Raw genomic sequence first — 72,089 nt, 5'->3', positions numbered from 1 at the left:
ATTTAGGAGTAGCAGGTGTTGAGGTCCAAAGCTTTGTGTACCACAAGAGTGAATGTTAACCGCACCTCCCTTCTTCTGTTTTCTTACAGAAAGTGGAGAGCTGCCCTCAGGTTCTCTGTTTTGTACAATATCCACCTAATATGGAAACACAAGGGATGATATCAGCTGAAACAGCAATGCTTTCTTAACCAGACCTGTAGAGCCATCCTTGGTTGTGGCTTCAACAACCGGTAGAGTGCGGACAGCAGAAATAAGAGTTGACTCCCACAAAGAAGGTACTGTTTCCGGCAGATGTTCCAGATACAAGGCCTATAGAGCCTACCACAAGAAAAACAAGAGTTGCGTAAAATATATGTACATTTTTTTCTGACATGACAAGGTCTGCATGACTTCAAGAAATATCTCTTGTGGCCATTTAGAAACTCTTACTTTTTCATTTTCTTATAGCTTGTATTCATTTATTTACCATTTTTCATCACATGGAATGGGGTTGGTTAAAATCTATCAGCAAGACAACAAAAGGAGTCATTTTTTTCTACCTTGATGAAACAATTCTTTTTTTTGGATTAACAAAATAAAAAATATGACAAAAATATGACAAACACATTCATATTTGCAGTTTGCCATGGAGAAAGAAGCCAGCATTTTAAGGTCTACTTTCTATACTTCTCTACATTTTTATCACACAGTGGAAGAATCATATAAGAAATGCTTTGTCTACAATTGAGACCATTTAATAAAGATAGAAACAGAGCATTTCCTTTTAAACTGCCAATAGACGTTCATTGTTACATGAACTGGTTTTGTGAAACCAGAAAGCCCAGTTTGGTATTTTATTAAATAAATAAACTCATTTTAAAGCTTATGATGTTCTTCTATTGTAAAAAACAGTATTGACCCCTCTTTATCTCTGAATCACTGAAGTGTAATGTAATAAAAGCTAAAATGCAACTTCCCCCTGGGCCCCTGTGCATACTGCCTGGCTCTGTGGAGACTTCTATCCACCAACATAGAATTTCTATAAGACTGACAAAAATGATAGTAGTCTGCTGGTGCATGTGCCAAATGGAGTCAGGGACTGCCATTCATTTCTATAGCATAATAATAACAGCTGATCTGACTACAGTGTAGTAAAAGCAATTACAGGTTTACTGAATGAGTCTGGCTGCATAAAATAATATGACATATGTGCAACACACAGGAAAGTTTACCATGAAGAAAAAATTACATCCCACAAAAAGTTTTTCCCATTACACTTATGTCTTGATAAATGCAAGGTCTTTCAAAATACTCCTTGTTTTACATAAATGGTCTAGCATTTCTTTAATCTTAGTCCTGGACCCCTATAAATAAAGGTTAAAGTTGGACACGTGGTAACACATGATGAACCCAAATTAGGCCAACTATGTCTTGAACCTAATTAGAAAAATTTGGCTGCAACTGGTTATTTGCAAAGTCTAACGGGGTTATTCACAAAAGGGTGAAGAGTTTGGAGAAGGCAAGAGAAGTGAACAATCTAGGACAACATCGCTGAACTGGAAAGTGAGCTGAATTGAGAATTTTTCCACATCAGCGATGTTGTCCTAGTTTGTTCACTTCTCCAGCCTTCTCCAAACTCTTCACCCTTTAGTAAATAACTAAGAGTCAATTCTTCTGAATCAGTCCACTTTATTCTTTCTTTACCGCATGAAACCCAATACATAATTTATGCAAATACGGAATGAGTTGGGTCAAATCAACATTTCTGCAAAGGGGTGTCCAGAAATGTAAAAAAGGGCTTAAAAGGTTTTTATGATTTTCCTCTCTCAGTCCCTGCTGAGGAGATTGTTAAATAATCCATCACGGGGGCAACCCCTTTTCTGATCTGTCCAAAACTGGAATGCAGCGCATCTCAAAACACATACTCTGTTTTAAAAAAAAAAGAGTTTGCCCTTTTTTCATGCATTAAAGCATATTGCCAGTCCATTAAAATCAATGGGGTCTATTCACTAAGCTGCCGAAGGATCTAGCCGTAGCTTCGGCTGATCCTTCGGCCAGCTTCGGCCCCAGGACCCTTTCGGTTCAGTAGAACCAAAGGGCTGCTGTACGGGCTATTCACTATAGCCCGTACAGCTCCCGAAGTCGGCCGAGTGGCTCAGTGGAGCCGAAGGCATATGCTTCGGCTCGACTGAGCCGAGGTGAAAGCCGAAGCTGGCCGAACGGCCTGCTACTGACCTCTGGGCGGAGCCAGCCGTCATCACGCGGCTGGCTCCGGCCACTTGCACAGACAGATCAGTGTCCCTGGTTACCAGGTAACCAGGGACGCTGATCTCCAGATAGCCCAAGTCTCCCGCTATTAGATAGCGGCTCCTGGCCACCCGGGAGAGAAACACTTTCTCCGGGAAAGTTTTACTCTGCTCGATCGATGCCTTTTGTTAGCTTGCATGCCTTTTGTTAGCACATGACCTGATTGGCTCCTTTTTAGTGCTTCTTCATCTCACACTCAATTTCTCCCATCCAGGAACTGCAAGAGGCTGATAGCAGGACAATCCAGGTACTTACACTGCTTGCATTTAAAACATACATTTCATTATGTATTAATAATTACAGAACTGCATTCGTTTGTGCGTTTTATATCTGCCTAATGTTCAGCTTTAAGCAATACATTTCTGGCAAAAGGGCCAACAAGGGATGAGCAGACTTAACCACTGATTAGCATGCTTTCACAAAGGGGTGATTCACATACCCCAGTTACAACAGTTTGTACAATTTACAAATGGTGAATGGAGAGGTAGGGGCATATGTACAGTGTATAGTGTATATCTACGTGCATATTAAATGCCTTTGCATACCTTATGTTTTCAGCGTCGAGTGATTTTGTTTTATATATTTATTTTTCATAATAATTTCGGTGATGAACAGATGCTATTTTGCTCATTCATTTGATGAAGTCATCGACTTTCAAATTGGCTGAGTTTATTAATAGCGCTTGATTAGGTTTTCTTCTGAGAATGATTCAAGAAATATTTTCTCCATTAATGCAGACTTTACAGAAGCAAGATCAAGACACAGCAAGGAAAGAGAGTGGCTCATTCTTATTTATTCTGATTGGTTTACAATGTTTAATCAAATGCTTGTTTTTTATGTAATATGCATTAATTGCAACAATTTGTCTTATCAGAACACTGAAAAGGGCAATTAAACGATCAGCAGCTGCATCAAAGTATTGCGGTTAATTTTTTAATGTGTGGAAATACCAAAGGAGCCATATAGAATGTTGATTACTTTGTTAAGCAGATGTTGAGCTTATAAATTTTGTAGTGCGTGTGAACAAATGCTTCTTACTGAAGCAATTCAATGTAGAAATGAATATGTAAAACAAGTATTTTAAGACTTTCTAAGATTATGGTGATAACTAAACCCCATGAAATGGCCTTACATTATGCTTCAAGTATAACTGCACTTTCTTTAAACATTGTAAAGGTAATTTATCAAAACTGTAGCTGCCTCATTTCCCTCGGCTTAAACTCGAGTCAATATTTTTTCCCAGTTTTTTTGTGGTAAAATTAGGTACCTCGGCTTATATTCGGGACGGCTTATACTCGAGTATATACGGTAGACAAAATCTAGAGCAGCTGTACATGGCAACCAATCAGCTTCTCTCTTTCATTTTCAAATCTTAACTTAACAAACTGAAGAGTGAAGCTGATTGGTTGCCATGCATAGATGCTCCAGTTTTTGTCTGCTCCAGTTTTGATAAATTCCCCTCTGATGGGTTATCTTGTGTGAAGCTAAATCCTGCTTCCAGCAATAAGGCCTTGCCTTGTGTTTGCTTCCATCTTGATTGTGAACAAGTCGTTTCTAGCTACCATTAGACAGTGCTGTTTGAAAATGAGATAGCTGCTTATCACTCAAATGAATGAGCAACCAGTCTCCTGGGAACAGATTTTTAAGAGTGCAATGGGATGTACAGTCAGGAAGCTGCAAGCGGTATTGCTAGAAACAGGACTTTTCCTAGGTAAAGGTAACACATCAGAATTTGCTGGAACAAGTATAAAAATTTAATTTTTTTAGTAATGCTTTTGTAATCACATAGCTACATAGTTGGTAAGGTTGAAAAAAGACACAGGTCCATCAAGTTCAACCTATACGTGTATGTGTGTGCGTATGTATATGTCACTAACCAATCCCACATCCCTGTACTTTCTGTAAATGGAGAAACTCATCTAAGAGTTTTTGACGTTATCAATACTTTCAGCTGATACTACCAACTGTGGAAGGGAATTCCACATTTTTACTGCTCTGACAGTAAAAAAAACCCCTTACGCAGTCTGAGATTAAACCTCATCTCATCTAACTTCTTGATGTGTGCATGTGTCATCTTCAGAGTTCTTAGTTTAAACATTTTTTTTCCTGATTCTGCAGTCCCCATTGATGAATTTGTACATTGCAATCATATCTTAGGCACCTCTTCTCCAAGGAGAATAAGTTTAATTTATGTAGTCAATCTTCATAACTCAGGCCCTCCATCCCCCTTTTTAATGTTGCTGGCCTTCTTTAGTTCAAGGACCCCCTTCAGTATGTGAAAGCCTTATAATTATACAAATTCATATGAATGTTGCCTGTTATGCAGGGCTGTCCGTGGTTAAGAATGGGTTATCTCAAAGGATTCCTTTTATAAGAGTAGATCAAAGAGAAAAAGGCAGAATAGAATGGAAGCACCATGATACACCGATGGAAAAATGATGAAATGTCTTACCTTGAGGAAGACACCTCTGTTCTTAGTAGCTGTCAATCAGAAGGATGTATTGCAGAGCCCTGATGACAGTTTGCATTAGGATCCAGAGAAACAGTAATTATTTTCAGTGTCATCAGTCTGCAGATTTGTAATAAATCTGACATAGATTCAGGGATGTAATTCTATAAACTGTAGAATCACTTCTCTATTGGAACCATTACAGAATAGAAGCAAAAACTATAAGGGGTCTATTCACAAAAGGGTGACGAGTTTGGAGAGGGCAGGAGAAGTGAACAATCTAGGACAACATAGCTGAACTGGAAAGTGAGCTAAATTAGAGAATTTTTCCAAATCGGCTATTTTGCCCTACATTGTTCCCTTCTCCTGCCTTCTCCAAACTATCCACCCTTTTGTGAATAGACCCCTTAGACTGCATTACAGCTCATTTTAGCACCTTTAGAAAATCACTTACATCACTTACCCAATTAAAACCTGCTTCAAACAATGATAAAAGCAGAGGTCTCAAATACTTACATCATGTGGAAGCCATACACAGGGATCTCATGTCTCCCTGATGTTCAGGGAGTCTCCCTCTTTTGGACAGCAGCTCCCTGATGTCCGCGAGTTTATTATTTATTTTATATTCTGACGACGGCCGCTGTAAAAAAAACCCCAAAAACAGAAAGGGCACCTCCCTTAAATGAGATGGGAACCTCCCTGAAATAAGGTTTTGCAGGTTGGGATGTCTGCCATACACCACTGCCAATGAGCTTCAGTAAGTGTTGTCCTACCTTAATCTATGCAAGTACCAACACTAGGAAATAAACAGAAAAGACCAAATTGTGATCAGACTCTGGTTGGTTATAAACAATCCAAATACTGATCTAGCTTGATGCCTGTTATGATAGTGGGATCAGGATCTGGCCTGCAACCAGATACTGAACTATACATACACCACTTCAGCCCATCAGACACAAGATGCTGCTACAGTTTCTGGACCAACAGAGGTAGATGTCATGTTGCCTGTTCTAATGGCAAGACATTTGTTCATCTATGATCTTTATGTAGAGGTTACCCTGGTGTCATTAATAGTCAGCAACACATGAAAGAAGAAAACTCACTTTATTGAAGAACTCATATATGCTCACTATGTTCACCCTGTAGACGGGACCCTGCATGGCCCCGAAACGTTGGCCTTGTAATGCATTTGACTCGATTCTTCAATAAATGAACACGAGGATTTAAGCTCATCCTTTGAGTGCTGGTAATCTTCATTGTTATTAATAGTGAACTGGGCAGGACGCCAGGCATGTAGTGGTCTAGTCAAAATCCAGCCCCCTTCGATAATAGGTTACCGTATCGTCTGTAAAGAAGCTATTTTCCATATCTGGCCTGTGTCTATGTTTTTCTAAGGGCTGTTGATCATATTGGGAGGGGGAAGTCGCAGTTGTGCTCAGCTCATAACACCATAACAATACATCTGGTCCAAATTGTGAACCCTCATCACAGGTGGTATATAGACATGGCGAAATCTGTAGCTTTAACAGTTTGTTTTTTCTAATCAATAAAGCATCATAAACTAAGTGCAGTTGTAATATGAATGATCACAATATTTAATTTACAACAATAAAGGCTGATATGTGATAAATGTTTTGCATTCATTAATAATAAATATGTAGCAATCTTTTCTGAAAATAAGTACAATTCAATCAATGTAGTAAAGTCATTTTATTCGGCAACAGTGACAAATGATATGCTTTTGTTTTCATTTAAAAGAGCTATTCTGCCATCTAGTGGATTTACTGGTAAAATGCATTTTTCCTGGAAAACCAATGAGTGGTTAATCTCCTGGTTTGCAGCAATGATGTTTTTTTTCCAGCTCAGATTATGTGTGTGCCTTTTTTTATTTTATTTAGCCAATTTCTTTATATAGAGATATAATTTTGCCCATTAATATTCCAGCAATCACAGCTGGGAATAGTTACTTGTTTTACTGGTCATACATGGATGGATCTCAATCACGCTTAATAATACACTCTTACTCTGCTCCAGTGGGCAACATTTATCAGACTTCTGAAATAACTAACTTCTATGTATTTTAAGAGGTGCTCATTGGTTGAATTGATTGCTATAGATTATTGCATTGTTTAGTTTGAGCTGCCTTGTTGAATACAGCCAAATATTTTATTAGGGATAATGACATTATAATTGCAGTGGCTTTTAAAGTAGTATTACCTAATTAGGGGAATGGAGGACCAGAGCTATGAGACAAGGCGTCTGACCTTAAACATGTTTACGCTGGAATTAAGGAGATTAAGGGGGGATATGATTTTCATGTACAAGATGTTCAATGGTGACAGCAACATTGGCAACAAACTGTTTGAGATTAACTCCATTACAAAGACTAGAGGCCACCACCTAAAGTTGGTGGAGAACAAATTCCAGCACAATGGGCGAAGAGGGTTCTTTACAGTAAGAGTGGTTAAGGTCTGGAACTCACTGCGATCGGCAGTGATTTCAGCCAAGAGTGTAGATTTGTTCAAGAAACGGTTGGACAATTTCTTGATTGACCGTAATATCCAGTATCCCTAAGAATGAGATGATGCGTGGACCTATATGGGTTGGACTTGATGGACGTATGTCTTTATTCAACCCCAAATACTATGTAACTATGTAACTCTCAAACATTTTTTTCAATAATGATTCCATGTAAAACAAATATATATTGGCCTGCAAAGTATTTCTTTACATTTTTGTCCAAACATTTACAATCATCATGTTTCCAAACAGCTGACTCTAACTCTCTCAGCTCTGCTTCCCAGCACTTCCTGTCCAGTAAAAGATCACAAAGGAGAGCACAGACTCCAGCAAATGCCCATCTACTAGCTTGGAGAAGATAGAAGGAAGGAGGAAAAAGGGAGGAAGGATAAGATGGGGAGAAGGAGCAGGGGACTTGCCTTGCTGTGCCTATGTTAGTGGAGACACACACAGCTTACTAGCACATTCAAGGGTGGCTCCATAGGTCCCTGTAAGGGAAAGCAGCATTTTATAAATGTTGTAACACACATATATGAGGTCTGCGGTTACCCTAAAGGCTAGTTCACACCAGCCCCAGTGCATTCTGGCCCGATTCGGTGCGGAACGCACTGGATCGCATTCCCAGCCAGCTCCCTGTGTACAGGCCATCATTGCCCACACATGAACGCAGTCCGGTGTAGTCAGAAGAAATGCTGCATGCACACTTTTTTCTGACCGGAACACAGGCATTGATGTGCCACACATTCGGGTGCGGGCAATCGCACTGTGACCGGGGTGTGTGGCTGTGGTGCAATTGACTACAATGCACCCCCCCTCCAGAACACAGGTAGCCGGTCGGGATGCTATCCATTGCGTTCCTGGACCAAATTGGGCCGGAATGCACTGGAGCTGGTGTGAACTAGCCCTATTCTTCTTTCATGTGTTGCTGACTATTAATGACACCTGGGTCTTAAATGCACAAACGGACGTTTAAGAAAACCTGCCTCCCCTGACCGCACATCCCTGATTGACCTGAACCTGACTGACTCTCATTCCTACTAATGTGGTGTGACTGACATTATGTTCAAAATGCCTAGCAGGACTCTGTTTTGGGGAAACAGGTCAAACCAACTATAAAGGAATGCATCTTCATAGATGGAGCTTGCTAGTGTAGCCCCCATCACCTTTTGTGAGTTTTACTCTTTTGGGAGTCGGGCTCTGGCCTCCTGTACATTTAGAATGTTTATTTGTATATACTTTGATCTTCAACCATAGTATATAATTAATAGGTATAAGGTAATGTCACTGTGATACATAAATCGTGAGGACCTGATCAGCTGCTGTAGAATATCAGCGACAGCAATGTGTTTATAGCATAGGAATGTATTCTAGATGAATAGGATAAGTACTGTTTAAATTAGTCAGATAGAAGTAGGGCTCTACTTCAAGGTTTACTGTGCTAGTCATTTATTGTTGGGGTACCTGTCACGGGATGGCTCATGGCCCAGTGATAGCCTCTAGTCTGCTACTGTACAATTTCTTGATATAACGTGGTGTGTACTATTTTTCTAAAATGTCACTTGAAAATATTTGTTAAAAGTTTTAACCCTTCCCTTGCTTCACCTTTTACATCCAATTTTTACCTAGACATCCACTCTCAATATGAGAGTTTGTTTTTGAAAAATGCTCCAGACTACAAGACATAGTCTTCAAAGATGGGGTTGAATGTAGCCCCCATCACCTTTTATGAGGTGGCTACTAGAAATTTAGTGATTGCCAGGGTTGTAGTCAGCCTGGCTGGATTATAGTTGGCATTTATCTGGTTAATTCCAGGTGTCCGGCATTGACTGTACCTACCTGGGTGGAGTGTGACTCTACTGTAGTGTGGGACAGCCAATGAGGGGCACTGTGAGTGTATGTACAGTTCACCAGCCAATCCCTGGGTTTGTCTTAATCAGTGTTGCATGCTGGGATAGGGTACACATTCTGTTGGGAGTTGCCATGTGCTCAGTCTAGTTCAGGACCAGCCATGGATTAGTCCAAGTTGGGGTGCTGTCCAGCCACCCCCAGGCTAGGCCTGAGGCCTGGGGGTGGGGATGCTGGAGTGCGGGAAGTGTTTTGCTAGGGAGGAAGCCTGTGTTGCTATTAGAGGAAGAGAACCAGGAAATCTGATGGCTGCTGGAGTTACCCGGAACACAGTGGATCTTAGGAGCAAGTCTGGTGTCTCTCCTGCTGAGGATTTGTACTTATCCCTGCTCAAATACCTGATTATGCTACAAATGGGTCCAGATTGAATTACTGAGTTGGTCTGGTGAGTCTGGAGTCCATGTCTTATACCCTGGATGACTAGGACCAATATACCCTCTCTCCCCAGTGTGAAGATGTAATAAAAGTTATTCAGCAATGTACTTTGGAGTGGATATCAGCTTTGAGGGCACTAGAAGAGGGCAGTTAATGCTAATGGGGCAGCTGAAGACCAAAACTCCTAGACAACTAGTGATGACCCGGGTTATTCTGGCGGCTCCTTCGGGGGTGAGTGCTACAATACCAAACTTTAAAAACAGGTACAAGGGGTAGTGGTAATGGGAAGCAAAATAAAAGCTGCAACACTACAAAAGCTGGCAAATAGTTGGACTAACAACACTGTTGAAGTTTATTTCTGGGCAAAGTAAAATATAAACACATGCACAACATCTCTGCAATACAGGCAGATTTCCCCATGTTTGTCTTTTTAAAAACACAGAAGTACTAAAGTACTAAAAATACTTTCTGATTCTGCCAGAAATCCAGAGAACTCCTTGCTTCCTGTAGTTAGCTGACAACTTTGCCTATGCTGCACTGAAATGCATGTTATCAGTGAGGATGCACTGAAATGGTACTATATGCAAAATGCATATAGTACAAAAATGGCTGAAAATGCACCCGAAAATTCAGTGCTGCATTTGCTCCTCGATGGGCATCTGGGTTCCCTCTGATATCCAATGCTCTCCCTCGTTTGTGTTGGCAGAGGCAGTGGGGACACACACTGGCGCCCAGCTGGGAGGAAAAAAAGACAGCTCTCAGTTGTCACAGGAGGCCAAGCTCTCCACCCACACAGCCCCGTTCGGCCTCCTGTGACAGCCGTCAGGTTGGTGAGTGCGTTACAAGCATTTAACAATCCGTACTGATCACTGAGGGGTCTATTCACTAAGCTGCCATAGGCAGCCCAGTGAATGACCAACCTAAAGCGAAGTGAGCCGAACGCTGTTCGGCTATTCACTTCAGGCTGGTACGGCTGATTTCAGCCATATATCGGCTGAAATCAGCCGTACATTGGGTGGCTTCGGCCGAACATGCTGAGCATGTTCGGCCGACCTGAAGTGCAGAAGGAGTTTGATTAAGCCGATCCATCATCTGGATCGGCTAAGCCGAACCTCCGGCAGGCTACTCGCTGCTGTTCGGTCTATTCTTATATTACTGAACAGCAGTGAGTGAATAGCCAAATGCCGCTCAGCTCTGTGGGACCGAGCAGGACAGAAAAATAGTTTAAAAAGTAGAAAAAAATAAATAGAAAATGATTGTGCGGAGCTAGCAGTGACATCTAGCTCCGCCCAACTGTTTTCTATTGGCCGGCGGCTCTGCTGCCGTAAAAAACAAAAAAACCAAAAAGAAACACTGCTTTTTCTTTTTTTTTCTTTATTCTGACACGGAGCCGTGTAAGAATAGAAAAAAAATAAAATAATTTTTGGCCATAGGAATGCATTGCTAGATTCCTATTGGCTATTTCAATCTGCAATAGCCAATAGCAGACTAGCTATTGTACCCGCCCTCTGCTGCTGTCAATCAGAAGTGGTGGACCTAATGGAGAACTGCAGCAGAGGGCGGGTGCAATGCTAGTTTGCTATTGGCTATTTCAAATTGAAATAGCCAATAGGAATCTAGCAATGCACTCCTATGGTAAAAAAAAAAAATTCCATTCTGCCGCGGCTCCGTGGCAGAAAAAAGAAAGAACAAGCAGTGTTTCTCTCCTTGGTGGCCGGGAGCAGGAGACTCCCGGTGCGCCAGGGAGAGTTAGCTGTTTGGAGATTAGTGTCTCTGGTTAGCAGGTAACCAGAGACGCTGATCTCTCTGCAAGTGGTCGGAGCCAGCCGTAAGATCAAGGCTGGCTCCGCCCATGGCCAGCTTCGGCTTTCAGCGCGGCTCAGCCGATGCATATGCGTTCGGCTTGACTGAGCCGCTCGGCCAAGTACGGGAGCTGTACAGGCTATAGTGAATAGCCCGTACAGCAGCCCTTCGGTTCTACTGAAACGAAGGGGTCCGGGGGCCGAAGCTAGCCGAAGGATCGGCCGAAGCTATGGCTAGATCCTTTGGCAGCTTAGTGAATAGACCCAATAGTAAAAAATAAAAACCCCAGTGGTGATTAAATACCACCAAAAGAAAGCTCTAGTTTTTGTAATTAACTGCAATTAATTTGTAATTAACTGAGGACATAGTATGCTTACTGTGTCCCCAGTTATACATGAACAGGAAGTGCTCTACATCACTTCCTGTTCATTTATGATTGTGGACATGTGCAACTCATACTATTTCCAGTTTATGAATGGACAGGAGTACTCAGTATAGAGGCTTCATGTTTATTCATAACAGGGGCTGCAGAAAAAGAGATTGAGGACTCTATGTCCTCAATCTTTTTTTCTATATTAAAAAGGCAATTCCCGGGGTCCAAACAGCCCCAAAGCCTCTAACAGTAAAGTCAATAAAAAATTAAAAAATAACAAAAAAATTTAATTTTTTTTAAAGGTTGGGGAAAAAAAAGTAATTTTTGGTTTTGGCCTGACAATTGTTTTTTATTTTGGTTTTGGTCTAAAAATTTAATTTCAGTGCATCCCTGGTTATCAGTCCTTCCTTCCTGATGGACTACAGAACACCTCCCCTTAATGTTATGTTATGTTAATGTTTTCTAGTTCAGCAAAATAAAAGTGGGCAGGGCTGACAACACGGCTTGGGATTTCAGTGCAGCAGAGGCAATGCGTTAAAGCTCAAGCAGAAGGTCAGAAGCACACTGAACTTCTGACAAAGCAACAAGTATATGTCTGTACCTGCAGTATTATAAGAAGCAGGCATCAATGAGGGTGGGCAAGTGATGACTATTTCTCTGGCACCTGGAAGCCCAGCTGCCGTAGGCTGTAATTGACAGTTCACTGTCCTGCTCTTCAGTGCCTGCAGCCCACCCACCTTACTGACATCACAGATGTTCAGGTGAATTGGGGCAGATTTAAGATCCAAAAGTGCATCATTTGGGGTCGACCTCAGGTCTGAAGATGCACGGATTGGCATGAATTACTTGTAAAATTGAGAGTACACAAGAGGTTGCTGTAAAGGAATTCTGTGATATATAAAACATTAGACTGTACATAAAAGGCTCTTCTCTGCAGTTAATGTTAGTTGCACAACTGGTGAGGGTTTGTTTGTTTTCTTTAAGTGTTGGTAACATTGGCTGTTCATTTTAGGGCTTGTGTCGATAGGTTTTGGGTTGCAAAATTACTTTTGACATCAGTTTCAGATGCTTCTGAGATCATTCATAAGTGATTGCTGGTGAATTTGGCCTCCACTTATGTTCCTGCAGATCTAAGTGGGCACCATAATTACCATAAGTTCTGAGTGTGCACCATAAGTTCATGCCCACATAAAAACCATGCCATCCAGTTCTGTATACATGTGGGTTTATGCTCAAATTTCCAGTTTGTTGATTGCTGATGTCAGTCAAATGAGGTCATTCTTAGGTCTCTTATAAAAGATAGCAATCTTTTTTCTGCATTAAGTCTCAAGTCTTAACAAAAATTGATAATACTCAATGCTGGAGCAAGGCAAGATTTGGTTATATTAATGCTGGGTAAACCTATATGAATAGGGATGCACCGTAATTTTTAGACCGAAACCAAAATGAAAAATATGTCAGGTCAAAACCGAAATACTTTTTTTTCCAACCTTTTAAAAATTGATTAAATAATTTTCTAATTATTTTATTTTATTTATACATTTATTTATTTTACTTTACTGTCGGGGACTTTGGGGAAACATCAGGGGTCTAAACAGAACCCTAATATTTCCCTTTTAAAATAGACACAGAGTCCTAAATCTCTGTTTCTGCAGCCCCTGTTATGAATGAACAGGAAGCCTCTATCCTGAGTACTCATGTCCATTCATAAATTGTGGAAATAGTATGAGTTACTATGCCCACAATCATGAATGAACAGGAAGTGATATAGAGTACTTCCTGTTCATTCATAACTGGGGACACGGTAAGCATACTATGTCCTCAGTTCTATACAATCACTAAGCAATCAGTCCCGACTGCTGATTGCTTGTAACCCACTCTCCATCCTGAGTGCTCCACCTGCCACAAGAGGCCGAGTGGTGCGGCAGGAGAGCTCGGCTTCCAGTGACAGCTGTCTTCTCCCCGCATCACCCTGCTCGGCATTCTGACAGCTTCTCTCCTCCCTGCTGATCTGTGTCCCCGCTGATCCCTGCTGCCTCTGCCCACACAGGCACTGCCTCTGCGCACACAGACCGGTGCCCAGCAGAGAGGAGAGAAGCTAGGAATGCACTCACTTTTCAACTGCATTTTCGGCCATCTGTTTCATAATTTCATAGTAAATCTGTATAGCCAGATGAAATACACTAACAAGCCAACATATGCTTTAAAAACATTAGAGAGGGTACACTTCTCTCTTGGCTTCAGAATGGATGGGGGCAGTTTTGTGGGTATGCTTAATTTACCTTGCTACCCTTTTCCCCTGCTGGAAGAGGTAAGGCACAGTTGAAGAGATGGGAATCCAGGATGCCTCAGGTCTGTGTATGCGTGTACTAGAATACCCACATATTGTATATCCAGTTCTAACACACCTCCAAATTCAAGCATAAGGTCAAAGTCCCATGGCTAGCAAAGTATTCAATCTATGTTTTACAGATATATACTTTTTCAAAATATTTAAAAAACTCCAGGAAACTTTTTTAACCCTTGCATTGGGGCTACCCCTGCACTGCAAGGAAAGCTGTTTAAAAAACTTAGAATCTTGTATAATTGACTCAAAAACCATTATAGCTTCCCTGTCTTGAGATAAACAGGGAATACAATTCATAACAGGATTACCGTATTTTTCGCTCCATAAGACACACTTTCCCCCCCACAAAAGTCGGGGGAAAATGTGTGTGCGTCTTATGGAGCAAATCCCTATTGCCCGACGCCCGGAACATGCAGTTTCGGGCGCCAGGCGAGTACTTTTCTGGATATTTAGCATGAGTCCGCCCCCCCCCCCGCTGTGGTCACAGCGCCAACTGTCTCAGCGGTCACTAACTGCAGCTTCTGTAACAGTTTCTGTCACAGAAACTGTCACAGAACCTGCCTGCGTTCTATGGTCCGGTGCGCCTTTTGGAGCGCAAAATAGGTTTTTTAAACTCCTCTGTATGCAGATCTAGTATGTATTTGCATTAATAAAAAGCATCCTTATTTTGTGTAATGGTTTGCATTAGAAATAATGGGTACAGTGCAATATAAACACTGGAGTTGTGTCATGCCAAACACTTTGGCATGACACAACAACTTGAATGTTGGGGCATTTTTTTTCTTTGCAGGATTGCAGGTACGCAAGCCCAAACTTATACTGGTTCTCAGTTGTCTCTAAGGTAAAAGCCCAAAATGTTAATGGAATTCTGCATTCATACCTCCCAACTCTTGCTCATTTGGAGTGACTTTCTCTTTTAAATCCCAATCCCTCTGTCCTTCTTAGGTGTTCCTCTTTTTGGTTTGCTGTATAGCTAATTAATTTAATGACCAAAAGTGTTATTCTGCACTTAACTAAAACCTTCATCTTATCTCTTAATTATCTTGTTTGCTTTTTTTTTTGGAAAAGTCAGTATAAAAGAAAAGTTATGGTGAAAAAAAATCTGGGTTTATCCAATCATTTTTGGCATTTAAAATTGTAATGGTCCACATAACTGTGGGTGTGGCAGGGGTGTCCCCATTGACTAAATACTGGTGCTGGAAGGTGTCTCTCTTTCTCATCACATGATCTCAGGTATGGCCATTTTGGAAATAAACTGTAGGCTGAGCAAAAGTGTATGATGAGTGAATATATGTGGCAAAATTGCAGTAAGCCAAAAAAGTTTATTACAAATGACTCATTTGTACTGCGGTCACAAAGAAAGCAAATTCAGTTTTCCAAAACCTTTATTTCAAGTGACATATAATAAAAAATAAAAGAAATATTTAACAAATACCCTCTGTTATTTGCAAGAAGGCTTTGTATACAAATCCCGAATAGTAAAGAAGTACCATACAGTAAGAGATATATACAAAATATATTTCAAAAATGTTGTAGAACAAGCAATGTTTGTACATAAAATTGACATTCTAAAATAAACCGAACAGAAATGATCTGGCCATCCTTTTTTAGGATGGTGACCATGCGTCTAATTACCAGAAATGTATTGCAGAAGACATTTACTGGGCAATGTCATAGTAATAATTGCGTAGTTTAATTTCAACACTGGCAAATTTAGGGCGGTCTTCAACACTGTGAAATGAGAGAACAAAAAACATTGTTAAGTAAAAGTATTACAGAGGCTCACTTGATTATCCAAAATCATGTATAACATTCTTAGTCAAACATTCATTTTTAAATTGTAAAAAAAAAAAATCTTCTGCAATATATTCTTTTCTTTTAAAGAGGAAGTTTAATCTGCCTACATTTTGACTTACCTAGTCCCTTTCTGCCATCAACATGCTAGTGACATTTAAAAAAAAAAGTTTCTGTTTTTGTTACATGCCATATTTTAGACCCACTGATGTAATCAGTGGGTCTCTGTGATCCAGATCATGGCCGTTAGGAGTGCCTAGCAAGGTGCGGTTTAAAGCTTCCTGAAAACATCACAGCCCCCTACCTCAGTACTCCTCTTAAGAGCCCACAGCTCTGATGCAAGCAGTGGGCTGGCTCTTGGGAGAAATTATGTGAAAATCAAAATGCCTTGATGGATGGATGTCAGGTAGGAGTTCCTACGTGACATCCTACCTGAAGCATTGTGTTTACCTTTGCTTCTACAGCTTGTTTATATGGAGCAAACTGTAAACATTTTAGAAGCCCAGGAGCTGATCGTTTTAGGTAGCTTAGAGCTGTGTCCCGGCTGTCAGACAGCTGGTGGCCCCAGCGCTACTGCCGGGAGGGTCCTGCAGAACCTGCTAAGACTGGCGGCCATTTTAAAACAGTTCTGGGGCGAATAGCTGCCATGCTTACACTGTTTTAAAATGGCAACCGGGGCTCAAGTAGTTAAACATATGCAAATATACCCACATTTTTCAGTATTTTACCTTCCTAGCACTTTTGCTCAATATAGTATTAAATACCATGAAATTGCCTCCCCCATGATGCTAATGTTAACATAGACCACACCGGGAAAAGCATGTCTGGCATACATCTTGGTGTTAAAAAAGGATGTTGGCATGTAATTGCCTTGCATTAATACATTAAAATGAGCAACTCTGCATCCCTGTCTTGGCTTCCTAGCTGTTCGATCTGTACAAATATATGAAGGTCCTCTGTTTATACACTTCTATATTGCTGCTAGATATGGGATACAGTGATGGCTAATTTCATATTTCATAAAATCCCTAAGGAGCTGCCCTAGTAGTAATACATGGAAGGGATATCTTCCAACCCTTTCATGTCCAGGGGTCATTGAAGCCTAGATAAGGCCAAATATAGCATCATCAATGTGTTTTGGTTGATTTGACAATAACTATATGACTCTTTTGCCTACCTAAATATTTGTTGCATTTGTTTATGTAAAGCATACAGTATAAGGCTTATATTGTCATTTACAGTCAGGTTTAACAGCTAGCAGCCACACACAGTGTCGGTGGCTGTTTGTTAAAGTTTGAATGTAGATTAACGTTCTGATGCAAGAAGAACACACAAAAGAAGCCCTGCTCCTACACGGCTCAGGAATGAATGAGCTTGGTGCTTGGCGCTTGGAGCACGTCTTAGCTCCAAAACCAGCCCATACAATCAGAAGAAAAGCTCGCTGCACATCGTATTCCACTGAGATAGTTTATTTAAGTTTGTACCACATCACCAAAGTCCACCGCCTTTGATGCATTTTACGCAATCACAGACTTTGTTATAGAGATTAATTTAACATAGTAGATTAACGCTCTCTCAACATGGGGCATCGAACAGGGGAACATTAATCTATAGATTGTGGACAGAAGCGGTTAAATTAACTGTATATTGCACAGTGTTTTTGTTTGACGACCTACCTGTCTTTGGAAATAATATATCAGAAATTCCAATGTCATCAAGTTTTGTAAAATTAAACATATGAACTCAATACTCACTTGGATGTCCAGCATAATTTCATTAAGTCATATACTTCAGGTGGACACCGGGGTGGGCACTCCATACGTTTTCCACTTTCAATCATCTGCGTCACCTCTCCGCCTTTCATTCCCTAACAGAATATATGTTATAATAAATAAACATTATATTGTACACTGTATTCATTACATTTCAACTGAACCTGCAGATAATGGAAATAGATACTGAAGGCAATTTATAATATAAGTGCAAACATGTTCTAAAATGGAAGCTGGAGTCTGGCTGGTTGCTTTGATAAACATGTTGATATTGAATTTCCCTGTATCTTCCCTTACTACCATGAGCTAATAATTGGACCCCCTCATCTACATCACTTAGTAATAAAACAATCTTTTCATTATGAAAATGTTGGACCAATGTTCTAAAAGCTCAGCTCCCGTCCTTTGTTTTACTTTGGGGCATTTCTAATAAATAATGCTTGCTGCATCTTTGCTGCAGATTCTCACAAGCTAATCCTCCGTAGAGATGAAAAATACCAGGTCCTAAATATGTAAAAAGGACAGCATTATGCTTGAAAAACATATAGGTGAGAATGGATTCTAAGTTCTTTGTAACCATATCAACATTGTGTAACATAAATATTACCACTGTGGAAATGACCTATTTTATCTAGGTGTTATTTGGTTAGGGTATGTACCGCCCAAGTTGTTCCAATATATCCTAAAACATGTTTTAGAGTCCAGGTGAAACCATTGTACACATTTGTTAGAAATGCTTTGGGTTAATTAAATTCTGATCTATAATCTATACTCTCCTATTCACATTTTAATATTTTGATGAGGTCCCAAACAATCCTTAACAAAAGTTAGCCACTAATATCTTTTTATCTTATCTTTTGGAATGAGACATTGACATGTTATGCAGAATTCCACAACAAAGGTAGTGTGCACATCATTAATATAAGCATGCCAGCATTTTAAGGGTTCAGGTTGTAACGCAGGGTACAGATGAAGAGGTATAGCTCAGAGGTCAGGGACACTAAAAGCAACCATGTGTACTGACTTATAAAGTCCTATTTAACTTGGGCCCCGCCTATCTGACAGATCTTTTGGTTATCTGTACTCCTACATGCTTCCTCCGCTCCTCAGAGAAAGCAAAATTACACATGCTCTGAGTTGTCTAAAAATCTTTTGGATTCTGTGCATTCTATTATACAGCACCTACAACATGGAACTCACTTCCATCCATTGCCTGGAAATGGGAAACAACCTCTCTTCATGTTTTTAAAAGCAGACTTAAGGATTATAGCACCTGACAAATCCTATTCAAATATCCCTACACCAATTTTAACCACTTGAAGACCAGGTGTTTAACCCCCTTCCTGGCCAGGCCATTTGTCAGTATTCAGCGCTGCAGTACTTTGACTGGCATTTATTCCATCATGCAACGCTGTACTGAAATGAATTTTATACAATTTTTTTGGGGACAGATAGAGCTTTCTTTTGGTGGTATTTAATCACCACTGGGGTTTTTATTTTTTACTATGTTAAGGAAAAATTACTGAAAATTTTTATTTTTTTTTCTACATTATGTTAGGAAACAATTATTATTACCCAATTTTTTGGTAAAATATAAAAGACGGGGTCCCGTTGGTTAAATAGACACCAAACATGTCAAGCCTTAAAATTGTGCGCACCCACGAAATCGCAAAAAACTACCATTCCCAAAATTGACCATAGGCGACACTTTAAAAGCTTTTACCGTTTAGTGTTATCAGTGATTAATGGCCCTAAAATGATTGCTCTCACTGCGACGTTCACGGCCATATGTAACATGTGCGGCGTAACAGGCGTAATTGTCATTTCCACTGTGTGACTTTAATTTTTAATTTTTTCAACTTTAATCTTTTTTCCTATTTTGTTTTCCACTTAACGTTATTGTTATCACATAGGGTGCTAAGAAACTCTCTATGTGATAGCAAAGAGATGTGACAGGTCCTCTTTATGGAGACATCAGGGGTCTCTAGCGGACCCCTTATGTCACCTGGGGACCCCCAAACAAGCAGATGAAGCAGAGATCTGCTTCATCAGCTTCTCTCCAGCTTCTGAAGCTGGAGAGTGACACGAGAATTCTGACAGCGGAAAGGGGATGGAGGAAGATTGTGTACCTCCCTCTGATCCCCTGACACAGAGCCACCATGCTTGTCCCGGGCTCGCACAGGGCACATCGAAGCTCAGGACCACCGGAGGGGGGCAGTGGTGGGGCTGTTGTGGAGGGGGGTGCAGACCAATCGGCACCTTATACAAGCGATCCAGTGGCTCAATAGACGCTGCATGTTGTTTAAATTTAGGCTGTTTCCCGCTCGCACGCACCGCACACCTTGTGCAAGTGGGTGGGGCCAACAGGACGTCTTTTGACGGCCTGTTACATGCAATTAAAAGCGGGTAAAAGCACCCAGGGGTATATAAATATTATTATTATTATTATTAGTAGTAGTATAGCCAAGAATTTAAATTAAGGCATACTTGTAAAAGTAAATATTTTTTCTACAGCCTGCACCACCACATATCACTGCAATCCTGGGAAAGTTTACACTTAAAAAAAGAACTCTGGGAATGAATTACACTCATCCCCATAGTTAGAGTCGACTCGTGACAATTAATTTGTCACACGTCAGCTCTATTGATCGTGAAGTGAGGGAAAACATACTGCCGCTCGTTCACTTCCCGATCATCTCCCTGCAGAGAGTGGTGACTGTCAGTCACTGCTCCCCACAGTGATTCCCCCCTCCATGCTTCGATCCTCCACCACTGACTGGAGGGATGGACAGGGGAGGGGGGTTGTCAATCAGCCAGCGGGGTGGATCTTGACAGTGTTGTCGGGACTTGTCCCTGCTGTGGCGCTCTAAGCATATAGCGAGCATTAGCCCGCTATATACTGAGATTGGGTCACAGGAAGACGTTAGTATATGTCCTCACGTGAACCTAAAGAGTATGGGGAAAACAAAGTAGGAAAATAGTAAAAGAATGGGGAAAAAAGGGTTACCCCATAGTTTCTCTTTTAACTTAACACTTCCTGGCAGTATTAATCTCCTGGATCCCCCACAGCTCACACTGGTTCCCCCTGATGCTCTCCGCATCACTACTGTGTCCTGTAATGGGGAGATATCAGAGGAAATAACCAGTGTGAAGTGTGGAGGACCCAGAAGTTTATTAATCCCGGTTGTGTTGGTTTCAGTTCAGACTTTAGCAGAAGATTTCTCAGTATCAAAGTGAAGTTTGGCAGCATGGGCAGCAGGAACAGTAAGTATTGACTGAAGTCTTTTACTGGTATGGCTTAATGTCAATTTTACAATAGCTACTGGGTCACTTTAAGAAAACAATTTAATTTTTGTTTGTTTTTAGCTGGACTTGCTGTGCCAAATGTAATTATTTATGTAGTCTGCGATTAATAAAATGTTAACTTATATGTCAATATCAAGTTAAAAAAAAGTTTAATGACTTACCCTATATGGCTTTTGGCCATAGGAATATGCCTCCCACATAAGTACTCCAAAACTCCAAACATCACTTTTGCTTGAAAATTTTAGGAAGTATATGCATTCCGGTGCATACCACTTGATGGGCCATTTTCCACAACTTTTTGCCTTGAAAGAAAAGACAAGTGTTTAATATTGTTACAGTGGTCAGATCAACAGGTAAAATAATGGTTCTTTATCTAATTTTATTATGCAATGCGTGCACGCAAAATAAAATACATTAGTATAGAAAAGGTGAAAATGGAGGCTCATAAGTTGATATTTTCTGTCTTTGCTTTTCAAACATTTCAAACATTACATGTGAAATGGTAACTTTGCAGCTATTACTTAATTTTGCAAGATACTTTATATTTCATTGGAGTCCCAGCTAACATGATTTGCAATACAGACATATGGCCTGATTCACAAATGGGAAAAACGAGTTTGCATGTCTTATTTTGGCCTGTTTTCTCATACTTTCTTCCAATTGCATCTGATTCACTAATGTTTAAGCATGCCAACAACACCATAGGCATTTTTTTGCATGTGCAGAATGGGTGTGAAGAAAACAATTGCTTGTTATTTTGACACGGTAAGTGCACATACACCTTTTTTGGCTGATTCTTTAATTAAAGTGCGCAATTGGGACAGCTCAGTTTCTTCTTCTAAACATATGTGATAATTATTTGCTGACAAGCACGATGGAACCTTATGCAGATGTTAGGGAAGAGTTCAGGATGAATCATTGGTAAGTTTATCATTTTAATTGTCATTAAAAATTCTCCTAAATATAAGTGCAACGTACTTAACCTATATTTTGTAATACTTGATGTAGTCAAAGTTTTCAATAGTGGGCTTTGCAGCATGGGCATATGTCATATACCTTTTTGGTAAGCAAAATGTAAAAAAATTAAATATTTAATACTTTTTCCAAATGTTTTATATGTCTTTAACATATTTTGCTTTCTGTTATCAGGATAGTACATGCTTGTATCCTGCAGTGCTAGTAAGACCAGATAATATGGGGAAGCTACACAGAGGAAACCAGACTCAAGCCTAAGTGAAGAAATAAAATGTATTATAACACAAGTACAAGTGACATGAAACATAAATATAGCAACCTATACGCAAGCCATTCAACAAGCGTGAAAAGTGGAAAACTAGCTAACTATGTACACACAAAAGAGAACCACAATCAGGGGAATCAGATAGAGCAGTGTCAGGTGGGAGTACAAATCAACTGGGCACAAGACAGGTCAGGAACAGGGACCAGACCGGATAGAAGCTTCAGGGAGCAGATTCAGAGACACACAGGTAAAATATTGAGGCAATATGTATTGAGGTGGGGCTGAATACCCTCCCAGTAGCCAGCATCAGATGGTGACTAATTGCTGGGACCAACTGACTGCTGGGAGACACCTGCTGGTGGACACTGTCACTCCAGTAATAGCACTTCCCAGAACTCACCCTAGGTGAGCTGAGTCCTCACACCCCCAATTATTCAATTTGATAATGCTGGTGGACACTGGAACTACATAATTTAAGTCCAAGGACCTTCATTGTTACAGTATAATGTCCCTGCCTTGTTACCATGGCTCCTGAAAACTGTCTTGACTAGTTGCTGCTTTAAATGCCAGCAATGACCTTCCAGGAACACTCTGCTCCCTTTATTGCTTGACTTTGCCCACTTCCTGGCATCTCAGTACACAAACTCTGTGCAAGCAGCTCACTCTGCATGGCAAAATATTTGTGCAAAAACTATATTTGCAGTGCACCACATAAATATATTTAACACATGCAAACTTTTGCACTTTGCAGTTCAGTAAATCATGGCTATAAATGGTTTGGCTGAAGGAAGGACATACAGTATGTTCTCCATGTTCATCTTTATTAACAGTACATTCGCCCCCAACATTAACAGGGCTTTTCACAAAAGGGTGAAGAGTTTGGATAAGGCAGGAGAAGTGAACAATCTAGGACAACATAGTTGAACTGGAAAGAGAGCTGAATTGGTGAATTTTTCCAAATCAGCTATTTTGACCTAGATTGTTCACTTCTCCTGCCTTCTCCAAACTCTTCACCCTCTCGTGAATAGCTCTGTTAATATTACAGTTTGGTCTAAAAACACAAACAAGAAAAAAACAATTAAATTATTTGGCAGCTCGCCCTAATAGAGGTAAATTGAAAGGCAGCTCCAGACTCTGATCTGGAGGGGAGTGCATTTCAACAGATATGGCTTGTTTTGTTACTGTGCAGTCTGTGATTCCTGTAAAAAAAATAGCAACTTTCTTTTCTCTGTAAATATATTGCATTTGTGTAGTTATAAGACAAGTCTGTCAGCTCAACACTACCTGTTTCTTGCTAGAAGGCTTATATATTACCATTTTAGCATGGATAGCAGGGAAGGGTTAAAACCCCTATCAGGTTTTTATTGCTGCCTGTGCCTCTTCCAGATCAACTCACCCTTTCTATTTGTCCTGGTGACTAAGAATAAGGTGTGTCGAGCTTACCGCTACCATGGGCTCAAGACGAATTCTGCATGCTTGAGGTTTGCAGTCCCAGCACATTAATGCAGGAGTTCGCCAGACCAAAATGCACTGCCTGGCCATTGAATTTAGGTCAGCTGTCTGTGTAGGCAGAGCTAATTGTTGTACTGTGCTATATTGCACTAAATTACTGTGGATGGTAGTGAGATGGGCTAAATATTCTTGTGTACCTCTCTGTGTTCACAGTTTAGACGTTCAACAGTCCTTTTTAAGACTTTTTGTGTATGTTGGCAGTTGCTGTTTAGTTGCTGGGCCCCACTTGCAGTTTTTTGTTTGTTGTATTGCTATATTAAAGCAAAACTACAGGAAAAAATACAAACAAACTATAATTTACACACAGCACTGTGTGTGTAAATTATCATAAGAAAGCTGTATGTATCTGTTCCACCCTATCCAGCCATTCCGACAAGGTAGGAACAGAGGTACTTTTCCATTTGGATGGAATCAAAGCCTTAGCTGCGTTCAACAAGTGTGGTGTAATAGACCGTGCATATCTGCCCACGTGTCCCTCATATCCGTGGAACAACATCCCCCATGGATCAAGTGGTACTACTTCTCCCTGGACATGATACATTTCATCCGCTATTTCCCTCCAATAGCGTGCAATTTTCAGGCATTTCCACCAAATGTGAGCATGTGAAGCTACCTGTCCGCACCCCCTCCAACAAAGCGGGGATATAGAGTTATCTATCTGGTGCAATCTTTGAGGGGTGTAATACCATCTGCATAGCAATTTATAATGAAGTTCCTGTATATGTGCGGACCTGGACACCCCCTTGGAGAAAGCCAACACCCGTGACCTACGTTGCTCAGTCAGAGGACTGTCCAGCTCCCCCTCCAAGTGCTCCAGGTAAGGTGGTGGAGACTCCGCTTTCAGTTGCGACAGAGTAGCATACTTGATGCACTGCAATCTCAATACAAACTAGTAGTCCCATCAGTGGAGCCATTTTTTAAAATTTATTTTATTTTTTATCCGATTAACCGATTAGTCGAACTTAATAATCGGCTAACTTATCGATTTTGAAAATAATCGTTAGCTGCAGCTCTAGTGAGCAGGCTGATGTCCGCAGCCCTAAAACCAGGAACAAGAGATGCACTAGGCATCAAACGTGTAAGGGCAACTGATGCCGCATAGGTCTAAGATCAGGAACGTAAACAGCAAAACCGTGAAGAAAAGATGAAACTTTCAAAATACCAGACATGAACCGTTACGTGTGGTGCGCATCCACCCTACTTCCATAGAAGGTGCTTTCGGTATAACTCGCAACTGCGGAAGGAAAGTGGAGCGTTGTGCAACCATGAGTGAATAAAGGTAGAGTCTTTCAGGCTAGTCTCACCCATGTCCTGCGGGGCCCTCCGGTCTACCAGATCTCCTCTTCTTCGGGGGAGTGCGCCAGCTGTTCGCAGTCTCTTTGGGGGGACTCGGTACCATGCTGACCCAGCCGGGTAAATCAGGTACCGCGATGTTAAGATCCGAACAGAAAGCCTCCAACTCCTCTGGAAAGCGCAATATCGCCGATCTACCCCCCTTGCGAGCAATCAAGCTTGCCGGGAAACCCCAGCGGTAAACGATCTCTGCATGTCGTAGTTGATCCAGTAGGGGCGAAGAGCTCTTCTTCTCTCCAGGGTCTCACGCGCCAGGTCTGGGTAAATGTGGAGTTGCGCCCCATCGAAATCAATGGACGACATTCCTCGCAGCTTCCGGGTCACTTCCTCCTTGTCTCCATAGTTGTGGAACCGGCAGATGACATCCCTGGGGGCTGAGTCCGAGAGGTTACGAGGGCGCAGGGCTCTGTGCGCCCTATCGAAGCGTATAGGTGTTGAGACCGGCCGGCCCAGCACAGAGTTAAATATCCCTTGCAGGGAAGCCATTAGATCGACATCAGCAGTAGCCTCCGGGAGGCCCCGGATCCGCAAGTTGTTCCGGCGGTTACGGTTCTCCTGGTCTTCCACCTTGTACATGAGCCATCTGACGGTGAGCTTCCAGGAGATCTCTAATTGCGCCCTCATGGTCATCCATCCGAGTCTCTGCTTCTTCCACTCTCGTCAGTATGTGGGAGAGATCCGACCGCATGTTGGATAGGTCCTGCTTGAGAGACGATTCCAGTACCTGGAACATGTGAGCCAGGTCTGCCTTCGTTGGTAATTCTCTCATGGCCTCTGATACTTGTGAGTCCGCTGGCAGCAAGACCGGGGAAGGAGGATCAGACTCACTAGTGGAACCCGGGGATTCCGGGGATCCTGGCATACCCGGAGGTGTGTGGTCCGCTCGGACCGCGGGCGCCTGCCGCGTGGCAGGCCGTGATGAGGAGGCCTGAGAGGATCTCGTGTCTGCTATAAGATACCTTTTCAAGGTGCCAGAATTCACTTTTTTTGCACCCGAGGATCGCTGACCTTTCCTCCCCATAATGCTGCACCGCCGGGTAGAGGTTCAAAGGATGGTTAGTGTGAATAACGGCAAGTTGTCACGGGCTGTAGCGGGAGCTCTGCTCAAGTGCGACCGTTCAGCGCCATGCGTAAGCCACGCCCCCCCAGAAAGCTGTATGTTATGTGTGGAGGGCAGGTCTAAAGCAAGAGTCAGAGGTTCTGCACATTAAGGTAGTAGGAGAGGTTCTGCATAACAAAGCAGTGGTTGGGCCGCACCATCTAGAAGTAGAGCACATCTGCCTTTACAATCTGAGAGTAGCCGAGCTCTACAGTCCACAAGGGTGTTTAGTGTAGCAGGATGTTTTGTTAGAGGTGAATCTGTCAGTCCGCGACAGTGAGGCCGGCTCACTTTCATTAAACTGGACCACTTGTGGATTATCAATGACTACAAAATCCCTGCTGCCCATGCTACAAACTAAACTGATGCTAAGAAACTAAACCCTGCACCCAAAAGGAAGGAACAGGGCCCATTAGCAGCATTTTAAAATAACATGGCTGCTTTGCACCCTTGAGAAGGAGGAGGAATCTGTGCCTTTTGCTGCTGACTTGTCTCATTGAAGTGCTCTTCCACCAAGATCTGTTTCGGTAGAGTCAAGTGTTTCTTCATGCATGTGGTACCCAAATGGCTGGTTCTTTTACCACAACTGATGCTCTGCAGAGCCTGCAGACCACAACGGTGCTGTCAGCAGCAGGTACCTTAAAAATGGCCCACACTGCAGAGCTCTTTCTATTTGCTGCCTGTTTAAAATTCCACAAAACACTTATCTGCAGTCAATATTTAGATTTTTTCTGGGGGGAAAATGAGGATAGAGGGATGGCGAGGAGGTACAGAGTTGAGGGCTTTAGCTTTATTTTCTTTAACAGTACACTTTTAGATTTGTTCTGTCTGTTAATTCCACTGCCAAGTTCAGGTCTATTACTACTTGATAAAAAAAATTGTGTGTCCCAGTCAAAAATATCTTAAAAAGGTTTTCATCTTATAATGAATCAGATTAAAGTGTTGCGGCTGTATTTAAGTCAAACTATAATGTAATGGTCAAATAATCAATTTTGCTTTCAAATCATGTGGTATCCGAATTTAGTGTTCTTTGATACTGTCCATCAGAGTTGTACTGTTCCATAACACCACATGCAGCCTTAAGCCATATCATAAGCAAGTAATTGAAAGCATTGGTGTTTTTCCCATAACATTAACATTAACATGTGAAGCGGCATTAACATGTGAAACCTCTGCCCAATGTATAGTATTTTTAAAACTTTTCTTTGCATTATTCCCAGTTCTCCTTGGCAGTGCCAAACTACTCATGACAATACTTTGCCTATTATCCATAAAAATAGCCAAGATCCCCCCATACTTCATTGGGGTTCAGTTTTAAGTTCACAATTATCGGACTTCACATTGGGTTTGAAGAACCCCTGCGAACTGAACCTCAACGCATTTACTATCCAAATTAAGAGACTTTCCATGCATTATTATAATAAGGTTCACATTTTGGTACTAATATGACTGCTTCTGACCCCCTCAATGTTTTATTTTACTTTTGTGATATTCCCTGTTTCCTAATGGACTTTAAGTTCTAACTTTTGTTTCCAGGTATATTCTGCACAATTATTGTATGTGTACTGAAAACCCTGTGGCATGTTCAGATGACCAATAAACTGCCCCTGCGTTGGAACAGTCTTTTCTGCACAAATGAGCGGCCCCATTCCTCTCCATGGATAAAAAGCCATGTCATTCAAACACAGCTTGGATAAGCATAGGCTTAGGATGAAGATGTAAAAAAGCACAGGAATGCATTTTTCTTGTTACCGGCCGAATCTCCAGGCAAAAAAACTTTGTAACCAATACGCAAAAAATATAAGAAAATGGTATACGGTGAAGCATGATGCCGTACATTAGGAAAAAAAATTTGGAGTTTGCATACACTTTAAGATGTATAATTAAAAAGCAGTGAATGTTGCTTTCATCAAACCTTCAAGGTAAGTGATTTATTCACTGTCATTTAAAACACATGCATCAAGAAGATTCTCCGCACCTGAAGTGAATGTTTGGTGAATGTGTACTAATAGGAATGGATATGCAGTTAAAATGTATAGACCTGCATCTGCTGCTCATGTACTAGCGATGGGACCATTGTGCAGTTATTTCTTGGTCTAATAGAAATCTTTTGGTATATTTTGTTATTATAGAAATAAAAGTAATGATGATGTCCTAACATAAAAAACAAAAAGCAGACTACTTACTTTGTAATAATTTTCATCAGACTGAATAGCTTTAGAAAGCCCAAAATCACTAATTTTGGCATAATGCTGAGTCACCAAAAGCACATTTCTGGCTGCCAAATCTCGGTGGACAAAATGATTTTCTTCCAGATACTTCATTCCCATGGAAACTTGATGGACAAGTTCAGTTACATTCTTCTCAGAGACATCCCTAATAAACAGGATTAAAACCTTAATCATTCACCACTTATATTAGTCATGTGTTCTAGCGCACAGTATAGCAAATAATTGTATTTTTCCAATGCTTTATTTCAGTAAGTCATTCTTTTCCAGGGGATTCAACCTCTTTTGATATAAACCCCAAAATGAGCTTCAGAAGCCACATAATTATCTGAAATAGGCCCTGGGTTCCACTTCAGTCATATCATCACAAAAAAAAAAAACCTTGCTTTTTGGAAGGCCCACAATTTTTTTTAGAACACATACTGTAAAAACAGACTTATGAAGACCCACAAGCTATTAAAACCAGTCTGGAATAAAGTTATCTTAAACTTTTTACATCTCTTGGAGCACCATTAAATTCAGTAAATAGTTATTAAAAAAAGAAAGAATATGGCACAACATGGCACTACTCTGTGCAGAGTAGCATGTCCTTCAAAACGTAATAATTAGGTAAAGAGCGTAATATTCAAATCAGCAACCTAAAGACATATCGTAACTCTGAACTAGCTATAGAGATTCATTGGCAAGCACTCCCCCCCCTCCCTGTGCCATACCAGGCCACATGCCCTCGGCATTGGTAGGGTGCTTTTCCAGGCCCCCCCACCCCCGGAAAAGCACCTTGTCCTCATGTCGATGGGCCAGGCCTCTTCCCCACAACTCTGCCCACAGACTCCCACAACCACCGGGTCAAAGTTGTGGGGATGAGGCCTTTCTCCCCTTTGGGATTGGGACAAGGTGCCCCGGGGGAGACCCCTGGAAAAGCACCCTTCCAATGCCGAGGGCATGTGGTCTGGTTTTGGCGTAGGGTGTGGGGCACTCGCATGTCCCCTCTATTTCCAGTGCTTGGATTAAGGGTCTGGTTGGGAACTTTAATTCCCCCCTAATTTTGTGTGGGTGGGGTTCCTCCTTAAAATTCCTACCAGACCTAAAGGGCCTGGTATGACTTTTGGGGGGAACCCCACCCACTTTTTTTGATTTTTAACTTGGCGGGTCCCTCCTAACTTTCTTACCAGACCTAAAGGGTATTGTGTTTTTTTTTTAACATTTTTAAAATTCTGTACGCAACTTCCGAGGTATGAGAATAGGGGCAAACAGCAGCGGGTGAACTGCCGGACGTTTGGCAACATCTGGATTGGCTGAGTCGAATGTGTTCACTTGTTCGGCTGAACTCAAGGGAGCCGAAATCGGCCGATGTACAGCTGAAATCAGCTGTACTCAGCTGAAGTGAATAGCCGAATGAGGTTCAGCTCACTTCACTTCGGCTCGCTTATTCACTCGGCTACCTTCTGCAGTTTAGTAAATAACCCCCTATATTTTTTGTCAATCCTTTTCTCTATTATTTAAAAATGTATTTATACAAATTCAGAGTGATCCTTTTATTTTCAAGTAGAAAATGTGGAAATGTTTAAGGGGGAAAACATTTTCATAAAGCGCTGTACATGTCAATGACTACTCTTATTATAGTGCAAAATCTTTCCTGCAAGGGAATCATACAGTCTCTAAAATGTAATACTGTCTAGTTAAAGTATTTTTAAACACAAGAACAAAAATGTAATACAGTATATTGCTGCTTACCAGTCCTTAGATGTGGTGGTTGCGTTAATTTTCTTTTTTACACAATGTAACAATGTACATTATTACATTACATTGGGTATAACATTACATACAGAAATTACAAATAATGGTTTAAGCTTTCCCAACTACCGTCTGTGAACTACAAAATGCTTCCCTCCAATGTAATAGAGATGGGGACAGAGCAATGTGTTTGTAGTCCAAAACAAGTGAGTACTCTAGAAGATTACCCTAGAGCAGTTTTTCTCAACCTTTTTTTCCAGTCACGGCAACCCTTTCGCTGCCAAGCCCTCCAGAACATTTTTCAAATCAGCTGGCCAAGCCATTTTTGAATTTTCTGCAATTTTTTCCTATTGGTTTGATTTTCAACTGCTGCGTTGCTAGCGTTTGTGTAAGATACCACCCAAACCATTTGTCCGTACGACGTACTGAGCTGGCCATCTGGAAGCACTTTTGTAGCTCCGTACGACGTACGTCCTTGGCAGCGAAAGGGAAGTACCAAGATCTTGATGCACCCCAGTCTAAAATTTAACAAATGTAAATATAAAAGTGTAAAACAATTATGAGTTTTAAAATCCATACCAGACCCTTATCATTTATAGGATTTACACTTTTTACTTTACATGAGGAGCCCCCTCTTTTCACATCAGAAGCCTGCCTGGACCATGGAAAGGAATGATGCTATGCAAAAATGTTGAGGAAGCAGAAAGCACCCCAGTGGCACAGCATCCTGGTCGAGAAATTCTGCCCTAGAGTGACAAAGCTGTTCCCTCCATAGATACAGTACAGTACGTGTGGTCACCCCAGGATAAGAAGTGTTTTACTGGCAGGATCTCCTTGTGAAAATAAAGCAAACAAAAGTCTAAACAAACTAATGCAGCCAACGCATGTATGGATTGGTAAATTTAAATGTACTACATTTTTATTTGGTCTAGATATAGCTTTTAATATTGTATAATTAATTTTCTTGCAGGCAAGGATGCTGATATGCTCTCTAATGGTTACGATCTATAAATTAAAGCTACAGGAAACATATTCTGTTTAGATGGCTTAAAGATTTTGAGACTGACAGCACAACATTGACTAGAAACATAAAACACATTCAATATATATGTATGCTTACTTTATGTAAAAAGGATAGTATTATAGAAAATTTTTTAGTACCTGTTCTTAGCTAGAAACTTATTTAATGGTCCAAGTTCCGCAAGCTCCATAACCAGCATCCAGAACTCTGCCTCACAGACTCCAATCATTCTGACAATGTATGGGTTATCCAACTGCTGCATGACCCTTGCTTCACTCAGTAGCTCCTCTTGAATGGCAGGGTTGTCACCGTCATTCTTAAGAATCTTCACTGCAACTTTCTTTTCGGATCTGTTAGAGTTGATAAGAATTATTAGGAAAAGTTAAGATGCTATATTTCCACATTTACGTAGTCGTTACTACAGCTGAGACTTTTTGTGGAGTCATCATTTAAACACAATATCCCACAAAAATATATTTACTTACTAGTACGCTGAACTGTATTGGTTTCCATAAATTGGTCAGATTCGTAGTCTGCAACATTAAAATGGCAAAGGAACTTGTAAAAAGTTATTGATTTTCTGTCATTGTCATAGCTCCTACCTTTCTGTAGCACATTCTTTCCCAAGAGACAGCAGTGAAGCACAGTGGCATCACCAGTGCCTCAGCAAGTGGAGGAAAGTCAGCAACCAGGGTATTGTTTTTTTCTACAGTGCCTAATTTTTGGCATTCTTTTGTATGAGTTTTATTTTATTTGTGGTTGTGGGGAGCTGGGAATGCAGAAGGAGTGTCCTTTGCCTACATCCTTTGTGCGAAAGGGTGCCCTTCTTTCTAATCGCAGAAAGTTGAGAGGTATGCATGAGTACATAACTACAAACAATTATGCAGTTGTTAAATTTGAAACTCCCGGCCTTCATTCTTGTTTTATACAAAACATTAAGTGCAGTTGCAGGATCAATATAAGAGCTGGGCAGTTGGCATTTACATATATTTCTCTTGTTTCCTTTAACCATTTTGCTACCAAGCAGATTTTTTATTTTTTGCCTGAAAATTACTTAAAACCCCTAGAATTCTATATTCCCTGTATGACGGAGACCCTGTAGAATAAAATGGTGGAAGTTGCCATTTTATAATGTCACACGATACTATAGCGTTTATCAAACCCAAATTTTCAGTAAAAAATAAATTTTTGGCAATTTTTTTGGTAAAATCCAAAAGATTTCGCCAAGTAAATGGATACAAAACATGTGAAGCTTCAAAATTGTCTGCACCTGTGAAATGGTAAAAAACAATGATATCCCAAATTGTCCATCGGCGATGTTTTTAAAACTTTTTTTATTTTATTGCTATCACATGTGAGCCCCCTATGTGACAAGGACGTGCGGGCAGGGAAGGCAGGTGAGGCAGGAGCTCAGGTTTGCAGTGGCTTTGGTATGAACCTGAGTTCTTCCCTAGTTGTTATAAACAGTAAGATTATAATCCAGTAGGTTATGATAATAAACAGTGTAAAACTAGCTGTAGAAATAATAGAACATTTGGAAGTACAAGCACAGCCTAATTTTCACAAAATTTATCCTGGCACAGTGTTGACCATAAATAGGTATACTTGGGTGACATACAGTCAGTGTTCCTGTTTAAGGCTATGCAAGAGGCAGGTGCAGTGCACAAACCTATATGTATCTTCTATCCTGCTTTCAGAAAAAAAAGGGGAAAATCCTTTCAATAAGGGATTAAAGTGACATTAAACGTTTTTTACTTTAATGCAGAGAATGCATTAAGGTAAAAAACACCCAGCCTTTAGTACTACTTTAAAATCTAACATGCTCTTAAACAGGCACTTACTTTGATGTTTTAAAGATTCCTTTTTTCACAGTCCCAAAATTGCCAGAACCCAGTTCAATTTCAGATAATAGGAGTTGTTCTCGCTTTATTTTGAGGGTTTGAGTTCTCAGCTCATCTGGATCTTCATATATTCCACGATACACATCTGTGTCCATTGGCATGGAATACAGGGCACCTTCTGAAGCTGATGGCATAAAAGATAGGATTCAATCAACTTGTTCACAGTAATTTCATACCTTTCCATAGTCATATTTCATATGTTCCATAGTTTTCTCTGTTTCTGTTATCGCTTGAAAAATTAAAAAGTAAAAATATAACTTTCTTCTGTCATTTAACATATAATTAGTTTATTTATTTATTTGCATCAGATGGAGTGCAAATACAATAACTTCGAAGTTCCTGTTTAGAACTACATGGCATGTGTAATACAATAGAGAAATGGCTGTACTTTCTTTAGGCAACAAACTCCAATGGAAAATTACATTGCAATATGATATACCAAAAAATTATTTTGCACTCTGAAGTTCATAATATATATACCATTACTTACATACATAGATATTTATTGCTCAAAATACAGACAAACCTTGTTTTTTGTCCTGGGATAGATTTATAAGCTTTTTTGTGCTAACATTAAACATCCTGTCCTTCACTATCGCTCAAAATCAGTGTAGAAGGGTGCGTAGCCAACGGTGGCACCACATAAATCTGAAGAAGAATTAGCCAACACTCCCTAAAGATTATGTATTAAAGGCAGAGGTGTTAGTAGCATACATTTGAAGCAAATCTATGTGAAAGCCACACTCCTCAGTCAAGGCCCCTCTGCATAGTATGGTCCCTAATCTACACTGATTTTTGCTTGATGGTGCAGGATTGATGTTGAATGACTGTTGAATGAATGAGTTAGTGACTTTGGTCACCAGCACCACCCAAATATTTATGCTACCCTTTCCTGAGATACACAGACAGCATTGAATGTGTTCCTTGACTGGCTGGTAAGTGTGCTAGAAACAGGCACCTTACTTAAAAAAATCTAGCTATTAATTGCAGGGACACACTGGAGCCTTCAGTGGCTGTGTGCTATGCTGGTGTGTCTCTGCTCCTTTAAGGGGGAATTGGTTACCTCCAGGCATACCTGCCTTTGAAATATTTATTGCTGTGTATGTCCCAGGATGGGAGCTTTTTTTAGAGTAGGGACTTCATTATGCAGAGGATCCTTGACAGGGCAGTGTAGATTGCTTAAAGATTTGATGGAAATATACTGTTTGCTACTTACACTTCTCTAAAAATACATAGTGCTGGTCATTTCTTCTTTAGATTTTTATTGCTGTCTGTGACCCCTGTGGAGAGATTTCCCTTCACTTCCTACCCTAGCCACAAGTGTCACTGGACAGGAAATAAACATATATTCCACAATTAAAAAACTTTTTTTAGTAGAGTGCAGGAGTGGAAAAAGGTTAAAACCTTCGTCAGGTTTTAATTCTTAGTTGTGTCCCTGTTAAGGAAAGTTCCATTCACATCTTTACTGATGACAGGTGCCACTATGACAAGAAATAAGTGGACATTAAGGGGATGCTGCTGTCACCTGATCATTAACTTGACTAGGTGACAGCTGTCACTTGAAAACGCCAGATTAGGGATTTCTGCTGCAGTCTGAGCAGTCTCCAATAAAGTTTCTTGTGGATGTTTTCAAGGCTAGTTATTACTTAAATTATTATTAAAACCAGTAGCAACTGAATGCAGAGGCAACTATTTATGATAATAAAGAGTAGATGCATAGTCCTATACAACCGGCCCTTTGAGGGTAACCATACTGCTGATGCGGCCCCCGATGAATTTGAGTTTGCCACCCCTGGGATAAGGGGACAATAAGGGGATAAGAAACCAGAAACCATTTTGCTTAGAGTTGAGCTGCAATAATGAAAGCATACAATATAGTGTCCTTTCTGGTAATCACATTACAATGTAGACTACAAATCAGAAATGAATACCATGCAACACAGAATAATTAACTATACTGTACAGACTCTTAAGTAATCCACAGGCAGGAGATGGCCTTTGCACAACTGACTATTTTTTACTACATTATTGATGATCTCACATTTGGAAACTCCACACATGGCCATGGCCGACCAATCTCAGGAGGTTAGAACAAACAATCATGCTAGTTATAAAACTGTCCTGATCAGTATTGTTCCACCCTGTGATAAGTGGCACTGTAATCATTTGCCAGGAGGGTTCTTCTCCTTCCCATTTCATCTTCTTAAACACAAATATTTGGCTGAGCCTAACATTTTTCTCATATGACAGAAATGCCTGATGGTGGCTGGATCATAAATGGATGGTTATTTGCTCTTAGATGGATATTGGACCAAAAACTGAACTTTGGGAACACACAAAAAAATTTAACTGAGTACACATTGGTGCAGGTTATAGGCAGTTCTGCCCACTAACTACAGGTAGATTGTAATATTATTTTCCTAAACGTGGGAGTGGCTCAGAATCAGTGTCTACTTTCTTACCAGCCAACAAGGCATACAAATGTGAAGAAAACAAAAAATAATGATACACACTCAATATGACTTTTGTTATAACTTGAGTTTGGTAGCACCACTAAGAGATTGTACGTTCTCATGAGTAGGGTCTTTCCAAACCTTTTGTATGGTATTGTATTGTAACTGTATCGTCTCCCCATATTTTGTAAAACACTGCACAAACTATTGGCACTATAAAAATCCTGTATGATAATAATGTGCACATTGCGCAATAAATAAATAGAGCAAGGGCCCTCATTACTAGCTTGATTACTTCTTTTTCTTCATCTCTGCTTCCGACTGTTCTCCTGCTACAGCTTAACCTGATTATTATTTCTCGCACACATAGCTATTGTTTTGAAATAAAACATTTGCCTAGCTTACCTCTGTCGCTTGATTTTGGTCTTGAAACATATGGATTTATTGAAGAAATGCTTCCAGCACGACTAACTTCACTCAGACCTTGCTGTAATAATTGCAGAACACAGATAGGGAATATTACTCCATAACAGCTTAAATGTGAGAGCCATAAGAAGGAAACTGCATATAAGTTGAGACATTTTTGGACACTTTTTGACTGAGATACCAGTGCATGAAACCTTAAACAAACTCAATGATTTGGTACCAATGGGCCTTTTAGTGTAAGCTCTTAGTAATGAGGCATGTCAGATGAAACACAGACTCTTCTTTTTAAAGGTTGGGTCCTTTTCGTCTAGATGTATATGCACTTTAGAGGTGTTTAAAAGTGTTTAGGCTTTTATATGATTTGTGAAAAGATGCTAATTCCACAAACTGTGGGCATATGGCACTTGTAATAACTTCTAATGAAAGCCTTTTCCATTTTCCAGTGCTATATTCTTCATTATTTTTCTGCATCAAATAGCACAATGTGGCATGTACCCTATTTTACATTAATTTCAGATTCCCAGGAAGAAATATTATCCCAACACTATCATTGTTATTTAAATAGAGATAGCCTTTTTCCCCTGCATTTTAACACTGTTAGGGCCTGTATCCACAGCCTTTTGTTTGCTACACGCCAGTTCTGCATTTCCATACAAACCTATAGGAATGCAAAACTCGCTTAAAGCAGGTCAAATTCAGGTCAGAAGAAGGTCAACGGCAACATCCATGAATTCTGAATGATCTCAGAATGGTCTCAAAAGGATGTCGAATTGATGCCATCAACACAAGTGCTAAGCCTATCGACTCACAATCAGTAGAGATGGCAATTTTTACATTAACCAATATACTTCCTTTGCAGTAAGGTAAAATGGTTCTATTTATAAATGCATTCAGATAAAGTAGGGGCATACATGATTTTATAGATAGAGAAGAGGGTATATATAAGCAGGTACACTGATAATTGGTGTTTACAAGCTATCTATGCAAAGCTACTCATATGAAAACTATCCGTTTGGAATGTTAGATTTTCAATGTTGCATTTCCAAGCAGAATTTATTATTTTATAATTTTGTATATAATGAATAAATTTTTTTCATTCAGAACATTTGGTTATAGTCTATATGGTACCTGGTATTTTTACTGACCTGACATCCTAGCAACCAACAACCGGCAGCCAGGGGATTGTATCATGACAGCGGGTTGAATGCTGGGAAAGGGCAGGGGAGGCAGCACATCATTGGTTGGTTGCTAGAACGCTGGGCAGTCCTCGCAACCAACCAATTATATGTTGCCTCTCCGTCCTTCCCATCATTCAGCTTTGCACCTGCCTCCTTTAGTGAGGTGCCTGCCCTCCCGCCTCCTCCAGTGAGCCAACCACCTCCCCAAGTAAGCCAGTGCTACCACAGCAAGGAACTCATAAGGGAGAACTCTGGAATCTCAACTAAGGGGAAACTCTGGGGACTCTGATGTAAGGGGGAGTGAGCTATGGGCACTGAGTCCCACCTTACATCGGAGTCCCCAGAGTTACTCCTTACATTAGGGGGGACTCTTGGAACTCTAATGCAAGGGAAGACTCTGATGCGAGTTTGACTTGTATTTTTTTGACAATATTAAAGGTACAGACATCTAAAATATGGGTGTCAGATTTTGGAAAGGGGCGCAATGTCAGTGCTTGCCATAGATGTTATTTTTTGTAGATACGCCTCTACCTATCACTTACAGCCAAGAAAGGTGGCATCTTAGCCTCTACTTAGCGTTCATTTGCTATAGTACTGCACATGTGATCAGCTAGGACTGTTTAGGGAGACATTAAATTGGAGGATAAAGTTCCTCTTTAACTGTATATAACCTGTATAACCTGTTTAGGAGGGACAGATGTCCAGGGGATGTATTGCAGGGACAAGTCTATAATTTTGCCGCTTAGTGGTACGGAGGACCAGAGCTACGAGACAAGGCTACTAAATTTAAACATGTTCACATTGGAGGTGAGGAGAATAAGGGGGGATATGATCTCCATGTACAAAATGTTCAATGGTGGTAGCAACATTAGCGATAAACTGTTTAAAATTAACTCCATTACAAAAACTAGAGGCCACCACCTAAAATTGGTGGAAAAAAAATTCCAGCACAAGGGGCGAAGGGGGTTCTTCACAGTAAGATCAGTTAGGGTCTGGAACTTATTTCAGCAAATAATGTGGAATTGTTCAAGAAACTTTTGGACGATTTCTTAAGGGACCATAATATACAGGGGTACAGGTACTCCTAGAATGAGATCCTAATAGGTTGGACTTGATGGACTAATGTCTTTATTCAACCTCAAATACTATGTAACTTGTTAATTTACCTTATTCTGAGTAGTCTGTAATGTAGCTACAAGTGTACACCATGTTCAGAGGGTCAGTAGGAGGGCAGTGGGGTTTGCTTTCTGATGTCTGTGTAGGGTTCCCACTTTTTGCATCACCAATTGCATTTCAAATTTATAATGCAGGTTAAAATCTGATCGGTTGTCATTTATTTACTTCAGACTTTCTCTATGATAGGAACTCAGGTACAGAGCAGGCTGAGTTCTTAAAGTTGAACACCGAGCACAAAAGCTGTCATTTAAATATATTCCTTAATAGTCACAAACTCTAAAAATTTATTTTGTCTGAACTAAATATCTTTGCTAACCCAGATATTACCTAGCAAAAGTAGGCGTGACACATAGGGGTCTATTCACAAAGCTGCCGAGGGCAGCCGAGTGAATGACCGATCAGAAGTGAAGTGAGCCGAACACTGTTCGGCTATTCACTTCAGGCTGGTAAGGCTGATTTCAGCCGTACATCGGCTGAAATCAGCCGTACATCGTAATAGCCAATAGTAATGTCCCAATGCTTTTCAATGGGAATTTTTCTTTTTTTTTTCTCTATTCTGACATGCTCGTGTCAGAATACAGAAAAAAAGACACAGCAGGGTTTCTCTCCTTGGCGGCCGGGAGCAGGAGACTCCCGGGGCACCAGGGAAAGTCAGCTGTTTGGAGATCAGTGTCCCTGGTTAGCAACCAGGGACGCTGATCTCTCTGAAAGTGGCCGGAGCCAGCTGTCAGATCACGGCTGGCTCCGCCCAGGCTGTTGGCTGGCCGGCTTTTAGCGCAGCTCTGCCGAGCCGATGCATATGCGATCAGCTCGACCGAGCCGCTCGGCCATGATCGGGAGCTGTACGGGCTATTGTGAATAGCCCGTACAGCACCCCCTCGGTTCTACTGAACCGAAGGGGTCCTGGGGCCGAACCTAGCCGAAGGATCGGCCGAAGCTACGGCCAGATCCTTCGGCAGCTTCGTGAATAGACCCCATAGTTGTGCCGAGAGCAGAGCTATGGGTGAAACCCAGCCACTCTTCCCACTACAGGCTGCCAGCAAGGGGGGGTGCAGATACAAGAATAGTGTCCCTGCGAAAGGAGGGGGAGTAACAGAGATTTTTTTTTATTACGGGAAACTTCTGCTCAGCTGTAATTTGCAAGTGGATTACAGCACAGACTGAAAATAATGCACACACAAAAAAAAAATCAAGTCTCCAGTAAGAATACAACTGGCTCTTGTATTTATATAATATTTGTTTAGCCTGAAGTTTAGCGTTAATGTTTATTGAAAAATGTCCCCTGCACCTTTAGCATTTTTTATACCCATATATTCAAATGTTTATTAGTGAAAGAGGAACCTGTATTGAGTATTTTGGTCAAAATATTGATACTACACGAGGACTATTGTTCTTACCTTCCTCTCATACATTTTAGAGGTTAGATTATCCCATCATGTACTGTTTAACTCATTATTACTATTTAGCAATTTTTTTCATTTAAAAAAAAAATTCATTTTAAATGTGTTTATTTGAAAGCTATTATTCAAAAAAATGGGCTGAAAATCTCGGCTTATACTCGAGTATATACGGTATGTGCTACATTTCTTCTTATTAAAATAAACATTTATTTTTCAATGAAAACATCTGCCATGCACCTGTGCTGTAGTGAACAAGGGGAACTGCAGCTAGTGTAGATATCAATGGAGGAGCCATCTTTGCATCTGCTGTCTGTGCGAGGCCTTACTGAATGGGAGGGGCAGGGGAAACCCATATAGGGTTGTTAATACAAAAGTAAACTTGTATTTTAAAGCCTTGACTAATAACCCATCTATCCAGAGAAGCTAATGACAGTCTTTCTCTTTTCTCACTTCTCCCAGTACAGAACACTGAACCAAACACAGAATCTCTGGGCGTAGCTAGGAAGTCCCAGTATGCACATGTGAAGAGTTCAATGAATTAATATGCTAAGTTTGAGTACCTCACAACCTGGCAGATTGGTGCCAAGTAGGACCCTGTTTACATTTGTTTCAAACAACATATTAAACTTACAAATAATGTCACTATGCTGAGGAATTTCATGTTAACTTAATAATTGAAACAGTGGTCCTGTTTTAAAACGTAATTGTATTGTCAGTCCAACAACTAGTGTTAGTGCGTGTTTATTTCTCTGTGTGTGTGTATTTCTATGTGTGCATATTTTTCTTTGTGCAGATTTCTGTGTGTGTGTGCAGATTTCTCTGTGTGAGTGAATGTGTGTTGGACCTCTATGATTAATATTAAAATGTAGCTATTGTCATTGTGGAGAAATTATTCTTCAAAGTTTACTAACAGGGGCACAGAAATCTTAATATTTTTTCCTAAGAGAACAGAATCTTGACAGTCTGCCAGCCTTCTAATGTAAGCAACCAGCAGATCTTTCTAAGCTGTCTGAAACTGACTTAAACTTTGGTTTAGAGCAAGGGTCTCAAAGTACCAGCCTGCAGGTCAATTCCGGCCCACAAACCGGTACATGTGGCATGCAGTCATGGACCACGTACCTGACTTGGGGGAGCAGCTACACGGTCTGCATCTCTGTCAGATGCAGACTGCAAAGCTGCTCCTGGCAGCGTCGGCACTCAGTGTGAGTCAAGGCAGCATACACTCTGACAGCCTTCACTGAGCGCCGTCCGAAAGGAAGGTCTTTACCAGCCAAAGGTGCGGACTGCACTAATCCCCCACTGGACCACCAGGAAATGTGCCTCCTCCCTACAAAAAATTTAAGCAGGTGAGGGGGCTCTTTCTTTTATTTTAAGAAGGTGTGAGTGTGTGTGTATTTCTGTATGTATATTTATGTGTGTGTATTATTGTGTATTAGTGAGTGTGTATTTCTGTGTGTGGGGTGTTTGTATTTCTCTGTGTGCGAGTGAATGTGTGAATCTGTTGGTCCTCTATGAATAAAAGTAAACGCTATTAAAAAACACACACACACATACTGACACTGCACACATATACACATGTATACATACTGATATGACACACACAGAAACATTAACACACATACCGACACCACTCAGAAATCCTGACAATACACACACACAAACCAACACAGCACTTATACTGACACTGGTACCGTATATAGTTACATTTTGTTTGGAAGTATGACAATTTATGAAATTTGGCAAGTGGCCCCATTGTAAAATAAAATTTGTCCAGTGGCCCCAAGTGAATTGAGTTTGAGACCTCTGATTTAGACTCTTTGTTGTGATTTTTGAGGATGAATTACTTTTCATGACAAGCTAGAGAGGTCAGACATGGCTTGTTTTAAAGCTATTTTACTTCTTGTTCAAAATATGTAAATAATGTTATGTTCCTAGTCAGGGCACACATGCACCTTGAGCACAACACTGAAACTGCAACAGCAGGCACCGTGTTTTTAGTCACTGAGACGGTGGAGAGATCACAAAGATCTCCCAGTGAACGGCTCAGCGATACAGAGTGCAGCAGCACTTGCCACTTACATTTACATAACAGCCGCTGTCCTTGATGCCTGGGAAGCTGCGAGGGAGCGTGGCTGTGGCTTCCTAAGCTTCCCAACCAATCAGGAAGCCAGATTGGTAGTCACATGACCACCTGCCTGGCTCCCTGCTTCATTACTGCACCCCTGCTGGAAGAGGTAAGGGACAGTTGAAGAGATGGGAATCCGGGATTATATATAAAATATATTGTATATATACCTGCGTATATGTGTGTGTTTGTACTTTTGTGTGCACACTCTAATACAATAGGCTGCGCACACCTATGCATGCACTTAAATGAAGAATGTAAAATGTGCATAACATTTTTTGAGCTTTGGAGATCAGTATCTCTTCATTTTCATGGACAACTTACTGTTTCTATATAAAAATCGAGTTTCTGACATAGGTACGGGGGGGAGGCCGCACACCCGCAGCTCCTGCAAGCGATCGGGCGTCTCTAGAGATGCCTGATCGCTTGTATGTAAACAGCCATCGCTGGCTGTTTACATGCTCACAGTTTTCCCTCTCGTGTGCGCGCTGAGTGCCGTAGACGAGAGGGGGGAGGAGCAGGACGTCTTAAGACGCCCTCCTAGCAGACTCCCGTCCGGCCGTTCACAAACGGCCATGGACGGAAGGTGGTTAATACAGTTACCTAGATGGATATACTGTATATCTAAATGCTTAGCTCAGCTTTTTAGCGGCTACATATTTACCAGGTTTGGCCTTAGGAGGTTATGGACAAACCTAATGGATTAGTATGTTTGTATAGGTCTTGGAACGATAAAACGTTTATAAGATGCAAACTCTGATCTCTTTTTTTTATCAGACATTGATCAACTCCAGGTAATTGTCCTGTACATGTATGCTCAATGGCAAGTTACAGCTAATTAAAAACATCAAATTAAACAAAAATCTATAATTATATGTGGAAATGTTTTCAATGAAATGGCTTTTCTTTACATCTATATTTTATTGAATAGTAAATCTTTGATTTGTTGAATGTTTTTTGCTTGTAACAACTTATCAAAAAAGAACTCTTCAAACTTAAAGAGAGCCTTTTAGCAATGGACATTTTTACAAAGCTAGATATTCACTCTTATGTGTACTGTATATATGTAAAGCCTTATTCCCTAAGGATAAGGGTGTGTGCTGTTATTTACTTGTATTCTCTGTCTCTCAGAATACAAGGGTCAGCCTAGTTTCAGGCTGTATGGCCCCATTGAAGTTGACCTTTCTCTTGCATGAGCTTGAGGCTGAGACGTTACACACTCTCTAGGCTGCTGGAGGAGTTAAAAACTGTCAATTACCAAAGCCTTTAGTGTTTTTATCATCAAATCCTGATAGCAGATTTATTATATTGCAGTTTGAGTTGAGTGCCTGTTCTAAGCAGTGATTTTAGGTAGGAGGAAGGACTGCCCTACAGCCTAAAAGTTGGTCTAACACTTCTGCTCTGTTAGGGAAAGCATACATCTAAATACAAAAAATAAAAACCTTGATTGTTTAGGCTGAATTCAAGTCTTCTTCAAATAAATAGGGACACTCTCTGATGTGACTACACTATATTAAATACAAAACATGTATTTTCACGTTTAAATTGATGTACCACGTTTAATACTTACACTGCTCCGACAAATCCACCATTAGTCATATTTCAATCAAATACAATTGATTATACAGAAAACAATTACTGTTAATAAAACTGTTTTAAAAACACACCTTTATTTGCTGTATTATAGCTTTCTAAGCCAAATGTTAGGGAGTCACAAACGCAAAGCTGGCAGGATTTAGAAATTCATAACGTGATTAGGAAAATTAAAGCAGCATTGCTGGCCCGTGAAATAAAAATTTGATGTACACTGTATTTTTAGTTTTTGTTGTCCATGTGCTGCTCTTAATGGAACCTTTAATTTTACTTTCACAAATTCTACATGTTCCATGGAGATAAAAGTATTAATTAAAAAAAACAATCAAATGCAAAGAGCTATAAAGCACATCTGTGGAGATATACAGGGCTATTCACAAAAGGGTGAAGCGTTTGGAGAAGGCAGGAGAAGTGAACAACCTAGGACAACATAGCTGAACTGGAAACATTCTCCAATTCAGTTCACTTTCCAGTTCAGCTATGTTGTCCTAGATTGTTCACTTGCCTGCCTTCTCCAAACTCGGCCCCCTTTGTGAATAGCCCTGATGGTGTTCTTAACACATTTCTCCAGAAAAGACCCACATCTTTAATTCTAAATAAAATCTTTATGTAATTTGCAAGAGCATGGGAATGTAAAACCCGCAATGCTACTTTAATGCAGGCTGTACACCCAAAGCGCCAAAAGCCTGCCAATGATTAACAAAGCTTTGGAAGAGCGTGTTCTGTGCACCTTTTTGCTGCCAGCCTTGGGAAAGGAGTAGGATTTGAATCTTGCGATTATTCCACCTGCTGACCAATTCTAGAAACCACAATGTCATTAAATGTCAGTAAATGGGCCATGAAAGAAATTTTTCACAACATGCAATGCCATCACTATCTAAGGGTGATGTACAGACAGGAGATAAAACAAGAGCTTTCCTAGAGTTAATAATGTAGACCAGCCTTTCTCAACCGTTATCCCAGAGGAACCCTTAAAATAAAGTTTAGGTCTTCAGGAACCCCTGCTAAAAAAAAATTATACCTTCAGCTTACTGTTTATTAGTGTGATTAATAATTTGCATAACGTTTTTAACAAGATAATAAATAATGTAGCATACCTAATGTATTTAAAACCCAGGGCAGATTTTTTTTAACACCCTTCTCTCTATGCAATAAAATTAGTTTTATTAAAAAACTTGAAATTAAATGAATAGTATTAACAGAAAAGAAACCCCAGATAGTAAAAATTGTGGTGTCTGCTAACATTGACGACCAGTGTAGAAGTGCCTGCTTACATTTGTGTTTGGTTGAAAATTCCCCTTTGTCTTGGTGTTTAGTGTATTTACCAATGCTTACTGCTCAAGGAACCCCTAGAAATCCTAGGAAGGACCTTAGGGTTTTCACAGAATCCTGGTTGAGAAAGGCTGTAGACAGATAAGTGTGTGTTTTTGTGTGTTGCAGAATCTCCTTTCCATAACTACTAATATCTGCACTTACCTATTCATGCCAAGGAATGATAAATACTTGCAGTAACTGCAGTTGTGTGGGGAGATGGTATGTTGTAACTGCTGTCTTTACTGCTTTCAGATCCTTTCAAGTGTTTATAAGTACTCAGATCAGTACAGTGGTGTGAAATAATAAATGAGTATTCCCTGATAAAAGCATGCAATGCAAGAGATTAAAGTTGGGTATACACGGGTAGATTTTGGCACCAACGTTCGTACGAAAAATCTCGTTGAAATGTTAAATAATGCCATCAGAGGCTTAGCAATTGTCGTTCGAAATTTGGTTGATTTAAATTTTTTTATTTACCATGTGAGTTTGGGATGAATGGAGTTTTCTTAATGAAAACTACATTCCCTGTTAAAATTTCGTTCGATTGAGAAAACATTTTCCAACATGCTCCTTCTAATTTTTTTGTCACTATGGTCAAAATCAATCATTTGACCACATCAACGATTAGAAAGTGGAGAAAACACTCCGAAATAGATTTTGTTCGTTCAAAAGTCTAACCGTGTATACGCTACTTAAGGCATCAAGTGTGGCAATCTGGCTAAATGGTGTGAAATAGAAAGTTACAGTGAACCATCTGAGCTTCACAAGTCCTCATTAGGGTTGATGTACAAAAGTAGTACAGCATGCTCATTTTACAAAATGGATGTTCACTTAGCTTAGTGTATTTGGTAAAGCTGTGTTCGCATTGAATATCCAGTCATGAGCAAGGGCAATTAAAAAAAATAAATAAAGATTTTGCTTGCACATGATTGGATTAGTGAACATACTTTTTAAAAGTAAACAGATCAAGATTACTTGACACCCTTTTTAACATACGTGAGCAATATCTATACGTCAAAGGAAGATTGAGGTTCTAGTGATACATCATTCAAAAACAGAACAGCAGATCTTTCACTGCCAATTGTTTTGGTGAAACAACTGATCTAAGCAAAATCAACTTTTTTTGTTTTTTTTCAAGCCTATTACATCAACAGTCACACAAATACTCACACTCACAAATATTCTATGTAAAAAAAGTCTATTATATAATTCAACCCCTTTAGATGCAACTTCTTATTACAACTGCACTTATTGACAATAAACAAGATACAAAGGTCTAACTTTGTCACCTGCCTTCTATCCATTTTTTATGAAGAAATGCACAATTAAACAAAAACAAATCATTAATGCAGAACTGTAGGTCATTTTATGTCTTTGTATATATTTATATATATTTATAGTTTGTGTGCACTCTTTCGGAGTACATTTGGCCCCATATTAACCTTCATAGCGACCAGATGGTTTGGTGACTCAAGTAATTAAGCTAACCGTGGCTGGCTTGCTCATCTTCAGTTGCACACATTATAATATTTAATCAGTTATGGAAACAATGAGCAATGGTGGCTGGTGGCAGATACATATTAAAATGCATGAAGTCGTGCATGATAAAAATGTGCGTTGGTGTGCCTTAAGATAAATTATCTGAATGCTGAGGAAAGAAAAATGAAAGTTAACAACTGATTGACTTCTAATAGCATCAGCCATATTTCTGCATGAACATTATGATACCTGACATTTATTTAATGTTTCGTTGAGCCTACTGAGCAATGGTAGCTGTCATACGGACAAAAGATAAAAATGACAGTTGGTATATTTCTGACTCAACATTACTCGACAATGAGGATGATTTACTTAAAAATTAGAGAATTGTCACACAATACATTTGGTAAATTATTGTAAAGTGTAAAGCAAATTCCTGCTTACTTATTTCTTCTGCACATAATTGGGTATCCAAAGTGAACAGGAAGTTTCTTTTCATATGATTAGATAACTGAAGTAAACATTCACACAATTTATTGTGTGAAGATTCTCAACCCCTTTAGTAAATAAGTACAAATATGTCAAGTGATGTTTAAAATACTGCCCTCCACTAAATAAACTTTGTTTTAATATTTGTTTGCTAGTTTTCTGAAAACGTCTTTATTTATCTGTGAAAATGTGTACAGTATACCAGGCCACATTTTATTCTTAAATTGTTAATCAGTTGTGTGTGGTCAACTCCTTATCATTTCATGGTAAAAGATGCATCGGGTGCATTCAAATATTCATTCCCATACATTAGCTTTAAAATTCATTATGTTGACTGCCATTACTACACTTCAAATTCTTAAATCAGAATGAGACAATTTGACTTTTTATTGTTTAAAAATGACAGCTATGTTAATTAAATCCTAAATAAGTTATATTCTGAACAGGAGAATAATCGCCTCATTTAACAAACAAAAAGTTTAAAGAGTATTGTTGTACAGTAATCCATGACAACCAATCAGCAGTTTTGACAGAAAGATGAATTATGTTTGGTTGCCATGGACTGCTACACAAAGCGTTCACTTTGTCATTGTTACAATTATTTATGCATAAGCACACTGACTGCTGATTTGAGTGACAAAGAAAAATTTAGTAACTAGTCTCCAAGTGTATACTTTTGACCCACTTATTCCGATAGTTTATGGAAGACAGAGAAAGCATGCAATGGGATTTCTTTAGATATATATTTAGACACAAACTGTCATATAGGCATACAGAGCTAAGTACTTTATAATGTATTATCTGCTGATAGTGTTTTTTTTTTAACTTTGCCTTGTTCTATATAAATACATTTTACACAGAGGATTTCTAATGCACCTTACCTCTGTAGGAGGCCTAGGAAGTCCTTGACGTTCTGGCAAAGGAAACATACCTTGGATAAAAGAGATGTAGAAAGTAGTTAATCATCTTGTGCCCTAGTATTCTACATTGTATATAATGCAAAAAAAGTAAATGGTTTTAATAAATAAACCAGAATCTGAGCTGTTACTCATATATGGTTGCAAATATAGAGCAAGTTAGCGAATGGAAGCTAAAAATGTTTATTACATATACCAGAATGTGGGCTGTAACTTACAAACAGCTGCTAATTAGGGATAAGCTTTGGGTTCGGGTAGATCATGGGTCTGACCTGAACTCAAGTCATTTACAGTTCAGTAAAGCGGCAAACTATTGTGGGTGTTCACTGCTATAGTATCCAAACACCAATCATGCATTTTATGGCCTTGGAATTTGAGTCAGGTGGCGTAGAAGGGCTATTAATGGATGCAATTATTGTATCCCAGGATGCAATGCTTGAGCACGACTACATCATTTGTGCCAAAGTGGACCAGGAAGTGGTAGTAAAATAGAAATATGCTTGTTTATTTAATGAATGTAAGATTATTTCATATCAGCATGCAGAGATGTGTGATGATGTGATTTATATTCAAAGAGTGTAAAGATACACTTTAACTGCTTTCTTGATCTGAGTATCAATTGTCATTGTTAGAAGTAGACAGTGGGGTCTATTCACTATGCTGGTACTTCACTTCAGATCGGTCTTTCACTCGGCTGCCTACGGCAGCTTAGTGAATAGACCCCATAGTGAAAACGAGAATTGTGTTCCACTGGTTGACGGTTATAACCCACACCTGGAAGTTCTACAAAACACCTAATTTTGAGAGTTTTAATGAAAAGCCAAACTTCTGTATTACTTACCACTGCCAACACCCATGCTATTGAAGACACTAGAACGTGGGCATGGGTTTGTTAGGACTCTTAAAAGTCCATCAGGCTTGTATGAATAATGCTCGACCAACTGGAAGAAAAAGTTTGTTCTATAAAAAAGTGCAAAAAAACAAACAAAAACATATTCCAATAAAACTAGAAATCACAGATGTGTTTTAATAAGTAGCTCACGTGTGCCCCTAAAAGATAGTTAGTATTTGCTTTTTGGTTCCTATGGATGTTGTTGTTCTGTTAAAAAAAATGGACGAAGAGCTAATCATAGCAAACAATCTGCTGTTAACAAGCAGTTGGAAAATGACTTAAATATCTTCAGCTAGCAACAGCGCCACCAATCTATGATGCAGTTTTTACAAATAACTTAAAATTACTATCTGACACAGAATGAAATGTTTAAAATACAACAGCATATATGATGTCTTTTGAGCTGTAGATGGCGCTGTAGTGCAATGCTAATCTATGCTAGTCTGTATGTTCATGATTTTCTATCATATATACAGGAAGTTCTCTTTGTATGTTGTATTCTGATGTAATGTTCTCTTAGCAAGTACAACTTAATTCAGCATTCTTCAAGATCTCACGGCTTCATCTAAACACATAACCAACACGCAATACCCTATAGAACTTATATAAGAGGTGTATAGCCGAGCAACACAGTTTAGAATGGACTGTAGTGGTACCCATTTATTTATTAAGTTCCAATGAAAATGTTACAAGTCAACCGGGATTTGAAGACAGCATGCTCTATCATTTTAGTTGTATGTTTTTTAAGATTGAAACAACAAGAGTTAACTTCAGGTTAAAAGGACAAGTGCACATTTGGTACACTAAATAAAAGAGCCAAATAAAGTATTACCCTAAGGAACAAGCTAGGGGAGTTGAAGTTATTGAGCTGTTGTCCACAGCAATTGTTATTGGCGGTAAAGAAGTAACCTTAGAGTGGAAAGTTCAGTTTTAGCCATATTAAACTAAATATGACCCAGCCAAAAATGCTATGAAGGCAACAATAGTGCTGAAGTGCTGGTATCTTGTGTTGCCTGCAAGTACCTATATTAGTCCCTGTATCCCTGTATTTCTGTGGAGGTCCTTGTATCATAGGTCCAGGTTCTACACAGGGCCTCAACATCCCTCCAGGTCATGATTAAAGGAGAATTATTGGGTGAGTGAAAAACACTCATCCCCATAATTCAAGCCGACCTGTGAAAAAAGAGAAAAACAATCTGCTTTAAGTGCAGTGACAGCTTTGTAACTGTTTTACATCTTACTAATAAGAGCTGATTGGTGGAGGAACACGTTACAGGATCCTAATGATAAGCAGGTGGTGGTGGCGGTGGCGGTGGCGGTGGTGATGGTGGTAGGGGACTGCACACAGGTCTTCTACTTTATATATGAAAGTGTAAAACCTCTTCAGATGCTCTTAATCATTTTGTCTCAACTTTTTTACTCTGGAGGAATACTTGAAATAATTTTCAGCTCCTAGGGAACCCCTGCAAAAATGTATACCTACAATTCATGGTATATTAGTGTGATCAGTACATTGTAGGTACATTAAAAAAACAAAATAGGGTGCATGGAGAGTGTGACACCCAGAACAGACCATTTATTGACATCCGTTTGTGCAACATGACAAAATTATTTTTAACAATAACCATAAAAAATAATTAATAATAATTTCCAGAAAAGAAACACAGACTGCAAAAACTATAATTTCTCCTTACATTAGTGAACAGTCGAGAAGTTCCCTTTTGCATTAGTGTTCCATTAAATATACACTATTGTTCCATGGAACCCTGGTTCGGAAAGGCTGCTCTAAATGTGCTAACCTATTCCTCTCTCACCCCATGCCCAGGTACAGAATGTAATCATCCTCTCTGTTTTTGTTAATATTTTGGAGCAATGTTCTCCACTCTCACATATTTACCCCTACTACCAATAATTGGTTTAAATAAGATATTTAAAAGTTGCCAATCCATCTCCCTCTCTTTCTTTAGAATTTATTTGATACCCTTCACTTTCAGCTCTACATATTCAGGATCAATTGTTCCCTAATTATCTGAGTGTTTCTTCTATTTGTCTGTAAGTGATTTCATTACAGCTATTAATACTATCCCAATAATTTATTGTTGTATGTATTGCCCAATGCATTTGGCTATTAAGATAATAAGAAATAGGAGAATGTAAGAATATATAAGTACAGATATATCATACCTGCCATAAAGTATCAAATTTCTTCCCTTCTGGTATTGACAATTTTCCAGTTTTGTCACGGTCAATGCGATAATGTGAAACCCTTCTATCATGCAGCAAGCACAGTGCATATGATCCATTACTGTCTCTTTCTCTTATTCTATAATAGTAAAAACAGGATTACTTCTTAGTGGACCATATGAATTATACACATACATGACTTATCAATTAACACTACAGTACTGCCCCTTACCAGTATAAACAGATAACCAGTATCTACTGTCCCTTTTATATTGTAGATATAATGAAGTTCCCCCTCACTTCTGGTATTTTACATGATGAACCCGATGCAGGTAAATCTAATATTGTAGTTAGTCCTTTAAGATACAGTGGCACTCAATAAGTGCTAATAGATCTGAAAGCATGGGCTTTATTCTCCCACACAATTCTACAGCTTTAGGATGGTTCATCTCCCCAACACAGGGCTAATTCAAACTGAATGAAGAAAATGAGAACAGGCACAGAGTTATAGCAACAAATCAGCAATCACTTTTCATTTAATAGAAACGCTAAAAACTTGGATTGGCTGTTATTGACAACAGTTCAACGTGGGGGTCAGCATGTTTACAATTTTCACTATGAGGCCTTTAGTATATAAGAAAAGATTTGCACTCCAAAATAAGTGTGCAAAAATTATAGTATTCTCTCATTTTTGATTTAAAAAAATACCTATTTGTATTGATAGTTTAAAAAAAACAAACCACACATTATTATTTTCAGGGCTGTATGGTGAATTCTGGTGAAGTCCTGTGTTAGTTTGCCATGTCAGGAAACCTCAAAAACAAAGGATTCACCAGTAACCCCTTAGTAGCTCTGAGTCCAAATGTCACCCCTACCCAGGAATGAAATTATGGCTGTGTACAGTCCGCTTGTCTTGGGATTAGCCAAGAACCAATGTTAAGGGTTGCTTGTCCATATCCCCTGCAATCTATGGAGAAATGTATGGTAATATCTTGCATATCAGCAAATAGAACCAGCTACCAACCTATCATCCACTTGCAAGCATAAGGTGCCAGTTGTCTATGCGTCTCTGCAAAAGTCGGAAAGCTGGCTAAACAATGTATTTCCAGTGTGGGAGCCAAAAGTGGACTCTCATTGAAAATGGACACGCTGCGTCCTTAGCTCTAATAATGATGTTTGGAAGCTAAGCAGTAAAATTACTTTTTTTTAAAATCAGTATTCATACATGAGGCCCTTTCAATTTCAATGTGGAACTAAAATAACAATAAAGAATTTAGTAAAAATTATATGTCCTCCCCTGCACTTACACACAGACCTTATCACCAAGTGCAGCTTCTAGCAAAGCAACATAATCTCCGGGCTCAGGTACATGCAACTTAGAATTATATGGACTATTGCTTTGCGAGGTCCAGTGCTGCATTTTACATAATGTTGAGCAGCAGAAGGGAAAGGGGAATATACAAAATGCTTTTTAGAATTTCAGTTCAACTTTAAGTCTATGAAAATATTAATACTCAGTTTCTCTCACAGATAAACAGTGTCTTATTAGACACAGGCCAGTACAGGAAGTGGCATGCTATGAAACCACAGACATTTTAGAGAACCAACATATTATGGTACATTTTAGTTTGTTCATTATAAACTGATAAACCAACAATATATTTCATTCATTTTATTTTATAAGAATACTATACTGATTGTTGTCTGACTGGTGTGACCTGTCTGTTAAAACAACTCTACACATGTACATTCACTGGCCGCTTTATTAGGTACACCTCTTCAACAAATATCTAATCAGCCAATCACATAGCTGTAACTCAATACATTTAGGCATGTAGACATGGTCATGATGGTCTGCTGAAGTTCAAACCGAGCATCAGAATGGGGAAGAAAGGTGATTTCATGTACAGTATAGTATCGCAATAAAGAGGGTTGACATGCATTATCTTGCTTTACTTAAACCCTCTTAATGTATTACTTTAATGCAGTCTAGCTGCATGAAACATTATTATAAATGCCTCTCTTTACTCGTGCTCCAGCTAGGGTTAAGAACCCTATGCTGCCAGCACATAGCAGAGTTGGACCGTGGCTCTCACACACATGCTCTCCTGTGGTCCAACATGTCCTACTGAGCAATGCTCTAATCCAGCGTTTTTCAACCACTGTGCCGCGGCACACTAGTGTGCCGTGAGATATTTTCTGGTGTGCCGTCAATAAATCGTTAATTTCTTTGATCAATCAAAGTTACTCACCTCTCTGCCGGCTTCCGGGTCTTCCTTCGGAGATCCGGTGACGTCACGGACATCGACGTCACCGGACTCCTCCCCCCTTCCCCGAGTGGCTCTGTCGGCTAACGAAGGGAAGGGGGGAGGAGTCGGGTGATGTAGTTGTCCGTGATGGGTAACGAAGGGAAGTAGGGAGGAGTCCGGTGACGTCACGGACATAGACTCCTCCCCCTTCCCTTCGTTACCTGACGGAATCACTTGGGCTGAGTCTCCTCCTCACTCTTGGGCCGGTGAGTCATCGCATGTGTGTACAAGGCAAAATCTGCTACCCTGGTGAGACCCCACAAAGCCATGGGGCTTTTGGGGTTGTGTGGTAATGCTGGGTGTGCCATGAAGGAGTTATTAAAGTGATCATTAAAGTGTGACTCATTCTAACCGCAGAGGGCAGAACCAAATGTAAAGCCCCCCCCCCCCAACCCGGCTTCCTAGGAAAGAGAAGGGGGTGAAGGTGTTTCCCCCCGGAGTGTGGTGAGACCCCCTATGAGCCCTGGTGAGACCCCACAAAGCCATGGTGAGACCCCATGGAGCCCTGGTGAGACCAGGGCTCTGTGGGATCTTGCCAGGGCTCTGTGGGGTCTTGCCAGGGCCCTGAGGGGTCTCACCAGGCTGGTGAAATCGCACATAGCCATGGTGGGACCCCATAGAGCCCCGTGTGAGACCCTACGGAGCCCTGGTGCTGGTGAGACCCTACAAAGCCCGGGTTTAACCAGGGCAGTGTGGGATCTCACCAGGGCTCTGAGGGGTCTAACCAGGCTGGTGAGACCCCCACATAGCTCTGGTGAGACCCTACAGAGCCCTGGTTAAAGCAGGGCTTGGTAGGGTCTCACCAGGGCTCTGTGGGGTTTAACCAAGACTAGTGAGACCCCACTGAACCCTACTTTAACCAGGGCTACGTCAGTGCTACAGTTTGAATTTAAAACGTATTTGTGTGAAGTGTGAAGTTAAGTCATGGATTGAACAGAAATATGAACAATTATAAAATACTTTATTATTTCATAATAAAGTAATTATAAAATAATTTCTTTGTGTTTATTTGATTCCTATTCAAGAGAATTACTTTATATATATAGTCAATATAGGCACAGAGGTAAATTTTTTTAACATTTTCTAATGGTGGTGTGCCTCGTGATTTTTTTCATGAAAAAAGTGTGTCTTTGCACAAAAAAGGTTGAAAAACACTGCTCTAATCTATAATGCTCTTGCTTCATCAGCAGAGCTGATGAGTAGAGCAATGTTCAGTGAGGAGTTTCTGAAAGATGGGCTTCTGTGACTCTCCTATTGATGTAAGAGGTTTTTTTTAACCCTTTCTATAGGACATAGCAGATAATAAAGAGGCATATTAATTACTGTATTTGCAGCCTGACTGCATTTCAGTAATAACTTTTGATTGGGCTTTAAAGGGTATCTATGGTTTATATTGAATTTCCATAAGTTCTATTCAACTCCTAATAACCATATTGATTTTAGTAGTTTGTAAACTTATTATCGAAGATGCCCATAGGATGTACATCCTCAGAACAGTGACACAATGTCACTTAGCCCTGTGAATATGCACTTTCTTGTGCCACCACTCTAAGCCTGTTGTCTGAACTACAATGCAACAGCTGAACTTTCCACAACGTATCACCATTATTGCCTGCTGGAAGCAATGCCTGATGAGATATGTAGTCTTGAGAAATCAAGATTGTATCACATTGAGCAGCAGAGAAAGAGAAGCGAAGCACAGAGAATCCAGGAAGTTGATGAAAGTGAGGGGCAGACAGAAAGCAGCACTCACTACGTAAAAGAGATTTTTTTTAATGTAAGCTTTGATTGCATTATAAAAAACAACTATAATATGTATTCCTATTACAATGCTGATGTTATAACAGAATAGTATGTGCTATAACTTTAAAACTCCTTTAATAGCAAATGTGAATAATCAAATAGCCTGGGTTCAGATTTAACACAAATTAGGAAGGGTCACTCTAAGCAGAAATTCATACGTTTTTGGCATTAACTGCAAAATAATTTTTTACTGCGTGGGAATGGAAAGTGGGATCACTTTGCTGCACCCCTGCCTGCTTTACCTGTCCTTTAGGCCAATGCCATAGCTGTAAAAGAGCTTGAATCACTGGATACAACACTGTTTTTTTAAATCACTACAGGAGCAAGTTTATTGTTTTGTGGGCATAAATGGAGCTCAACACATATCATTGCTGTGGTGCTGCTCAGAGCTTTCACTGCTACTCATGCAGTTTGTGCTCAATGCATCAATAGTGTATTGTCCTGTTTCACTACAATATCTGTCACTATCAACATTTGCCACAAAATCGCTAACAGGCATTTACAACCTGTTAGTACCAGCTGTTAGTAATTCTTGGTATCACTTCTCTAAACCGCTCATTGTGGTGAAAAGGCCATTACCACACAAGCTCTGTAAACATGGGATATGCTTTTTAGTTGCTTCTTAGCTGCTTCTCAGTGACTATGAGGTGCTTTTTGGTTGCATGTACATTTATTTATTTTATTTTTAGTTGTTTTTGACTTGAGTGGCTAGGAAAAGATAGGGAAATTTGAGAGGTGTTCACCATACCTGTGTCATTGTTGTTTATGTGTTATCCGACCAATCAGGAAGGCGGGCGGCAAGTCATTACACGCTGCACGGCTTCCTGATTGGCCGGGAAGCCGACTCCATGCTTCCTCATTATTAGGTGACAAGGAAGCATGGAGTCGGCTTTCTGGCCAATCAGGAAGCTGGGGGGCGGGTAATTACTCGCTGCCCAGCTTCCTGATTGGCCAGCTTCCCAACCAATCAGGATCCGAGCAGTGAGTCATTACACGTCACCCAACTTCCTGATTGGCCAGGAAGCCGGCTCCATGCTCCCTGGTGACGAGGGAGCATGGAGACGGATTTCCAGTCAGTCAGGAAGCTGGGTGGCGTGTAATGACTCGCCGGCCAGCTTCCTGATACAGGAAATTCCGGTACTGGGATAAGTAACGGGAGCATTTGGGCGTTGTAAAAGAATGGAGACGGGTACCCCCACCAATCAGGAAGCCGGTTGGCGAATCATTACCCGCCCTGGCTTCCTGATTGGCCAGGAAGCTAGCTCCATGCTCTCTAGTGACAACGGAGCATGGAGCTGGCTTACCGGCCAATCAGGAAGCTGGGTGGCGTGTAATGACTCGCCGCCCAGCTTTCTAATCCTGGAAGTTCTGATATCGGGAAAAGTATCGGGAGCATTTTGGCAAGTACGAGTACTCGCCCAAATGCTCGGTATTGGCATCGGTGCATCTCTAGTTACTATAATTCATTCACTGTCACTCTCAGTCATGCTGATATGAAATCAAAACATATTTGTCTGCTGAAAGTTCTTCTAAAACTAATTAAATTGTTCTTTTTAACATTTATAGCAAGACTATAGCTAAAATATATTTCAGTGGATTTTTCAGTCATTCACATAAGTAATTACTAATGCAAATTTGACTGCTGCTAAATATGTAGTGTATGTTATCACTGAGGAAATTCTTGTAGAGCCACAATACTAAAAAAGTACAAGTTTTAGTTAGCCAGCATCTCCATGAGGGTACCAAATCCAGAGATCCTGTTTGGAATCCTTTTAAACTGTAACATAGAACTATGTTTACAATTATGAGCTCCAAACAGTGGCCATCTCAGTGACACATAGCGCCTTTATCAAAACAGGACGCGCAGAGATTCTTGGCACATGTGGGTGTGCTCTGTAAACAAAGCATGCAAATCATGACCAACACCCAGCTAGTAAGAAGAAAAGGGAAGAAGAAAGGGTGGTTGGTAAAAATAGCAAGTTGCGAAAAAAGGTTAATACACATACAGAAGGATGTTGGTACTGTAGCTTCTAATAATTATACATTTCCCTCCTTTGCGGGCCCTAAAAACATTTGTGGCACAACGATTACATGTGTTTCCACGAAAATCCAGTGCTAACAGCCTATTGGCTCAACTTGGTAACCAAATGTGCTGACCATGCAGTATGGCAAAAAAAAAGGAACTAGAACTAATTTATGCATGCCTGGTTAATATCATCAAAGATTCATATAATATAGAGAAGGGACAAGGCCAAAACGCAATAATAAATGCACGTGATCTTCGGGCCCTCTGAGGGCAAATTAAAGCTCTATCATGCTAAGAAGAAGCCATATCTGAACATAATCCAGAAATGCCACCATTTCTCTGGGAAAAGCTTATTTAAAATAGTCTGTTGCAAAGTGGAAAACTGTTCTGTGGTCAGATGAATTTGAATTTGACATTCTTTTTGGCAACCATGGGCACCACATTCACTGGATTAAAGAGGAAAGAAACCTTCAGGTATGTTATCAGCGCTTACTTCAAAAGTCTGCATCTCTGTTGGTATAGGGGTGCATTAGTGCATATGGAATGGACAGCTTGCACATCTGGAAAGGCACCATCAATGCTGAAAGATATATTCAGCTTTTTAGCAGCATATCCTCCCATTCAGACGACATCTTTTTCAGGGAAGGCCTTACATATTTCAGCAGCTAAATTACATACTGCACCAATTGAAAATATTTGCCACATCTTGAAATTAAAATACGACAAAAAAGACCCACGACTGTTCAGCAGTTAGAATCCTATATCAGGCAAGAATGGGACAACATTCGTCTCCCAAAACTCCAACAACTGGTCAACTCAGTTCCTGGATGTTTACAGAGTGTTGTTAAAAGAAGAGGGGATGCTGCATCGTAGTCACCATGGCCATTTTTTCTTAAAATTGTAAATTTTCTCAGTTTCAACATTTGATGTTTTTTTATTTTCTATTGTGAATAAAATATGGGTTTATGAGATTTACATATCATTGCATTCTGTTTTCATGTAGATTTTACACAGCGTCCAAACTTTTTGGGAATCGGGGGTTGTACAGTATAAGGTTAATGTATTCAGCAGTTACTAATGCTAAGCCACCACCACTATGTCACCACCACTATGTCAAAGATGCTGTCGGAAAACAAAGCAAGTGCACTTAATAGAAGTGTAGATCAGTGTAGAATGAACATTTATTACTCTCAATTCTATCAAAAACAATAGATAAATAGCAACAGTCACCAGCAACAACAATACACACAACTAACTCCAGCCAACCTCATTTGTATGAAAGGGGCTGATGAAACAAGACTGTTCCTGAAAGATGATTGAACTAGGATAGGTTATATTACATTGTGGTGTACAATAGTATCTCTTAAAATGGTTTCAGACTTGTGCGGTAAGTTGATGTATGTTACTGCACCTTACAGCAACAGTAAAATAACTCTTAGGCCCCTTTCACATGGATGGTCCAATTGGGTCCACCTGTCAGTTTTTCAGACAGACCCTGTCAGATGCCCAATGCTAGTCTATGAGCAGCCGAGTCTAAATGGATGGTTATTGGTTTACACCCGGTTACCCCCAACTCTGGCCAGGTCTGGAAAAAGAATGAAATAGTGTTATGTTTTGATAGACCTGCTTGTACCAGATCGGGGGCAATTTGATGTAAATGGACACATGTTCATTCACATCAGATTCCCCAGACATAGACATGGGGTGCGGTCATTTCAGTTTTTCCTCCATCACAAGATGGAGGAAAAAAATTGGATGGACATGAATGTCACAGCGGTGACATCCGATTCGTACGGCTCTGATAAAGAGGGGATCTGTGCACTCATCCTTTCCTGATCAGCTAGTGGAAAGGGCACTTAATGCTGTACTTGATTACAGTAAAGTAAACAAAGATAATGCCTTCCCTTACAGTCAGCCCACACATCCTAATAACATCATGAACATGGGCTCAGTAACTACACAGATAATTACAGAAAGAGAAATTCAGTGAGCCCAAATAAATATTGGTGACACATAGTGCAAAATTTTGATTGCAAAATTATGTGTGAAATTGTCATAAAATATATATGTATCACAAAGTGTGACAAATGATCTATTATGTCCCAATAACCATAGTTTATAAGGAGCACTACATCACATTCTGCTTGGCACACTAATGCTCCTATTCTATGCACCCAAAGTATATGCACAAATTGCAATGTAATTAAAAATTAAATGTGGGAAATAGGGATTTTACTATTTCTGACACACATGTTGCATTCAACAATAACATGCATTGAGAATCATTGTTTTTTGTTACAACAGTAAAGTAAACAAAGATAATGCCTTCCCTTACAGTCAGCCCACACATCCTAATAACATCATGAACATGGGCTCAGTAACTACACAGATAATTACAGAAAGAGAAATTCAGTGAGCCCAAATAAATATTGGTGAGACATAGTGCAAAATTTTGATAGCAAAATTATGTGTGAAATTGTCATAAAATATATATATGTATCATAAAGTGTGACAAATTATCTATTATGTCCCAATAACCATAGTTTATAAGGAGCACTACATCACATTCTGCTTGGCACACTAATGCTCCTATATGCACCCAAAGTATATGCACAAATTGCAATGTAATTAAAAATTAAATGTGGGAAATAGGGATTTTACTATTTCTGACACACATGTTGCATTCAACAGTAACATGCATTGAGAATCATTGTTTTTTGTTACATTAGTAAAAATTTAACAATTTGCACTATTTAATGTTGCACCACTGACAGTTCATCTGGCCCAATGGCCTAATGGCTTTGAGCAAGCAGGATGGGTGAGACATTGCTGATGTCATAAGGACTGTGTTCCCATTTTCTAAAGTGCTAGCGGACAGATACACCTTTGTTTCTATTCCGCTTGCAATTTCTTTTATTTATAGCCATTATGGGCCTATAGACATTTACAAGAAATCTCATACAGCCTAGGAAAATGAAGCTGCATTGCAGAAGGGCCAAGAGTACATGGCAAAGGAATTCATAATAGCACATTGGCAGAACAGGGACACAAGAAAAACCTGAAAATAGAGGCTGACTCTTCACACAATTTATTTGTAAAAAAGTATATATTTGTCTACAATCCAGTGTGACTGTCAGTATTGATTTTACAGCTAAGACCTAAGTAGTAATAATTTCTGTCTTGAAGCCATGCAAATGTTGTTAGGTAAAAATAACAAATCATTCTGTGCTGGCAAAATGCTGAACAGTAAATAGGCAAACATCAAGTTAATGTTTTATAGACTTTGAAATGTACTCTAGCAGTGTAGCTAAAGACTATGCAATACATTATTCAGTATCTGCCTTACACAGCATTTTTATAAATAAACCGACTGCTGAGCGATGTGCATTCTTAACTACTTGTCAAGGAAAAGTAACATTCCCTAAAATCACATAGGTTGGATAAGACATAAGCCAGAATATATTTGTAGATATAGATTAATTGGGAGGTGAATAAGTACAGTATGTCGCTTGATATGCAGAGTTAGTTACATTATACTAAATTATACCTCCTAGGACAATATCTGTTTATTGACAACATGACAAAAGATCGCTCAGTGAAGTTATTGGTGCTGATAAGTTATGATGGGGTATTACAAAGTAATGCCTGTTGTTTCATATCCGCTATTCATGTTAACTTAAAATAAAATGCCTGATATATGTCATACATACGGTTTAACTCAATCATTGTGTGCTTCTGTTTTTTAAATTGTACCAGGTAAATCATGAATAAGAGGTTGAAAGAAAGAACAGTAATTGTCTTACTATTGAAAGAGGGCTGTTTGGCTGTTGATGGTGATGCTAGACATTATTTCACCTGGAGCAAAGACTCAGATTTGCTCCCCCCCAGGGGCGCCCCTCCTGGTCCACTGCAGAGGTGTGGCTTCAAATCACCTCATTCTCCAGTGCTGCTTTGATCATTTAGAAGCTTCTTCTGGGCTTGCTTCTATTTTCCCGGTGTTGCCCCTTATAATCCGTCATGGAGGAGAGACATGAATTAAGTGATTTCAAGCCTCACCTTCATTGTGAATCAAGACGGGCACCGCCACACCAAAAGAAAGAGCACAGAAGCTGATCTAAAGACACTAAAGAACCACCACGGAGGTTCATTATGCAGCAATACATTATACAGCAGAGCAGTGCAGAATACCACCAGCTAAGGAGAACTACAAATCCCAGCAATACATTATACAGCAATGCAGAATGCCACTAGCTAGAGAGGACTACAAATACCAGAAATAGATTATACAGCAATGCAGAATACCACTAGCAATAGAGGACTACAAATACCAGCAATACATTACACAACAATGCAGAATACCACCATCTATAGAAGACTACAAATCCCAGCAATACATTATACAGCAACACAGAATAATATGAAGCTTCATAGTCTGTGTTGCTCCAGGGTGGCAGCCTGATGTCAGTAGTAATGCAGAGGTCAATAGTGTAACGCAGAGTGCAAGAGTCAGCAGTGTAACACAGAGTACAGAGCTCAGCGGTGTAATGCAGAGTACAGAGGTCAGCTGTGTAATACAGAATGCAGAGGTCCGCGGTGTGACGCAGAGTGTAGAGGTCAGTGGTGTGACGCAGAGTACAGAGGTCAGTAATAATGCAGAGTGCAGTAATAACACAGAGGTCACTAATAACGCAGAGTGCAGAGGTCAGCAGTGTAACACAGAGTACAGAGGCAGCTGTGTGATGCAGAGTACAGAGATCAGCAGTGTAACGCAGAGTGCGGAGGTAAGCGGTGTTATGCACAGTACAGAGGTCAGTGGTGTGACTCACTGTACAGAGGTCAGTGGTGTGATGCACAGTACAGAGGTCAGAGTTATGACGCACAGTACAGAGGTCAGCAGTGTGACGCACAGTGCAGAGTTCAGAGGTGTGATGCAGAGTACAGAGGTCAGTAATAACGCAGAGTGCAGAAGTCAGCAGTGTTAGGCAGAGTGCATAGGTCAGCAGTGTGACTCAGAGTGTAGAGGTCAGCAGTATAACGCAGAGTACAGAGATCAGTAATAATGCAGAGTACAGAAGTCAGAGGTGTGATGCAGAGTACAGAGGTTTGCGGTGTAATGTAGAATACAGAGGTCAGCAGTGTGACGCAGAGTACAGAGGTCAGTAATAACGCAGAGTGCAGAAGTCAGCAGTGTAATGCAGAGTGCAGAAGTCAGCAGCGTGACTCAGAGTTCAGAGATCAGCAGTGTAATGCAGAGTGTAGAGTCCAGCACTGTGACACAGAGGTCAGCGGAATAACACAGAGTACAGAGATCAGTAATAATGCAGAGTACAGAATTCAGCAATGTGATGCAGAGTACAGAGGTCAGCGGTGTGATGCACAATACAGAGGTCAGTGGTGTGATGCACAATACAGAGGTCAAAGGTGTTATGCACAGTACAGAGGTCAGAGATATGACACACAGTACAGAGGTCAGAGGTGTAACACAGAGTACAGAGGCCAGTAATAACGCAGAGTTCAGAGGTCAACAGTGTAATGCAGAGTGTAGAGGTCAGCAGTGTGACGCAGAGTGCAGAGGTCAGCGGAATAACACAGAGTAGAGAGATCAGTAATAATGCAGAGTACAGAAGTCAGCAATGTGATACAGAGTACAGAAGTCAGTGGTGTGATGCACAGTACAGAGGTCAGAAGTGCGACACAGAGTACAGAAGTGGGACGCACAATACAGATTTCAGCGGTGCGATGCACAATACAGAGGTCAGCAGTGTGATGCACAGTACAGAGGTCAGCAGTGTGATGCACAGTCCAGAGGTCAGCGGTGTGACTCAGAGTGCAGAGGTCAGCGGAGTGATACACAATACAGAGGTCATCGGTGTGACGCAGAAAGAACATGGACTTACTTTGGAAATAACTGATCTGATTCAGGTGCTCTGTCCTCATGCCCTCTTCCTCTCCTGGTGGTGGTGGTGGTGGTGGAGGTGGCAGTGATGTTGCCTCACATTCTAAAGTGAAGCTTCCAAGCGGGCAGTAGAAAGGCAGCTCAACCGCAGGCTTTTCTCCTGCTCAGCCACCTGCAGCTTCCGCCCACTTCAGCTACTATAGAGGGGAGAGCTCTAAGAGCGATCACCACTGTGATGGCTTGATTTTAAGTAGTCCCCCCTGGATCCTCCACTGGTGCTTGCCAGCAGCACCCCCCCTAATGCTGCGCCAGCGGCGCCCAGGGCACCTGCCCCCCACCACCCCCCCCTTGTTTCCTCACTGGTGATGCAGCAACTGACATGAGCAATGTTAGGTGTTGGATAAAGATGAGTAAAAAGGGAGAAACTGAAATTGTTGACCATGCATTGAATGGCACCATTAAAGCTCTCCTCATGCAAATTGTAGAATTTTTCCAAACTGGATTTGAGGCCTGGCTACAACGATGGTGCAGATGCATTGAACGTGATGGGATCTATGTTGATGGCCAACTCTGAGTAGAGAGTAGTAATTGTAAGCATGTTTATTGTTTCCATCTCTGTATAAATAAACCTTCTATATCGCAACAGACATTACTTATTCATACCCTCTCGTACTCCAACAGATAAAAAAATGGGGTATATCTATCTATCTATCTATCTATCTATCTATCTATCTATCTATCTATCTATCTATCTATCTATCTATCTATCTATCTATATTCTTGATCTCCATTTCTCTATATCACTGTCTTTCTCCTCTATGAGTAAGTAAAATAGGAAAATAAATCTGGAGATAAAAGTACCATAGATCTAACATTAGTCAAACTTATCCATATTTAACAAATCAATTAAATGTCATATAATGAAACTATGAACAATAACAAAGTTCATATTTTTCTGCAAGCGTTTACTATTTATCTTTGTCACCTCACATGTGCCATCTGACATCTACTTCCTCTGTACCGCTTTTCACAGTCACAAGTCACAAGCCAATAAACCTTTCTGAATATGTAGATCACTTCACAGAAGAGAAAATATTACACACCCATTCATCTTTAAGATTTATATGGGAATGCGTATACAAAGTCTTAGGCCCCCTTCACACTAAGCTACACTCACCTCGAGTGGATTTCCGCACGGCGGGATAGCGCGACGGTTCGGGCGACGTTCCAGTGTCAGGCTGCATTAAAAAAAAAGGAAATTTGCGCGACATCCGCGGGAAAAAGGGTCCTGCAGCTGCGACTTGCGACCGCGATGGGCGACATGGAGCTGTACGTTAAGACAGCTCCATTGAAAACCATTGGCTTGCAACTTCTCGCAATATCGCGCGGCAAAAATGCACGATATCGCGGCGGAAATTGCTGGATTTTCCGCTCAGTGTGAATGGGGCCTAAAGTCGTCAATAAGTTGTTCACTTATAATATGGCTTATGGCCTGTCAAAACATACAATGGGTATCATAAAAATATAACCTATATATGACAACAAGATCTATATATTTTATATCGGCCATGAGTGCTAAAAAAAGATAATTATTTCACACACCAATTTTTATCATTGGTTATTCAGACTATTAGATATAACTGTAGCACAGATCATTTACTTACAAAAATGTTCCATTTGTCTTCACTCCATTCAGCAGCAGCTGTTCAGATTCTTCCCGTGAAATAGTGCCGTGAAACCAAGGCATTCGTTCATGAGCAGTTGTGGCAATTAACTTTTCTAGCTGAGGTTTTTGGCTAATAATAGCTAGTTCAAGTGCTTCACCCTATAAATAAATAAAGAGAAACAAAATAAGAGGTGTTTCTTTTATATTAATATTTTATTAAAAAGGTATTGCTCTTGCTCATAACCCACTGGCAGGAAAAATAAGTAACACTCTCATCCACCAAAAAACAGTGGTCTGTATCCACTGGGAGAGAATCAGTTCAGGAATTACAGGAGCGTACTTGAGGTTGCATGAAGAAGCAGGTGTCATGGAGGCACCCAAGGTGCAATGGGGGCACAGAAAGCTGTGGAAACACAGCATGAGGCAAGGTGCTGTGGAGTCATTGCAGCTTTGAGGTACACTTTGGGATCACTGGGTGACACAGTTTGCTCTGGGGTCAATGGGTGACACGGGATGCTCTGGGATCACTGAGTGACACAGGAGTAAGAGTAACAATGGAGTAAGAGTCAGTAAGATTTATGAATACATGGAGTTCATGAAGGATGTAATTACCGTTTATTTGGGTATACAATGGTGCAAAATCACTGATGTGTATCATGCAAATGGCAGATAGCTGGTACTGGTTTATAATGGAGCATGACATTAGGTGGCGCTATCAGGGACCCAATTTTAATGACCATATTCAAATTCATGTACATTTGAAGACTTGGTGTGTGCATTATGTTTTTGTTATTAATTTGTCATCTTATAAAACTTGTGGCCCTGACATTCCAAGGAAAATAATTTGTGTCATGTTGTATTGTTTATCATGTTTAATTAAAAATCCCGTTATCCTAAGGAGAACTATGGGGAAAAACACTGACCCCATAGTTCTCCTTTAATGGTCTCTAATGTGTATGATTATGTGTAGTTCATGAAGAAAGTATTTAATAAGGTTTATTGCAGGTGAGCAATGCTGTAAAAGGATTGATGTGTACCTACCCAGCTGGCTGTGAAAATCTGGAGGTCATTACGGGTATGTTTTTAAAATTATTATAAATTAGCCAAAATGCCAGGCAACACTTTTACTGTACAAATGAATGCTTCTTCACTTACAGTCAATACTAATTGCTGCTAGGTCTTGAGCTTATTATGTTTATCTTATTGCTATTGCATTTAAAAATAAATATCTAACAATGCCTGCTGACTCCGCTACAATTACCTATCACTCGGCCAACCAGGTAAGTGCCCCCTCCATTTTTAAGAAAAACCTTGACCTTGACCCCTCCTTCCTGATCCCATGTCCACCCTGTCATGTAGTCCCTCTGCCTATTTCTTTTATGTAATTAGCTCCGTGGCTGTCTGGAATAACGCTTCCAAGCACCACCCTATGCGTAATCCAAGACTGGTTAATTTTAAAGAAAGTGAGCCAAACCACAGTGTCAGGGGACAGGTGGATTTTTCTCTCCATAACAAAACCTCCTGCTGTGTTGAAGGCTCTCTCAGGCAAGACACTTACTGCAAAGCAAGCCAGAAGCTCCAGCGTATGCTGTGCTAGCCCCAGTGCATGCTGTAACTGTATAGTACGGCCACTCTAAAAAAGACAGATGTGCCTTGCAGCATGATCTGCAGAACCTGCTCATACCTCTGCATGCAGAACCTGTACCTCTAAATTTAGGCCAGCCTGACCACTTAAATAAAAGTGAATCTCTCACTCTACACAGACTGCCAGCTGTTCCTAAACTACTCCAATATAAACTGACAAATGGCTGCTAGGAACCCACCCTTTTTTAATGAGGGGACTGGCACATAAAAAAGCCCCCATTATTGGCCCTTCTAAGCCATCTACCCTAAGTTCAAAACCAACGTAGTGCATTATGGTTTCTAAGAATTCAGCCTGGTTAAATTCAGCATAAATGTGGTAGGATCGCAAAAACTGAACTCAAAGCTTTTGCCTCAAACCTATGGTAACGGCAAACCCAAACCTCATCCCTAGTAGCAATAGCATGGTATGGCTGGCTGGTTGTCAAGTGGGCTATGTATTCCACCTCATCTGTTTATACTTTTACTGGGACAAGCTAAGTGGGGGCAGGGATAGAAGTGGATTGGCTGAAGAGGCATTCAAGGAGAGATGACAGTTCATAGGGTCTAGTGAGGGAATGGGGTGAATAGGCTTAATGCATTCAGCTATAACAAGCCTATTTGCATAAAGAACATTATTTTAAGTTTTGAAAGTCAAGGAAAGCAGCAAATACAGACTGGTATAGCAAAGGAAACATGCATTATAGCTTAGTAAATTGAGTTTACTGGGTGATGTACTTGTCAGACTCCTGTCAAGCAGAGATAGAATCAGCTAAGACAGTAGATATGTCTGTGAAGGAGTGCAGGAGGGACAGTAGAGATGTCTGTGAAGGAGGGCAGTAGTATGACACAAGGTCTAAGAAAGACAAGGTGTGGAAAGCCTCTAAACCAGGGGTGCCCATTGGGTAGATCGTAAATATTTATTTAGCTGTGCACACATGATTACCTATTAGCCTGAGTCTGCTGAGCCAAGCTCCCTGACACCTTTCTGGTGGATACAGGTGGTTGAAGTGCTATGTATTACATCAAAGAATATCAGTTTACACAGCCTGTTGCACTGCACCGTTTGCAAAATACAGCAAGGTGAGCCAGGAAAGAGAGAGCGGGGAGAGACAGCCAGGAAAGAGAGAGAGGAGAGACAGCCAGGGGAGAGAGCAAGGAGAGACAGCCAGGGGAGAGAGCAAGGAAAGACAGCCAAGAGAGCGAAGAGAGACAGCCAGGAGAGAAAACGAGGAATGACAGCCAGGAGAGAGCGAGGAAAGAAAGCCAGGAGAGAGAGGAGAGACAACCAGGAGGATGAGCATGGAGAGACAGCCAGGAGAGACAGCCAGGAGAGCGAGGAGAGACAGCCAGGGGAGAGCGAGGGAGGTATTTTTTTGTTGGTAGATCTCCTTTAGCTCATCATTTGAAAAGTAGATCTTATCACAAAAAATTGTGGGCACCCCTGCTCTAAACAATGGGTGAGACAGAGTAAAAACAAGTGTTGCGTCATATTGCCTCTAGTTTTAATTCCTGAACATAAGATATACAAACATGTTGTCAGTGTGTGATGATTTATCGGCTTAACCTTCTTTTCCTGTGCAAGCTGCTAATGCACAACTTGTGTGAATGTTCTATGAAATGGAATGCCCTCTTTACTGTAATAAGGAACAAGCTTAGAAAATGCAGTTGTGCTGCTAATGCACAGCTTGTGTGAATGTTCTATGAAATGGAATACCCTCTTTACTGTAATAAGGAACAAGCTTAGAAAATGCAGAAAAGGCTGTTTTGAGTTAAAATGACTCAATTTTCTACATTACATAGTCGTAGGATCTTTGTATGATTACTGCCCTGCTGAAATATCATATTGAACATTAGTGTCATTAGATTTTGATTCTATGCATAATTTTGGTTATAATTGACCATAATTTGATGAACTAATACTTTAATTTGATGTCATTTGTTAATTTGTCTATTTTAATAATGCAATATAATTTTCACTATTTAATGCATTTTCATTGGAAAATGGGAATCTCTGTGTTGACTGATCTGTCTGTATGCCTGGGAGTCATTCCCATCACCTGGGGCTGGTAACTATCGGGCTTATCCCCTTTATTACAACAATTGGGGACGGTGTGCACCTGGACGTCACCCTACTTAGGCAGGGGCAATGTTTCTGCTGTATCTCCTATAGTCCCGTTGTGGTGGCGGATTAGTTTGTCTATCTGCCTATCACAGACCGAAGACAGGACGACGCTGATGTGATGTCGGCGTTGTACTGTCAAACGGAGGAGCCTCGGGAGGGGACTCAGGGAGGGGCATCACACCCTCCACTCAGATGTGACCTATAAAGGTATGCATGTGCAGATCGATGGCCCGTCCCAGCTGCATACGTCACACGCCGACAGTGGTAGACGGCGAGTGTTTGTGCGGCGAGAATCCAGCAGGGAGAGAGAGGAGGGAGGTGGACTGCTTGGATTGAGGAGGCTGCCTTCTGCTATATGAGGAGCAATATTATACTGAGAAGGGATATACATTTCTGAGGTTTGGTTAAAATTAGGGAAGCACCGATACTGATACTAGTATCGATATCGGTGCCGATACTGAGTATTTGGACGAGTACTCGTCCAAATGCTCCGATGCCTAGCGCGATGCGTCCTGTATCAGGAAGCCAGGCAGCGCGTCATTACACGCTGCCTCGCTTCCTGATATTTAGAGTACATGATACTGCGTACCTGACTTAGCTAATATGACACATTTCCGGTAGCATAGCCATTGTGGTTTAGATTAATTGTCATTGTTTAGTTCTGTTATATGGAAATGTATGGCATTGTGTAGCTTACACAACATGGCACTAAAGGCCATGAAAGAATACAGGACATTTTGACACCATTGTAGTTTTACAGCTTGGCACTGGTTTTGTTCATCTGTTTCTGTCTCTCTGTTCCCTGTCGCCAGGACAGTAAGTGAGGGAAAACAGAAAGCAAAAATAACTTGACAGAGATTCTAGCCCTACCCACTCAGAAAAAAAAGTGGATGACAAAAGTTGCTAATTCTAATGTGTGCAGATTATGGTAGAATAAAGGGTCCAGATACCTTTGAGGCAACATATAATACCAAATGGAAAATATAAGCAAGAAACCATCTTTGCTTGTTTTGGATGGTCAAAGCTGTGATGAAAGCTAAACTCTTATTTGGTTGCTGTAGGTTACTGCTCAACTTTGTTTTTTGCTCTTCATGTTACATAAGGCACCATACTGCATATTAATTGAAAAGGAATAAAAAAGTATTTACCTGTAAATTCCATGTTTGTCGTACATAATCTCGGATGAGATTCTCTTTGAGGTCTTCAAAGGGTCCTATTTTCGGCTGAACACCAGAAGGGCGATTGCATGGTTTCTTTAACAAGCAGACAAGTCCGCTATCTTCATGAGCATGATAATTGATAAGCTCAACTGGAGAGTTATGAGACACACCACCAGAGATTGCATATGTGCCACTTAATTCTCTTTCAACTGTATAATGGTAAAACTTTCGTCCATGGGCCACTGAAAGGGCATACCCTCCAAGATAGCTTCGGCTTTGACGCAATAAATATAAGCCATCGCACACACCAGCTTGCTTTAGGTAATCCTCTGCTTCTTCACGTGTTATGTTACCAAAAAAGTAGGATAACTGATTTGTTATTTCAGCCATAGCACAGAGCGATATTTAGGACCTGTTACAATTTTAGCAGTATGTGAATCCGGTCACCTGTGCGATAAAAGAAGAGACAATTAATGTGAGTATCAATTTCATTATAGTAAAGCAATTTCAAACCAATGTAGTATGGAATACTTAAGTATATTAAAAGCTTTAAATAGAAGGGACTATACTGTTATGATGACTACTCACTGTTCCTATGGTGTTCTACTCCTTTAGAATAATATCATACTGACATATTCCTTTTTAAACTTAGAAGCAGGTTCTTCATCCCCTCTGAAGCACAATGTGCAGTGTAGCAGCCCCAGTCACTTAACCATAATGCGGGTGTGCTTCCTGCTACCACTAACAGGAAGAACTGTGTTACATGCTGACCAGCAACACAGAGAATGATTGAAAGAAACAGGGGGACATATATGAAAACCGAGTGAAGTTCAGAGCTGAGACTATGAAGTAGGGAAGGGTAGCACACAATCTCACAGCTTGAGTGGGAATCTCATATTAATGTGTAATCTGCAGTAGCACCATGAACAATGATGAACCATGGAAACATGAAATGGCCACAGATTATACATATCCAGTCTCCATCACTGACAGCAGAAACATGGACCTCACAGGTAAATCAATGGCTCCTATATATGTTAGGTGAATATTGATGCAGATAGATAATTATGTGCCACATCCTACTTAAAGAGGAACTGAACTCCAGAAGCTTGGCCAAAAAAGGAAAAAAAATGACAGGCAGGAGGAAAATGACTAATCATCAGTATTTCCTGTGGTCTGTCTGCAGTTGATCTTTCTCTAATTCTAAGTTACCATGGTTTGTTTTGCACTGTGTCTCTGTAAAACGGGGGCTATCTGATTGAAGCAGGGTCTTGGTTCTTCATGTCAGAGCCTTCCAGAAGGAGGGCAGTGAGCAGCAGAGTAGTGACGTCACCAAATCTCACTCCAAAGTTCTAGCACCAGCAGTCAGAGGCAACAGTGACTTAGATCTCACACTGCAGATATTCAGCTCTTAAGTTGTAGGCACCGGATTGCTTTGATACACTCACATATCAGGAAGTGCACTATTATTTTTTAGGTGGACCAGACAAAAGGTAGATCTTTCAGGGTACTGTATAGGCACAATTAACAGTTTGAACTGTTTATTATAACATAGCAAAGCTTCACTTTGACTGTTTTAGGTTTGGATAGAGTAGGGATTAAAACCTTTCTACACTTTATCCCAAACTATTAAAAAAAGGCGTTAGATACACTTTAACTATTTGTGCACTGACTGGTCTACAACCCTATTATTCTGGGAGGATGGACACAAGCCGCTGTTCCTGGTGTCATTAGACAGAGAAGAGCATTGGCTTTAAGCCTAGAGCCAAATGGAACGGCTCTGTGCCATGTGATCACATCGATCAAATGGCAAGCCCACCCCTTACTCTTACAATAGAGGCAGGGGAGAGTACAGGAACTGCTGAATGAATGAATGAATGAATAACAAAAAAATAGAACAGTTTACACATCTGTACATTAACCCCTTCATCTCCATCCTGTCACTCTATGTGACCTGTACATTAACCCCCTCACCTCCATCTCCCGTTGTGTATGATCTGTACATTTAATATGTATGCACCATTACCAAGCTCTATATTTTAACCCCCTCAATACTGGCATGTTTCTTTATTTACAAACAATTGTGGCAAAAAAATCAGATCACCTTGTGGTGTATAGTTTCCAAAATGGGTCATTAGGGGGTGGGGTATATACTGTCCTGGCATTTTTATTTGCTTTGTTTTTTAACAGAGAGTAAAGGAAACAGGTTTTGTTTTTCAAATTTGTAGGTATTCTTTCCTATATAGTAAATCATAATGTAGCAACCCTGGCATCTGTAGTTGTGTCACTATTATAGCCGAACGGTGTTCGGCTCACTTCACTTCTGATCGGTCATTCACTCGGCTGCCCTCGGCAGCTTTGTGAATAGACCCCTTAGTGTGTATATTGCTGAACTGTAGTCAGTATGGGCATTAACTGTTCTGTGTTCTGTAGGTTTTCTGGTAAAAAAAAACCGTCTGGACATTGTTAGAAGGATTCATCGCACAACTACTATACACAGAGGATCAGAAGCCAGTTGGTGCACTACAAGGACTGTGACTCCTCTTACAGGGTCATATAATTTCTTGGCCGTTCTCTGTTCAAGAATCTATTTTTTCATTGCTCTCATAAGACCTGGTTCTATTAGTGTTGCTATTGGAGAAGATTCTGTCCTCTATTTATTTGTGTTTTTGGACATCCTGCAACCCTAGACCCTCTCTCCTGAGTTTTTATACCACTGAGCAATAAATCTTAGAAAGATCCTGAGACATGAACCTTTTCATTACAAGAAGTGTTTGTGTTGCTGGAGCTGAAAACTGGGACGGTAACAGCTGAGGAGGTAGGAGGACCCAGAATTACCA

The 72,089-nt window shown here is 40.4% G+C and overlaps 1 protein-coding gene across 2 annotated transcripts; it reads right to left on the bottom strand.

Moving 5' to 3' along the window:
- Positions 1 to 15,679: 15,679 nt before the first annotated feature.
- SYK (spleen associated tyrosine kinase) lies at positions 15,680 to 69,692 on the bottom strand. 2 transcript variants are annotated; one of them, XM_018556672.1, is made up of 13 exons: positions 69,238 to 69,692; positions 64,343 to 64,503; positions 50,645 to 50,783; positions 48,410 to 48,509; positions 47,533 to 47,582; positions 44,100 to 44,168; positions 35,877 to 35,958; positions 32,959 to 33,142; positions 31,258 to 31,467; positions 28,321 to 28,510; positions 21,092 to 21,232; positions 17,607 to 17,719; positions 15,680 to 15,789 (listed from the first exon to the last, which is right to left on the bottom strand). In XM_018556672.1, exons 1-13 carry the CDS (start codon positions 69,637 to 69,639, stop codon positions 15,717 to 15,719), a joined length of 1,914 nt encoding a protein of 637 aa, XP_018412174.1. In that variant the 5' UTR covers positions 69,640 to 69,692; the 3' UTR covers positions 15,680 to 15,716. The 2 variants fall into 2 exon arrangements, with proteins under 2 accessions (XP_018412174.1, XP_018412175.1); XM_018556673.1 differs by lacking the exon at positions 15,680 to 15,789 and having other exon boundaries at positions 17,613 to 17,719; positions 21,088 to 21,232.
- Between the last annotated feature and the right edge of the window lie 2,397 nt (positions 69,693 to 72,089).

Source organism: Nanorana parkeri, unplaced genomic scaffold (genome assembly GCF_000935625.1).
Source record: "Nanorana parkeri isolate BGI_ZX_2015 unplaced genomic scaffold, ASM93562v1 scaffold246, whole genome shotgun sequence".
In the NCBI taxonomy this organism is placed as follows: Eukaryota; Metazoa; Chordata; class Amphibia; order Anura; family Dicroglossidae; genus Nanorana; species Nanorana parkeri.
The sequence above is the reverse complement of the archived record's forward strand: the minus strand, read 5'-3'. Positions and strand labels throughout refer to the sequence as shown.

Bases quoted from the DNA above. Each gene is read 5' to 3' on its own strand.
- SYK (XM_018556672.1), bottom strand. From the start codon at position 69,639: ATGGCTGAAATAACAAATCAGTTATCCTACTTTTTTGGTAACATAACA. The intron at 33,143-35,876 runs GTAAGCTAGGCA...TTATGCCATCAG, and splicing joins ACCAAAATCAAGCGACAGAG to CTTCAGAAGGTGCCCTGTAT. The intron at 28,511-31,257 runs GTACTAAAAAAT...CCTGTTTATTAG, and splicing joins AAGTTTCTAGCTAAGAACAG to GGATGTCTCTGAGAAGAATG.